General features: G+C 41.9%; 1 protein-coding gene across 4 annotated transcripts; it reads left to right on the top strand.

The window, feature by feature from the left end:
• The first annotated feature begins 3,189 nt into the window (after positions 1-3,189).
• prdm1a (PR domain containing 1a, with ZNF domain) lies at positions 3,190-38,648 on the top strand. 4 transcript variants are annotated; one of them, XM_020533799.2, is made up of 8 exons: positions 3,190-3,332; positions 5,949-6,244; positions 15,904-16,023; positions 22,261-22,513; positions 25,028-25,099; positions 31,578-32,701; positions 34,856-34,984; positions 37,154-38,648. In XM_020533799.2, exons 2-8 carry the CDS (start codon positions 6,065-6,067, stop codon positions 37,733-37,735), a joined length of 2,460 nt encoding a protein of 819 aa, XP_020389388.1. In that variant the 5' UTR covers positions 3,190-3,332; positions 5,949-6,064; the 3' UTR covers positions 37,736-38,648. The 4 variants fall into 4 exon arrangements, with proteins under 4 accessions (XP_020389388.1, XP_020389386.1, XP_020389387.1 ...); XM_020533797.2 differs by having other exon boundaries at positions 3,190-3,348; XM_020533798.2 differs by lacking the exon at positions 3,190-3,332 and adding an exon at positions 3,363-3,774.
• Positions 38,649-63,577: the final 24,929 nt, after the last annotated feature.

Raw genomic sequence — 63,577 nt, 5'->3', positions numbered from 1 at the left:
CTCTGATGCTGCTTGGCCTGCTGTGTTCATCCAGCTCTACACCTTGTTATCTCAGATTCTCCAGCATCTGCAGTTCCTACTATCTCCTTCACATGGAGCCTGCCCAGTATCTCCACAAAATAACCACTGGTCACGGATGAGCCCAGATAGGAGGAGCTGGCAAGGTGTAGAGGTATCTCACCTGTACTTGGTTTTCGGAATAGCAGTCAGGAATAAATGCCCCAGTTGTGAAGAAGGGTCACTGGACCCGAAACGTTAACTCTACTTTCTCTCTGCAGATGTTGCCAGACTTGCTGAGTTTTCCCAGCAATCTCTGTTTTTGTCTCTGATTTCCAGCATCTGCAGTTCTTTGGGGTTTTTGTTGGGGGAATAAATGTCCTTGGTCTTCCATTCAGTTCCTTTCCTAACTTGGTCCCGAAAACATTCTTACAGCGACACGACATAAAAATCAGGAGGAGACATTTTCCATCTCCTTGCCTCCAAACTGAGCTGTTTCATAAAATGTAACTTAAGCCCCGGGAGAATGGAGCTGGTCCCCTGTGTGAGCCGCTCGCCCGCGCCATCTACAGGCTGCTCGCTGTACTGCATGACTGGAGGGAGCGGTGCAGATCTGGGACTTCGCTGTGAGACGGGCTCCCTTCAAACTCGCCGCTGGCGCAATGTCAGATGTCTCCGTGTGAGAGGCAGAATTGTTCGGGTCAGGCCATTCAGTCCCGCATTCCCTGCTGGACCATCCAAATTACACGAGCTTCCTCCCTGTAAATCACAGAACTTTCCCTTCCCCACCGAGCTTGTTATTTATGGGCGATCGATTTCATGGCCCACTCCTTGCTCCTTAAGTAATAATCACGATTTAATCACCACTGAGCTAATGTAGGCACCATTAGCCCATCCTGCAGATATGAGCCCTGTCTGAGCCCTATACTGATTCCCAGTCTCTTGTCATTGTACAGGTGACAACAGAACACAACCAGGGATTTAATAGGAAGTAGGGTCACAAAAACTGGGAAATTTAGCTGCAAAACTCATGGGTGCAGGAAAGGAGTGATGCTTTCCAAGGAGAGTATCTCATGTGTGCCATCACTCAGAAACCCCTGTTCAGATTGTGTCTGCTGGGATGCTGTTGCTTGGGTGGGCAACGTTTTCCTTCACACCTTCACAAAGATGCCAGCTGCCACCAACTCATCATAGCACAGTCACTGGACAGTTGTATTGCTCACCTTGCCCACTAACACCTCTCCCTCTGCGCTAGGACTGCTGGACAGAGAGGAGGTTACGTTGCTGTCCTGATAGGGCTTATAGGGCTTTGCTTGTGGTGCAATGGTAGTAATTCCCTACCTCTGAGCCAGGAGACCCAGATTCAGGTCCTACCTGCTCAAGAGGTATGTCATAATATCCCTGATTTTAAAAAAAAATCTATGGCTTTGCTGTAGACTGCCCGAAGAAGTCATTCATACCAGCTGTACTCAACACAGTGCCCACTATAGATGTAGATCAGTTGGTTTACACAGAGCTCTCTAGCCCAGATAAACTTCTTAGCCTCTGTTATTGTTGTTGTTAAACTTCATAGCCTCTGATTACTTTTATGGAGGCTCTTATTATAATAGTGATTACAGTTCCAGGGGATTCTATTGACTGGGAAGCCTTTTGGAACAAACTGGAGCAGCTAAAGATGCAACAGAAATCTAAGCTCTTTCTTTCAACACATATACCTTTAACATGGTAATGCGACCCAAGATGTCTCACAGGAGTGTCAACAAAACAAAAACTTCCTTAATTTGTCGGCAGTAACCAAGCATTAAAATCTTTAAGCTCCCGTTATGCCCTTTGAAGCTTTTTATTTGTCTTTCCCATCCACCTCAGCATGGACCCCACCCACCAAAAAACATGACTTTGTTTTGCAAAATTATTTTTAGTAAAAGTGACTCTCTAGCTCCACCAGTGGTTCAAGGAGTAAATCTATCACCCGGTCAAGACGCTCCTCAAATTTGATCTTCACTTTTTGCTGGATTTCCTGACATAGGTCAAGAGATCAGATTGAAGTCAGCTTGGATTCCTGCCTCTTGTGGTTAATGTTATTAACTCTGCTTTAAAGTGTGAGTGCTCACATGGTGGACAGGTTTGGGCAATGCTGCCATTTTTCACCCATTCCGACTTGTTTCCCGGTGGTCAAACACATCGTCTGTTCTGAGTTCTGAGGAAGGGTCACCAGACCTGAAATGTTAACTCTGTTTTCTCCTCCACAGATGCTGCCAGACCTGCTGAGCTTTTCCAGCAACTTTGTTTTTATTATCGTCTGTTCTCACCTTTTGATCTCCCAAGTAACGAATGGCCAGTTGGGTGAGATATCTGAATGTGAATCTGAACCTTAATTCGAGGGGTCAGATTTTCAGTCGATGTGGACTGTACCAAGGATGAACCTGTTGGAAATTCCCTAGGTGCTAAAGGAACATGTTGAGCACTTCAACTTTAGAAGAGTGGAACTGAACTACTTGTTTTTTGTTAAAAGGATTGAAACTCAAACACTTTGACATATATGAAAGATTTCTAGTGAAATTTCATCATGAGTGTTAACCTCTCCAAGTGTGCTAAAGGAGGTGACTTTTTCAGAATTCAGGCTCAGGAAAGACTAGCCTTTACCGTTCTTTTTCATTTATACTTCTATAAAAATCACCCAAACCTATTGTGGTCACAATTTGTGCATTTTCTTTCTTTTAAAAAAATCTCTCTCTCTTTCAAGCTGGATTCCACGCAACTGCATTTCAGAGAGAACTTCTCTCGCTGGTTGATGGATTGAACAAAAAAAAACACATCTGAGCAGTGTTGAAACCGCTGTGCGGTTTTTAAGTAGAATCCTGCTTTATCACAGCCAGGCTGCGAGCAACAACAAAAAGAACATACCAGCAAATGTTGGCAATGTTAAGTCATCATTTACTGTAGAGACAGCCTGATTTCCAGGAAGTGACTAGCAGAGAGATGTTGTGAATGATCTCGTAGGGCTCCGGGTGTGTGTAGATGTGTGAGAAATACAAGCAGAGAGAGGGAGTCCCTGGTCTACTGTCATACACACCACTGCCTCCCGCCCCCACCACCTCTGTCTCCACAGCCACCTCCTTTCCCCCACCCCCACTTTGCTTTCTTTTTAAATACTCTTTCCTGCACACAGATGATCTCTTTTCGAGATAGCTGTTAGCCAGTGTACACTTCGGAGGCTGAAGCCTGTGTGACATCTGTCAGTTTGTGAACGACACTGATAGCCATCAAAGGACCTACTGGGGGATCTCTTCAGCTCACTGTGACCATGCAGCGATTCATAAACTACTGCAGACTTGGTATAAATCAGCAAAAGTAATAATGCCTTGTGAACTGCGAATTGATGAAGATAATTTGAAATTTTCATTCGAGATGCGAGGGAGCTGGGGAGACAGAGAGAGAGAGAGAGAAAGTCTGTTTCAACGCTGGCTGACAGACTGCATCTTTATGGCCACATATGGAAGTGTGTTATCAGTGTTGCTGTTAGGAGGACAGGGATGGTGAAGGAAGTGAAGTGTCTGGTTTGTTTTGTAAGGAGAAGCAGGAATGTAGGTCCACATTCCCAATAGTAAACAAATGGGGCATTGTGTCTTCATCACAGGACGTCCTTCCTACAGCCCAGTAATTGAGGCAGAGAGGAGGTAGAGAATGACATGGGGCTTAAAGACTGAGTAAAATCACTTCAACCTCTCCATGTCCCACAGGAGCATCTCTGCTGCACTCAACTGTTTATCTGATGAGGTTAGCAATCTTACCATTTCTTTTCCTCTGCCAACCACCCCACCAACCCCACCTTTACCCCACCCCCAGAACCCTCCAGCGCTATCCTTTCTTGTTTTCCCTTCCTGGGTATAAGTACTTTATATTACATTTCTTTTTAACAGTGAGCATTCTCTTTCTGTTGTGTCGTAACAGCTTCTTGTAGTTCCAGTTAACCCCCTTTAGTCAGGAGACTAGCTTAAGCCAGAGCTATGTGTACGTGTTTAATGTTTGGGTGACTCAGGACTATTTACAAAGCTAATTTGTATGTAGACCAATTGCAAAACCTCAGAGGCTTCTTCCTATTTCCAAGTCATTTCTGGTAATTCTTACAAGACAAATGTGTTCAGTATGTGCTGGCACTGACAGAGTTAAGACCAGGAAATGGATTAATAGGAAAAGGAGTTGCGGGAGTTTACTTTGGTTCTTTTGTGTGCTTCTCAGTCAGGAAAAACATAGTTCAATTGAAAGGACTTATCACGTACCTGGTTGGCACGCTGACTTATTTATGTGAAAAGAGCATTACATCTGGAAAAGCTGCCTGCTCAGTTGGACTTGTCTTTCCAAACACACCTCAAGAATTGCATTTTACATTAATTTGTTATTGGCTGCTGTGCTGTTGATGTGTGTCCAGGTACAGATCCCGCCCCACAACCAGCAGGTCTCGACAGCAAACTCTTGGCAAGTGAATCATCAGATTAAGTTATTAATAGGAAACTTGAAAGAGGGAGGAGAAAGGAAGAGTCACTTTGGTTTGTACTGACTGAAAGTTTCACTGCAACAATCAAGTATTCGCAAGAGGCATGAGCCCGGCACCTGTCAGAGGAGCAGTGCAGTCTGATATCTGCAAGTGTGTTTGTCCTCCAGTACAAAGCTGACAGTGCCAGTGAGTACTAATGGCAAACAATTGTTAACAACATTGGCTGAACTCTTAATTCTAGTGTTGTTCTTTCTGTTCCCTTTTTTAAAATACTTTCTTTGTCTTTTGAATCTCTCTCCCTCGCTCTATTCCTGCATTCTGTCTCTCTGGAAGTGTGTATTTGCATCTCTTTCTGTCCTTATTCCCATGTCTTTTTCCTCTTTATTTATTTGAAACAGCTATTTCGCTGCTTTCTTCAAAAGCCAATAATTTCATTTCTGATCGTTGGCACGTTTGTAGCATTGCGGAATTTTACCCCCAAGTCATTTTAGTAAATGCTTCCTAGGATATTTAAAATTTATCTTAGGAGATGGAACAACTATTTAAATCTAATCATTTGAGTGCATCATTTAGTACTTGATATTTTGAAGCCAAAGCCTCAGGCCCATTTTCAATAAATCGCAGGTCGTTGCTTTTGTTAAAAACTTTTTAAAACTTAAGTCAAAAGTCCGGGATCAGTGATATTTGGTTGTTGCTGGTGACAGGTTTGCTGTGCTGATGCTGCCAAGAGGCAAAACTTCTGTCTACCCAGAGGATGAGGAGACGTCACGGCAGGTTGTTTCTTGGGATGTTGTTTGCTCCTCTGGATTGCGCTGGGAAAGTTGGAGCTTCCCCATTTGGAAAGCGTAGCAGGTTCCGCTGCTGTCGCACACTGTTCCATATTTAACTCTCCGATGCAGACAGCAGCTCCTTCCTTTTCCTCTGCTTGTTTGTGATACTTTCTGAAACAGATTTTCCAATGCTCCCACCCCCAACGTTCCTCTCCACCTCCCCCCCCCCCCCCCCACCATGGGCGCTTGGCCATGACCTAAAGTCCACTTGGAATCCTGGCGAAAGACTTCCTGTGATAGGGGCTGTGAATGTGTTTGTGTGCGGTGGGGGTGGAAGGGGGATGTAGAAGGAGGGAGGGAGGAAGAGAGAGAGAAGATGAGGTGCCCAAGCCAGGGAGATACTCGTATGCTTACTTCAAATTTGAAGTTTACCCACCCTCTCAACTTTACCGTCAATATTCCTTTCGTGGCTTTGTTCCAGACAAGATTACAGCATGTGAGACGACCAAACATGTTAGTTACAGACTGCTTTGATGATTACTCAAGTACTTTCAACAGCTAGAACTATGGCAAAAGTGCCCCAGTCTGCTCCATTAGTCACACACACTGTCTCAGAGGAAACCACAGAATGTGGACAATCAAAATTAAAAAACATGTACTTTTTCTTTTCTCCACCTCCCTGCCAGCCCCTTCCACACATAGGCTTCCACACAAGGTAGTTTGGATTGTCGCTTCTGAAGCCTGAGGAAAGAAGAGAGCGAGACAGCATCTGCACACGTGTGGGGGGGGGGGGGGGGTGGGGATGAAAATGGACGTGGAAGATGTGGACATGACCCAGTGGACAGAGGCTGAATTTGAAGAGAACTGCACCTACATTGTAAATGACCAGTCCTGGGAGCCCACGACTGACAGTGATCTAACACATGCTCAAGCATCCCTGCCCCGAAACCTGAAGTTCAAGTATGCATGTCACTCAAATGAGGTAAGACTGATATTTTTCTTCAAATGTTTTGCATTTTCCTGTAATAATGGTACTCAGTAAATGCTTCTGAGTGTCTGATCCAAAGTACTTGTTGATTTTCATACTCAACTGCCTCCTTAACCTTCCAACTCTAAAGTTGTTAAATCTGAAATCAAACAAGGGGAAAACAGTTGTTAAGTATTCTGTGGAAAGTGTCATCAGAAATTGCAGGGAATTCACTTATTCATAAGCGCATCCGACAATATGGCAATGTGTTTATATGCCACTGTAAGGTGAGGAAACCAAAGTGCACTTGAGACATTTCCAAATTATTTTGAAAAGGTACCAGCTCCTTTCTGCTAGAATATCTCATTAATTTAACGTGTCACGGTGTTAATTCATTGATATGTTAACACAATGCATTTTTTAAACAGTGCACTCCAGTAGTTTGTGGGTGGTCAGTAAGTGCTTTGTCTCATTAATCTATGACAGGCAGCTGATGTGTTTTTTTATATATGTGTATATATGTAACATTATATATATATATATACATACTAGGTATTATATATAATTAATTGAGTCAGTGTATTCTATTGCATAGAACAAAAAGCTGTAGAGTAGAAGTGTCAACCGTGTGTGTCCATGGATGCACGTGTGTTTGAAAGTAGATCTTGTGATTGTTGGTAAATTAAGTTCTAAACTTGTATAGGATGTAAAATTCTGCTACCGATAAACTCCTGCGCGTCTTGTGTATATAATGGCGTATAGCCATCTATCATCTAGAGTTGTGTGCATGTTCCTCTGCATGTAACAGAAGATAATGTTCAGCAGTTGTAATATCGGGAAATGCTGTGGGTGCATTGTTTGCAGTTGAGATGAAAAATGAAGCTGTGTGTATATTTACATATAGAACTTATGTGTGAAATAGTGGATAATGCAATGTATGTGTATAACAGCAAGCAAAATATGAGTAACAAATATCAACAGAATTTAAAATCTTGATAAAAGCAGGGATGAGACACACTAGCTATGCAGACAAATTGGAGACACTGGTCAATATCTGCAGGAACAATGAAGGCTGAGATATTTAATCAAGAAGTCATTTCACCCGGTAGGGAAATAAGGACAAGGGACCATCAGTTTAAAATAATCATAAACTTCGGTGTGTGGGAAGTAATTAAGAAGGATGGAATGCTCTGCCTTATTTGAGACAAATACCATTGCATCTTTTAAAGAAAAAGTAGATAAAGTTGGAAGTGGAGAAAACGGCAGGGCTACGGGCAGAGAGCAGGGCAGGGAGATCAGTTAAAGATTGATACAGCAAAGAGCTGGTACTGGCAGAATGTGCTGAATGTTCAGCTTTAGTTCTGATGGATACCTATGATTTAAGCAGTGAGTGAAACATGTGGATCACATTCTATGTGTACTGGAGCACAGGGAGAAATTATCGCGATATTAATGGCACATTTCCCTGTTGGTAATAGCAGGCTGAACAACATCCTTGATTCCCACAGTTTACTTGAAGTGCTCCTCGGCTCTTTCAGCACTTGCAGGAAGTGTAAAGACAGCAGAGATATTTAACTGTAGTGATTTATCAGAGAATGCAATAGGTCAGAGCTGCAGTGTGGTGTGCTCTCTGACCAGCTTTTTTTAAGTCAGGTTCATAAGTTTACACTCAAAACAGATCATCGCTGAAGTGGGTGTGTGCATGTTGTGCGTACAAGTCAAACTCATTTGACTACTTTTGACACTTTTTTTTGGTGTTACATGCAAAGCAATTCATTTGAAACAGGATTTAGCTGATTTAGCTTATCCTGAAATACTTTATATTTGGCTGTTGCGTACAGTCATAGAGTTACCTTGAGGCATTGAATCGTTTCTCAGCAGAATAACTTAAAGCAGTTCCTGTGCTGTGAAGGACATTTAACAGGACTGATTGATCTTTAAATGCATTTCCATGTGTTTGAGAAACAGCAAAACATGAAAACGATGCATATACCCTCTGCCAACATCATATAGGCATTGTGAATCTAGAACAGGATTTATATTTATGCTGCTCTGATGTTTATAAGCGGACAATATTTTGGTAGCTTGCCCATGTCCATTTGGAGAGGTGAATCCATCCTTTCAACATGAGAGTTTTACACTCCACAATGTGATCATGAGAGAAAGAGAAAGGGATGAAATTTTGAAGTGAATGGAACAGCTAATGTAAACTCCCTTTGGGGTGCAGTTTTGCAAAGGGTGTGCTTTACCTTCTCAAGGGCCTGTGCCTGTGGGCAGCCTAGAGCGCCAACTGCCCCTACCCAGTACACCTGAAGTAATGCGAGTGAGGCAAGGCTGAGGCTGCAAGGCTTCCTCTCTCTCTCTCATACAAACTTTATTTGCTATTGAGTGAAGTACACTGTATCCTTTTAACTGTCACAGTCTGGCCTTCTTTTTAGAAAGACGTGAGCTGTGGAGTTATCTGGGATGGGAGAGATGGACACGGAGAGAAGAAGCAGTTTCACAGAGCTAAGGGAGGTCAGGGTGAGGGGCAAGGTGAATCCCCCTGTAACTTTAAAGGGGAAGGGAAACCAGCAGAAGGTTGTTTATCCTGGGTCTGTGCATTCATTCAATGTTACAGTTACAAAAATGGGCATCATAACCGACATTTTCTACCAAGTCATAGGGAGAATTTCTACTCCTTCCTTTCTCTTTCCTCCCACCCCTCTCAAATGCGTGGGCGAGGTTGCTCTTTATGAAAAAAAAGAATAAAAAAGCGTTGAAACTTCTGATCTCTGAATAACACCAGTGTAATTTGAAAGAGCCCTTTTGAAAAGCCTGCAATTTTTAAGAAAATGTACCTACATATCACTAACTTGTACACTGTAATCACCATTTACTTTGCAGACATTTAATTAATAACTTGGAAGTTTTTCCCTATGTAAATAATTAAAGTAAATTGAGTTAATGAAGACTTGGCTGGTCTGTTTTTTGTCTGTGAGACAGACATGGGCAGGATGTCTTCACTGACCTACCCCTCTGACATAGATAGATGCTCCATGTTGGGAGAAGGGTCAGGGTTACCATAAACCATCAAGAGGAATGGCTTCTGCAGGAGGAGATTTGAAGCATGAAAGTGTCAACGCTTTCTACCTGTTATCCACGTTGTGTTTATACTTGACAGACACCACCCTGCCCCATCATGATACATTGGGACTGTGGTCAGCAGCACTGGATTTTTCAGGGACAGCTGTCAGGACTGGCCTAATGTGGAGTTGAAAGCTAGGTTCAGTTGATTTTAAACAGCCACCTTTTAGTGTTGCCTTTCAGGCTGCGCACTGATGTTCGGAAAAGGAAGGGGGCAGGGCAACATGTTCTAGGTTCAGTTCATGTATCAACTGACTAAGCAGCTTCAATGGTGAATACATATAAACATCCAAAATGGAAGCAAAAGTAGGTCACTCAGCCCCTTGAGCCTGCTCCACCATTCAATAAGATCGGCCAGATCCAGTAATTCTGCATTCCTGTTGTACCTCATAACTCTTCACTCCTTGCTTTATCAAGAATCTAACTACCTTTGCCTTTCAAAATATTCGTTGACTGCTTCCACCTGTTTTTGAGGAAGAAAGCTCCAAATCCCCTTTGAGAAAAAAAAATCCTAATCTCTGTTTTAAATGGAAGACTCCTTACTTTTAAACACTAACCCCTAATTCTAGATTCTCCCATCAGAGAAAACTTCCTTTTCACATTCACCCAGGCAAGAGCCCACAGGATCTTATATGCTTCAGTAAAGTTGCCTCTAACTCTCTAAACTCTGGTGGATACAGTCCAACTTTCCCTGGTAAAATATAATCCCGATTCCAGGTGTTAGTCTAGTAGGCATTCTGTGACTAGCTTCCTGTGCATTTACATCCTTCCTTAAATAAGATGATCAATGCTGCACACTGTACTCCAGTTGTGGTCTGTATAGCTGGAGTATAACTTCCTTACTTTTGTACTCAATTCCTCTCACAATAAACGCTAACATTCAATTAGCTTTTCCAGTTCCTTGCATGTGGGACCACATCTCAGGGCTCTGCAATCTCTGATAATTTAAATAATGTGCTTCTTTTTTTTAAATTTTTCCTGCCAAAATGGACAATTTCACAATTTTTCAAACTTTGCTAGATCATGGCACACTCCCTTGATCTATCTATACCCCAGTGCACAGTCCTTATCCTCATCACAACTTCTTTCCCTGCTGTCTTCAAATCATCAGAAGATTTAGCAACCATATCTTTGGTCCTGACATCAAAAGTAAATTTTCAAATTTGAAACGGGCACGAGATTGGAGAAGTTCTTTTTATCAGCAAGGGAAATTGAAACTATTCTGCGCACTCACTATGTATATGGTCAGCCTGGTATATAATCGCTTCATAAGAGTCGGGGAGATCCCCAGTGTGATACTGGTTAATGGTAGGCTATTTGATATCAGCTAGGGGATAGTGGGTTAGTGCGATTCACTTCAGCTCTCCTCACTCCTACTCCCTTCTCTGAGATGGAGCAGGCGAGAATTAAATCAGATCACCCACCACATGTGATTGCTGGTCAGTGACCCCTGTCAGAAAGGAGACGATCACATTCAGCAGTCTGTGAACACCGTCATTTCTCAAAAAAAAAACTGGCTGACACTAAACAGCTAGATCCATTCATGGAAAGCTAACATCTGGATGTTGTGCCAAAAGGCTGTTGGGGGCACTGGAGTGACTCAACTCATGGAAAACACGTTCCTCCTGCAGGATGGGGCACGTTGGAGAATGAACAAAAACAAGAGTTTTCCAAGTTCTTTTCGCAGCAAGGCAGAACTGCACTTGGACAGAGAAATGATATGGAAGTGCCAGTGTTGGACTGGGGTGGACAAAGTCAGAAGTCACACAACACCAGATTGTAGTCCAAGAGGTTTACTTGAAATCACACAAGCTTTTCGAGCTCAGCCCCTTCATCAGGTACAGTGAGAGAGCAGAGCACGCAGATACAGCGTTTATAGGCAGAGAGCTCAAGGGCAAAAGATCATACATCTGGTGTGAGTGGAGTGTCAGATGATAAGTCTCTGCAAGTGACCAAGAGTGTTAGATGGTGAGTAAAGTGTCAACAGCTGAATATTGTTCACAGCAAGCTACCCATTCGTGAGGACAATTTCGACCATGACACCACACAACTTTGCCATGGGAACCTCTGCAAGACATGTCAGATCATCAACATGAACACTACCATCACATGTGGGAACACCACCCGCCACGTACACAGCAGATACTCATGTGACTTGACCAACGTTGTCTATCTCATGCGCTGCAGGCAAGGATGCCCTGAGGCATGGTATACTGGTGAGACCATGCAGACACTACAACAACGGGTGCATGGAAACTGTGTAACAATGGCCAGACAGGAATGTTCCCTCCCAGTCGGGGAACACTTCAGCAGTCAAGGGCATTCAGCCTCCAATCTTTGGGTAAGCATCCTCCAAGGCAGCCTTCAAGATACACAACAACACATAATCACTGAGCAGAGACTGATAGCCAAGTTCCTACCAATGAAAATGACCTCAACCGTGACCTTGGTTGATGTCATTCTACAGGTGACCCCACCATGCTGTTCTGTATCTGTAAAACCTTCCTTACTGTCCTGTTTGACAGCATCATCTTGATAAATTGTTAGGATCTCTCTACCCTAATTAGTTTGTACAGTTTTTGAATTACTTATTACTTTGGTTAGACTCTCAGCATGCGACTCTTATACCTATCATGTTATTCTAGTCATTTAGTTTGTCTCCTGCACCATCTTATTCTTATTTTTAATTTTTTCTGCCACACTTAATTGGATTATAGGTTATCCCTTCGCTCGTTATTCAGCTGTTGACACTTTACTCACCGTCTAACACTCTTGGTGACCTGCAGTGACTTATCATCTGACACTCCACTCGCACCATTTGTATGATCTTTTGATCTCTCTGCCTATAAACTCCGAGTCTGTGTGCTCTGCTCTCTCACTGCACCTGATGAAGGGCTGCGCTCCAAAAGCTTGTCTGATTTCAAATGAACCTGGTGTTGTGTGACTTCTGACAGAAAGAGAGAGAGATTGAGAAGGAGAGACCTGTGCCCGTTCCACTGTGAAATCAGTTACTGGTGTGACCAGAATGCTTCTTTTTCATTTCTTCAAGAACCAAGATTACATAAGTGATGCTGCACAGAAGATGACTGCAGTCATTCTAAATTGAGTTTATCTCGACAAGCCTCGCTCCCAGCAGTTGGTTTCAGGCTCTGTTTCTGAAGTGATTTTTAGACTTTGTCTTTCTCACAACTATCTCTTGGTTATACAGGTGTCACCCACCAAAAAAAACACAAATACTGTAGCAAGTAGCAAAACAAGAGGATTCCTAACATTACTCTTTAAAACAAGTCATTGTCATTTATCATATTACTTTCCAAAAAAGTGTTAAAAATATAAACATTTCTATTTTCTTGACATTATCAACCCAAGGAAGGTTGACTAAGCTTTTTGGATTGAATTTAAGCATGATCTTGTGTCAGGATGCGTTATGATGGTGTTGATGATGATGCACAGATGTAGAGGCGAGAACCCACAATGTGGAAGTAAAACTTCAGCCGGCTGGCTAGTTTCAGTAAGAAATGCTTAACACGAAGAAATAGCTGGGATGTCACAAGTTTGAAATGAAAGTGCGCAACAATAATGTGGAACACTGTTGAGGTGCGTAAAGGCAAGAAGTGATATTGCAGGTGCATGTGTGGCTTGAGCGTGCTGTACTGACCTTCAGCATTGCCACCATTTACACTGGCAATTAGGGATCAGAGTGGACCCAGCGTCTGCTTAAATCTAATCAGCAAGTACAAACACAATGAAATCTCTGCCTGGAGCAGTGGAAATTCCATCTCCTCTCATCCAGCCCTTCCAGTAAATGTCATAGTTTTTGCAGGTAGCATAATTTTATGTTTTTGACTATACGACCTTGAGGAGAGGTAAAAGGTCAGGACCAGTTACTTGTCATAAAAGATGGCTAATCTGAAAACAAGTGGGAATGTATTGACTGTAAGAATTGTAGTTTTCACTCTAACCTCTCCTGTGGGCCCTAACACGTGCCAAATTACAGACCAGTGGTGCTCACACACTTGCAAAAGTGAGCACCAGGCGAGGGTTTGGATCTTTTGAAAATTGGGGCCTCAAACTCCACAGAGACAGAGCCACATGTGTCAGTTTGCTTCTCTGACAGTGGGACTTTTCACACTGATCTAGAACTTCTGTAGCAGACTATAGCTGCCCTGCAGCAGCTCATACTTTGGATGTGAGCATCCCTCGTTGCCTGGAGAAGGTAGCGGCGAGCCTTCTTCTCAAACACAATGAAAAATGTGACCCAGGTCTGTGTTTGTTGTTTTATTCTCTTGCTCTGGGAATATCAGATCACTTATGAAAACCAGATGCAGAGGAGCCCACGGCTGTAGGCACGTCAAGATTTGAATACATCTAAATGAATCGATGAATAATCAGTGGGTTTCTCAGGAGTGTGCACTTCTGCGTTCCTCACTTCCTTCCCATTTCTTGGCCCTAGACTAACCAACACATCCAGACACAAGGACAGGAAAATCTATCTCACTGTATTTAACTCTTACCAACTCAGTGTATACATGCAGTTCTTAATATCAGGATACCACCTCTTTAGAGTACAGATAAAAAGCTGGCTGCCTGATCTATCATTCAAAATAACATAAAAGAGGAAACCAATTATTTTCAATCACATTCCATCTATTTGATATTTTCTGCTTTGTTATGTTTTTACTCCTCTCCTTATTTGCCCACATGCAGTTCAGTTACTTGAAGTCTCTGAGTTGTTCAATTCAATATTCTTTATGTTGTCAAGAAAATCCTGAGGTGGGTCAGTACAGACGATCATGAATTTGTACCTTCGCAGTTAGAGCATCAAGTTTCTAATCTCAGTAAACTTACGTTACCACTTTCATTCTGACAAAGCATATTTCACTCATGCTGTTAGGATGGCTAAAGGATAAAATTAGAGTTTGAGGGAAATGAATTGAAACATTATTTTGACTTAAAGAACTGTGAGTTGAGGTGTTGTACAGTGATTGTGCAGCGTTGATCAAGTCAAATCACCACAGTCTTACGAGACTATAAGGGTTGCTCACTCAATAGAGAGAGATGACTGGTGGCAATTTAAACTGAGGGTCACCATGTCTCAGGTGAGGGGGAAGACATTGAGAAGGAGAATCCTTCATGGTAACCTCAGCCAGTGCAGCAATTGAACCCATGTTGTTGGCATCACACTGCTTCACAAACCAATTGTCCAGCCAACTGAGCTGTTGGCCCATGCAGTGCTAGTGAAACGGATGAGGCAGTTCCATACCTTGGCATTGTGCACTGGAAAGGTATAGTCGAGTCACTGCTCCCGAATCAATGGATACTTCATACCTGATGAGAACCCAAGATTTGAGCTGTCATCGGACTGTTCATTTAGTAACGTTTAGCTTGCAGTTTCTAATAACTGGAATAAGCTTGTGAGAAACACAAATAAACACCAAAGCAGATCGGAGCAGACCATGCTGATTTGTTTAAGAAAACTGTTTAAAATTGGTTCACAGGATGTAGGTGCCTCTGGCTGAGTCATTAGTATTGAACTGCCTTCTCCAAGCTCTGCAGTTCATGCAGTGTAGGTACACGAACAGTGGTGTTAAGGAGGGAGTCCCAGGATTTCCACCGAGTGACTTTTTTTATTCATTTATGGGATGAGGGCGTCAACACCGAGGGCCAGTATTTATTGCCCATCCCTAATTGCCCAGTGAGCTGTTTAAGAGTCAACAACATTGCTGTGGGCCTGGGGTCACATGTTGGCCAGACCCTGAAGGGCATTAGTGAACCAGATGGGTTTTTCCAACAATGGATTCATGGTCATCATTAGACGCTTAATTCCAGATATTTTTTATTGAATTCAAATTCCACCATCTGCCATGGCAGGATTTGAACCTGGATCTTCAGAACATTATCTGGGTCTTTGGATTAATAGTCTAGGCCATCACTGCTTCTTAATGGTGCTTTATTTCCAAGTCAGGATTGTGAGAGGCTTGGGGGGCAGGCTGCAGATGGTGGTGTCCCCGTGTACCTTTTGTCCATGAACACATGGGTGGTGGGGCATGTGGATTTTGAAGGCGGAACTGTGGTCTAGTCTCATTTTTGTTGACTGTTCCATACAGAAGCTGCAACATATTTGAATGTCAGAACTTGAGTGGCCTACAGAGTCTGGTATTCTTATCCCATAGTGCCACCTGCCAGATGTCTGCACTCCCCCAACCCCAACACCACCCACCACTTCCCCAACCTTCTTCCAATAATTAAATATTATTGAGGAGAACTCTTTCACACCTAAGGAAGATATTATAGAACGTTAAGATTTAAGGAATGTATTTTAAGATGAAAATGTATATTACTATGATACGTTCTGAAATCTATGTTGGGATGATTTGTGAAGGGGAAGCTGATTGCTGAGTTGTTAAAAATGTGTTATAGGAATATGGTATATAAGAAACAAAACATCAGCGACAAATACATTAAAACTTTTGCTTATTTTAATCAGGCAGTGAAATGTTTGGTTGAGTGTCTTCTCACTCATTGATTTATGGCACGGTGTCCCATAGGTGCTGGGAGTAATGAGCGCAGAATACATTCCCAAAGGGACACGCTTTGGACCACTGGTGGGTGAGATCTACACCATTGAGACCGTCCCCAAAAATGCAAACCGAAAATACTTTTGGAGGGTAAGTCGGAAAAAAAAATCTGCTGATGCAATTCTAAGTTCGCTAAATGAATACTGCTGAAAAAGTTTGTCACTTCCTGTTTAACATTGGTAGCTGTATGTGTATGAGGGCAGCAATGAAGTTCCTGTGAAATACCATATATGTACTCAGTGGGAGTACACGCTGTAAATGAGCTGAGTAAGTGTCTTTCTCTCAGAATTTAGGAATGCTGAGGGTAAAATCGTGCTAGTGATGAACCAATTTCAATCATTCTTGACCCCAGTGTTGGAACACAGAATTTCTTACAGAAAAGGAAACGATTCAGCTCTTGCTTGGAGGCAAATCAAGTTCACATTTTGACAGAGAGCTAATTAGAACCAGTTGATGCAAAATCCTGTTTTTTTCTAATTCTACTTACTCTTCACTCACTCTCGATTATCAGTAAGGGCAGGCTGATTTAAAAAGGTCACCAAGGATGTGTTGACATTGTCCTCAGTTGTTTGGCGTGTGTGATCCTTCATATATTGGAGCAACTACTTCACTGACAGACTGGAGAGTCAGTACTTATTCATTTTCCTAGCCTGTAATCAGCTTCTTTGGGTCAAGATGTAGAGGCAGCTCTTGAGGCAGCTGCATAGGCCTCAGCTGCACCTGAACAGGCCTCTGATATCCTCCCCGAAATGTTGGGGAGAGCATGGCAGCCAATTACACATCAAGGATCATTGAACCGTACAATACAGAAGAGGTCCTTCAGCCCACAAGTCTGCATCTAACAAATACTATTCTAAAACTACACTGGTCCCACTTTCCAGCCTGTAACCTTGAATGTTATGACAGCTCAAGTGCTCATCCAAGTACTTTTTAAAGGTTATGACACTTTCTGCCTCAATTACTCCCCGCAGGCAGTGTATTCCAGATTTCCACCACCTTCTGGGTGAAAATATTTTTTCTCAAATCCCCTCTCAACCTTCTGTCCTTTACCTTAAAATTACAACCCCCTTGTTATTGTCCCTTCATCTAGGATTAACAGTGGCTATCTACTTGTCCGTTTCCTTTGTAATCTTATATACCTCAATCAGGTCCCCTTTCAGCCCTCCCTGCTCTAAAGAAAACAACCTTTCTCAAAGCTAAACTGTTCCATCCCAGACAACATTCTGGTGAATCTCCTCTGCACACCTTCCAGTGCAATCACATCCTTTCTATAGTGCGATAACCAGAATTGCACACTGTACTCAAGCTGAGGCCTAACCAAAATCCTGTATAATTCTAACATAACCTCTCTACTCTTAATCCATGCCGCAACTGATACAGGCAAATGTCCCGTTTACCTTCTTTACCACTCTATTAACCTTTGCTGTCAAGTAACCCAAGATCCCTCTGTTCCTCTGAACTTTCTACGGACCTGTCATTCATTGAGTACCCTGTGTCTTGTTACTTCTTGTTACTTCTGCCAAAGTGCACCTCACACTTAGCAGGATTAAGTTCTATCTGCCACTGATCTACCCATTTGATCAATCCATTTATATCATTCTGTAACCTAAGACCTTCTAGCTCACTATTAACCACCCAGTCAATCTTCATGTCATTCGGAAAGGAGTCAAGGCACAATAAAAAAAATATTGTGATGCTGCTGTTGTCATCCTTCTGCCATGGAAACCAATCCATATTATATTCAGGATATTCACCACAGTGCCTTAGGCTTGTCAAACCTGCTTTTCATAATTGTTTGCTTTCATCCTTCTGTAACCTCTAAGATTCATCAGAAAGTAGAGGATTTTAGTTACTGGCCTCTTTCACTTCCCTCTAGAGACTCTGTTATTTCTTGAGTGATGGCATTTCTTCTTGTCCTTTTCCTATCTTTTGATGATGAGAAATTAAATCCAGCCACAAGTTTATTGCAGATTAAAACCAAATTAATCAGCAGAAATCTCAACAAAATCCCAATAAATCTATATTCTCTGTTATAATCCAAAGCCCGTCGCTCATTCTCCAACCAGCAACACACGTTCACACATATAAGCACATACACACATATACACACATACACACATATATGCACATACACACATAAACACACATACATATACGCACATACACGCATATATGCACATACATGCATACACACATGCACACACGCATGTATATACACACATATATGCATGCAAATACACAGACGTGCATATATATACACGCACACAAGTTCACACACTCAAACATACTCATGTACACATACATGTACCCTTTTGTGTCAGCATAGATTTCAGCCCTCAGGTCACAGATATCTAATTACAAACCTGAGCTCCATATGGTAATGCAATCACAAAATGGTCCATGATGAACATGTTTTTTTCTTTTTTTAATTTGTTCATGGGATATAGACATCATTGACGGGGCCAGCTTTTATCACCTATTGCTAATAGCTCTGAAAAAGGTGGCGACCTTCTTGGAACCATTCAGATTGCAGTTTGGAAGGGCATTCCAGGATTTTGACACAATGATTGTGAAGTATCAGCAATACAATTCCAAGTTAGGACAGTCTGAGGCTTGGAGAGGATTGTCAGTAGTCCTGTTTTCCTCAATAGTGTTGAGTTTCTTGAATATTATATGACACCATTCAAGCAAGTAGGGAGTATTTCATTGTACTCCTTATAGATGGTGGACAAGCCTTGGGAATCAGGTGGTGAGATGGTCATCTCAGAGTTGCTACCTTCTGACCTGTCCATGTAGCTACTGTACCGATCTGGCAAGTCCAGTTCTCCCCACAGCTGGCATATCATTGAAGGTCGGGGGAACATGGTTAGATTCTCTCCTTCTGAAGATGGGTGTCATCACTGTACATCCCCACTTCTGAACCAATGATGGAGGAAAGGTCATTGATGAAGCAGCCGAAGATGATGCACTATCTTGAGGATTTATGGCAGTTCTGCCCTTGAAATGATTGTGCTCCAATAGCTGTAACCATCTTCCTTTGGGCTACATATTCAACCAATGGCTATCACAGAATACAATTCCACATCCCCATCCCAATTTATTAATGTGCTTAGGATTGCGATTGACCAGAAATCAGACTGGAATACCCATCTTCTTAGCCTGTCCCTCAAGGTCAAACATGACTTTCTTCCGATCCAGCACACTCCCTCCCACAGATGGTATGTGGAGAAGGTGTGGGGCAGGAGGGATAGGGAGTGGGGAGGAGGTGCGTGAAGTGCAAGTGTGAAGTTGAGATATTTGGTTTTTCAGGGTTTGTTTTCCAATTGTTTGTGATTGGCCTTTAGGAATCTTGAGTCTGAGATGGTTGGCCTCCAAGAATCATCACTGTGTTCCTTTCTGCTGGCTATGAATGCATTGCCTGCAGTTCTTGCAGTTTCTACAATGGGTCAATTACTGCCTTAATGTCAAGGGCAGTCACTCTCACCTCACCTCTTGAGATCAAGCTCTTTTGTCCATGTTCAGACTAAGGCATTAATGGGGTCAGGAGATGTGTGGCTTTGTCAGAACCCCAAACTGAGCATCAGTGAGCAGTTTATTACTGTATAACTACCACTTGATGGCATTGTCAATGACTCCTTCCATCACTTTGCTGATGATTGGAAGTACACTGGTATTAGCTGAGTTGGATTTGTCCTTTTTATTTATCGACATGACAAATCTGGCAATTTTCCACCATGCTGGGAAGATGCCAGTTTTGTAGCTGTGCTGCAACAGCACAGACAGAGGAGTGGCAAATTCTGGAATATCAGTCTTCTGTACTATTGTTGGAATGTTGTCAGAACCTACAGGCATTGTAATATCCAGTCATTAAGCCATTTCTTGATTCATGGAGTGAATCAAATTTACTAAAGATTGGAATCTGTGTTGTTGGGGACCATAGGAGGAGACTGAGGTGAATCATCTACTTAGCCCTTCTGATTGAATATGGTTGAAAATGCTTCAGCCTTTGTACTGATGTGCTGTGCTGTCCCGGTCAATGTGGATGGGGATACTTGTGGACCTTCCTCCACCTGTTAGTTGTCTAGCTGACAACCACCATAACTGAATGGATGTGACAGGAATGCTGAGCCTAGCTCTGATTTCATTGGTTGTAGGATCACATGGCTCTGTCTGTCGCATGTTCATGTGCTCCTCCAGATTCTTGATTGCTGTGGAAATTAAACGATGTTGGAGTAATGCAGGAGAATGGAGGTACAAGATTAGTCAGGATCATATTGAATGACATACTTCTGTTCCCATATTTACACTTTTAATGATTTATAAAGTTAACCTGACAAGAAACGGGATTCTTTCTCCATCCTATTTGACATCTATGAGCTTTGGAACTGACTGCAGTTAAAGGTAGCTTATACATCTTTTTCTTGGTAGCAATCTAGTGCCACCCTTATTATCATTGGGCTATTATTAGTATATTAGAGATGACAGGCCAATCTCACAGCGTTTGAAATGATAACTTATGAAGGAGTACAACAGGATAGATAGAAATGGTTTTGAATGCTTGAATAGTATAGGATAAGCAGGTATGGATATAGCATTAAATATAGGCTATTTAGATCAAAGGCACAGGAGTTGCATTTTCACAAGGTTCGTTTTGAGATTGTGGAAAAGATTGCCACAGTTAGTAACTCAGCCTCTTTCCTTGTTGTAATTTCTATGTAATTCCAGAGTAAGTTGGAGGTGAGGTGTAAGGCTGGTGTTTGGGAGTTTTTTTTAGCACAGAATTTGGCAGATTTTACTCACAAGCTTTCATATGTAAAGCAGTTGTGCCTTGTGCTGCCGAAGACAGTTTAAGTGCAGGGCATACAGCTCCAGCTTAATGTCAGCCTCCATAACTTCACCTTGTACAGTCAAAGCTGCCGTAAATGATTGTTTCAGAGCTGAGTTAGTATTCTTTTCAAACATGCAAGAGGTAGTCATTTATGAATTTTGTAGACGTCTCTAACCTATACCAATTAAATAATCAAACCATTTCTAGACCATCTTGAGCTTGTTTTGAATCTTTAGTCATTTGGGTCTTGGGGTTTGGCCTTAATACTAAATTTGTGGTAAGCATAACTGCAGTTAGCCAAGATTGCAAAATATATTACTAATTACCAGAAATTGGTTTAGCCATGAGATGTAAATGTTACTTTTTTTTTGTCTCTCTTTCCTGTGTCATCACACTGTGGAAATAAGATTTGAAAGAGGGCTGCACTGATGACATTGGAGCCTATGTCTCAGTTACATTTTTTGAAAACTGTACAGTAAATGATACAATGGAAACTCAGTCGGAAGTTAATTTCGAACACACACAAAGTGCCTCGTAATGGAAGCAGCAGAGTCATCCATTCCTGGAAGTTTGAGAAAGCTCTACAGACCAAACAAAAACCTGAAAACATACTTGTTCACACATCACTCTGCACTACTTCTGCTGCTCCAGTTTCTCATAACAAATACACCGCAAGCTGTAAAGTGGGTTCATATCAAAAAAAACCCACATGTGGTTCTACTGACCATCCCCGCCCCCAACCCCTTCTCGCCCACACTTGATGAGCCTAGTTGATTTTGCAGGATACGTTTATATATAAGCAAGATAAATAGGAAAGTAATGAGTATTTCAAAAGATGGTAAGCAGGATCTACAGGAGTGAAGTGCAAGGTAATTGCGGCGGGAAGGAACATTCTGCGAAGGTCAACACTTTGATCTGCTTCCACACAGCTGCCGGTCCTGCTGTGGCAGGTGATTGCTGTGCGAGTTCCCTCCCCAGGTCATCTGTGGAGCTGAGTACCACAAGCAAACATCTCTCAACGAAACTGAAAGAGATTTGCATAGCCGTAGCACTCAGAGAGGGGGCGGCAGGAAAATGGAGGCCTCAGATTCAATTTGAGTACACTTTGACGTCAGGACTTCAGGTGACTCAACACAGTGTGTGTACATAAAAGCACAGTCAGAACAGAAGCCGGGGTGCTAGCATCCACCTGTCCTTACAAGCTAATCACACATGCAGCAAGACAGGGCTTGTTCCCATATTGAAATCAGAATACATCACCAAACCTGTATTGTAAAAATAGATAAAAGAAGTGCGAACAAATAGAGAAGGTAACTTTTGAGGTATTCTTGACTATTCCAATGGCCATATTGAAATTCATTCGTAATTATTTATTAGTTAGCACCAAAGACTATTGCTCCACTTATCTGGCTAAATGTGTTCATATTTTGATGGGATGGAAGAGATCTGCATTTGTACGTTTAATTTTAAATCTCTGCCTTTCTCCAAATGCATTTCAGGTGTACTCCAATGGTAACTTACATCACTTTGTCGACGGGTTTGATGAGAGCAAAAGTAACTGGATGCGATATGTGAATCCAGCCCATTGGAAGCAGGAGCAGTGCCTGGCAGCTTGTCAGAATGGGATGGACATCTACTTCTACACAGTGAAGCCCATCCCGGCCAACGAAGAGTTACTAGTCTGGTACAGCAGCGAGTTTGCAGAACGCCTTAAAATCCCAGCCTCTCGGGATCTTCAGATGACTAAGCTAAGTAAGTGCATCACGCTGAATGCTGTACGGGCCATCATTTTAGCCCTAGCGTACCCACTTAACAAGACATTCCTGGATATATCTGTGTGAAACTCTTGCAGAGTGAATTTGAATGGAATTGCCTTTTTGCCACCATGAGGCAGAGTCCTGAATTATATCATTGCATCCGAAGCTTATACCAAGGGTTACAGCTAAGTCCGGTGAGAGATGGGTAGTTTGGGTTTGGATAGCATATGGGTTGATTTATTGTGGAAACACTTGGATGAAGCCACAAAAGAGGCAGAGGTGAGGAACCACAGATATCATAGACAGGATTGTAGGACCATAGAGGGTTACAGAGATAGTATTGGGTGGAGGTGTGGGGTTAAGATTCTGGAGGGGTTTGAACACGGAATGAGGATTGTATAATTGACAGACCAGGAGCTGATGGCAATAGTGGTGGGTGAAAGAATTTGATACAAGTTAGGACATGTTAGGCAGGGGACCATCAGAGATCATTGGAATAGTCACATTGAGGTGAGATTGATATAAGAGGATAAGGTTGAGTGATCTAATGGCTTTATTTTCATATTAGGAATGTGGTTTTGTTGATATTATGGCTGTAACTTGGCAGCTACAACAACGCAGAGTAATAACTCATCAAGACTAGCTGTGAAAGTTTTCTTTTTAAAAAAGAATCTGGTAATTTGCAGACTAGCACCAGGGAAAATAAAGACAATGGAAGTAATTCCAAGCTTCATCTTGCTGCTTCCAGGCTGACCTTTAATTTCTTCAGGGCAACCAGAGATGGGTAAGAGATGTTGCCTTGATGATGTCAGCCAACCTCAGTAGTACAGATTGTTGAGCACTCAGTTGGGTGACCAGCACATACTTTGACAGCATAGGATTGGGTTCTGGTGTAAAGTGTTAAGAGCTGTGCATGCATGTGCATAGAGAGAGAGAGAAAAAAAGAGAGAGAGAGCTTTGAAAGTGCTGGAACAACTTGTGGCTGTTGCAGTTGGATTTTTTTTTGTGTTCTTAAAAATTGCCAGCTTTCTCATTTCTCTATTGTCTATTGCTGAGTGTGAAGGCCCCACAAATTCTCACAACCTTCCAACATCCAGTCTTGGTCACCATTCAGCATTCTGTATGTCTGGTAGCGGTTGTCTTTACAATGGATTACAGTTTTCAGTTAGTCAATATGATCAGTAATCTTCTAAAAATGTCCCGTTGGCTCCTTCACTGAGTTTTGTCGGACTCTGCCCAGGATTGGAGTCAAATCGAGCAGGTTCTCACTGCAGAGAAATCAATGCCAGTTGACACACTGTATCATCAGGGGAAACATTGCAAATGTTGAACCTCTAACAGTTTCCTGAGAGTAAGGCAGGCAGTGGGTCCAAAGACCCTTCATAAGGATAGTTAATAGTCGTGTGTTTGTTTCAACTACACACTGTGTACAAAGGGAACTCCCCATCCATTCAAATAAATTATATATCTCTTATTTTTATATTTTGGTTTTAAGAAATAAATAATCAAAGTGTAAAAGTGATATGATTATGATGTAGGAGGAGTAACTTTCTGCATGAACTTATCTTATTAACATGCTCTTTCCAGGTGAAGCAAATTATAAAGTGAATGTAATCCCAAGGAAATATAAACAAAATACTTTGTTTAAAAAGCATCTGAAATGACATTTTTCAAATTCACAATTTTGAAAAGTCACAACACATTTCAGTTTTTTTACTTTAATTTTCACTTTTAAGCTTTTTGTTGGTGATGTGCCAAGGTGGGTGGCCATAAGGACTGCTCTGTGGGTCTCTGTTTCTATTCTATGGTTAATTCATGGAAAAGCTTCATGGGGTAGTTACTGTGTATTCTTCCTACCCAGCTCCACCAGTCAGTCCCATTCTCTGACACTTCACTGATATGAAGCATTAATCTTTGCTCATCCCTTTGGGGGTTTTTGACATGATTTGTTTTTGGGGCCTGGAACTTGTTTGTCTGGTGCTCAGCCACCTTCCTTCAACAGCAACATCTCAACCAGGGTGGAACCACATTAGATACACAAGAAATCAGCCCCAAACTATTCATTACCAATGTACAGAGGGAAACTAGGGTTTAATTTTCGTAGGGATTGTATGAAACATGTTGCTGTAAATGAAATGTTTCCCCTCCTGAGAGTCTAGGACCAGAGAGTATTGTCTCAAAATAAAGGGGGGGCCAATTTAAAACTGAGATGAGAAGGAATTTCTTCTCTCAGAAGGTGTTGAGTCTTTGGAACTCCTTGCCACAGAGAGCTGTTTGGGCAGAGCCCTGGTGTATGTTTAAAACTGAAATAGATTCAGTAGGGAATCAAGGATTATGAGAAAATGCAGGAAAGCGATCGTGAGGAACGTCAGATCAGCCATGATCTTATTGAATGGCGGGTCAGGCTTGAGGGGATCAAATGGCCTACTCCTGTTCCTATTTCTTAAGGTCTTAAATATTTATCTTTTTAGGGTTTACCTCAATTTTCTTTTTATTTCCACATTTCCAGAGTGCATTGACCTGCCTCGAAGGGAGGAACTTCAGGGAAAATGGCAGCACAGATCAGGAGATCAGCCTGATGGTGAGGACAAGTTCTATTTGTTTAGAGGAAAAGAAAACTACTAAAGTTGGCTAGGATAATCTTTTATTGCAGAACATTCCCTTACAGTATTCCATAAATGGGAATGTTTTTGGATGTTCTATCCCTCAGAGCCTAAATATCTGAGCTCAAACAGGGAATGAGGATAGGACATCATAAATAGCAATTCATCAATTACTAGTTTTTATGGAGATTTGTTCTATTCAGTATTAACTCATTTTTAGCTGTTCAATACATCATTTCCTTTCATTATAATATGTGCCAGCAAGTTCAGTTCCTCTTTAATTAGCATACATCTCATTCCAACACTCTTTGAGTAGGTGCAAGTTATCTTATGATTGCTAATTTATGAAATAGGATTATTTATAGATTTTTCCAATCCAGGAGCACACTTCTTATCTCTCTAGATCTCTAAATACTTATAGTTTGTGTATGATCTGTTACAGCACTTAACAGGAATATGGCATTTGTGTTTTTTCAGAATGTTTCAGATTTAATTCCTTTGATTTCATGCACATTTTAGTTGAAGCTGGCAATGGTTTCAAATTGAGCAGTTGTAAAATCAACCATTAGAACAAAAACAAATCATGATCTTTTTGAACAAACTGTGTTAAGATGGCAGTTTTCAGTACTATTATTACAGTCTTCACTATAATTTGCCAATGGCAGACAAACGCATGTAAATCAATTGAAAATTTACTTGGGTACACAGAAGTTATCCTGCGACCCATTTTGCTAAGAATTTTTGTTTTTGCGTTAACCTAAATAGCCTTTACAAAACAGCTAATTTAGTCTGATTCAAAGAGTTGGTGCAGACCCGATGGGCCAAATGGCCTCCTTCAGTGACGTAATGATTCTGCAATTGTGCTTTTGCTAAACAATGTAATGCAACTGAATTACTGTTCTGTACATTCAGGATTTACCAAGAAAGTTCTTAAGAAAGCAATCATTTGGAGATTTTTCAAACAAATGCTTGATTTCCACACTATAAAATTCTTCTACACCCCACTTCACCCCCTTGCCCAGTCCCCACTTCTGGCTCTCTAACTATATTACCATACAATATAAGGGATTTTCAGGATGTGGTTGACTGAAGCCAGACAGCAGAGGGGTATGTCTTTGTTTTCTGTAAATGAAACATTGGAAACTTTTTATTTACTGCTTCTTCCCAGGATAGAAGTGCCAAATGTAAGATAGTCACATCCTGCAACCTTGGGAGTAGATGCATGAAGGCAATGAGAAAGTCATCCTTTAACTGCAGATAAGAGGATTGCAGCAGTCCCTGTTTATGAGTTACTTGTACTTTTATTACTGTTCCATTCAGTGCTTGTTTGTCAAGCAAGCCTGGAGTAATCTCCGAGGCTGGCATCTAAATCTCCTGTGGGCTATTCTACTTCTGAACATGGGCCTTTTTATTTTGTTCTTCAGAACTGAGTGTGAGGCCCACCCAGTTGTTCCTTAATTTAGTATCAGAAGTGATTCAGCAGAATTAAGAGGCACGGTGTGATGTGTGCAGCAATCATACTTCCGTGTCAGAGGCATTCCCCACCCACAAACGCAGTGCCTTTGAGACCAACTGATCCTTTCTACAATTGCAATGTTAACTATTTGCATAACTGCAATCCTCTTCCCCTGCAGCTATTTCCACTAATGTGCACCTAAAGGAGAGTTATCTAATATTCTGGGAAGTGTGTTAGAGTGGGAAGGAGAGGGATATGAACCAATCTTGATATCAAACCACAGCAATCATTTTGAACGCATGCTGTGTTTGAGTTGAGAAATGCTGTGAAAGGTTTATGTCGATCAGTTTGAAATGTCTGTTCCACAGAGTAAGGTGAAGGAGGAGTCTGCTAGGACTGGCCTTTTATCCATCACTTCTATATTTACACACATGGGCAAGTGATGGCCTAGTTGTATTAATGCGACATCTTTATTCCAGAGACCTAGGTAATGTTCTGGGGACCTGTGTTTGAATCCTGCTACGGCAAATGGAGGAAATTGAATTCAATAAAAATTAAGCATCTGATGATGAAACCCCGCTGTCAATTGTCAGAAAAACCCAGCTGGTTCACTCATGTCCTTTAGGGAGGAAAACGGCCATCCTTGCCTAGTCTGGCCTAAATGTACCTCTAGACCCACAGCAATGTGGTTGACTCTTAACCGCCCTCTGGGTAATAAATGCTGGCCTGGCCAGTGATGCCTACATTCTATGAATGAATGAATAAAAGAAAAGTAGGGTGGTCTGAAAACTGATAGGCCCATAAACTCCAGTGTCTATCAATAATCTGCAAGTGTGTTGTGGGTTTCTGCTCTTTTTTTAAAAGAATGACAAGCGCACGTGTTTGAAGAGGAAATAGCAGGACAGCTTAACTCTGCACATCAGTTGTCATGGTAACACTGCTTTACTTTGTGCCTGATTTCTCAAAACAAAAACTGTGCCTTTAAGGACAGTTGCAGGAAGACTGCACCTCACTGGAGCAATGTTACAGTGAAATGAAATATGCTGTGATCCTCTTGCTCTCTTAGTCCACCTTGCCAAAGGGATCCCTTATTTTAATGTGTTGTTCCACCCCCCCCTTCCCCCCCCCCCCCCTGCCATTTGGCTCGCTCTGGGGTTCACTGACAGTTTACTTTCCGGTGCAGTGACTGAGAAAAGTTCAATGACTACTTGAACTTCCTGCCTGCCAAGCCCTATTTCAGAGATAGGTATCTCCTCGATAACCTTCTATTTATTTTTGTCTAGTGGCCCAAGGAAGCCAGATCATGCTATCAGTGGTTACTATCAGCACCTTGCCTACATAGTCCACTCACTGCTGTTTGTTTAGGGCTGGCAGTGTGGAGAGGCATTGAGTGCTATAATACAGCAGTCGTCCATCATTATGCCTGAAATTTAAGCACACTCATCCTGGCTTCCAAAAGCACTTTGTCTGACAGCTCAGGGATGTCAAGTTAAATGGCAGCTGGGGCGTGTGTCCTCACTTAAACAGGTGACTGTGACAGGTTTGGTATTGATGGAAATGGACTGCCAGGACTGTAAACACCACACGGAAAGAAAACACCTAGGGAATGAGCTGCTTGTTTTCCTACCACCCGGTGCAGGAATTTATCTGACAAAAAGAAAAATTGGTTATGCCATGCTCATCTGGTCAAACTTGGTTCAGTGAAGACACATTAACTGTAGGGTCCTGAGGCCTATATGGCAGTATTTCAGCAGTTATGGACGTCACATCATAGCTTAGAGTTGCCCACATCCATACATGAAGCACAGAATCATATTATGGTCACAGTACAGAAGGCTGTTCAGCCCTTCATGACCCATACTAGCTCTTCACAAAGACAATTCAGCTTGACTTTAAGTACCCAATCCTTTGCCCATATCCATTGATTAGGGAGCACTTTGTACTTAAAGTGTAGGGAGCCAACAAAGAGATGCTTCATCCAGTTTTTTTTCTTTTTCTGAATGGCTGAGTTGTTAATTGCAGTGACTTGTAGACTTAATAGGAGAGATTTCTTTGCCCATGACCCCAAAAATGCTCATTTTATCAAGACAGTGATATTTGCTTTATCAAACACTGGAACAGCCCTGATATATATAAAGCAGACAGACTTGTTGGGCATAATGATCTGCTCCTGGCTCAGTGTAGGCAGTCCCCTCTCCAAAACAAATGGTATTAGTTATAAAAGAACTCCAGACCTAAATGTATCTAGGCTAATCTCTTCAGTTCTGAGACATTTTGGGGAGTGCTGCATAAGTGACATTTTTTGATGAGGCCACATCTATCTCTCTTCAGGTGGGTCATCCAGACATTAAACATCCCTTAATGCAACTGAGGAATGTTCTCCCAACCAACAAAATCAGACTAAGGTGATGTTGTATGGGTGATCCATGGCAGTTATCACCAGGTTTACTGCACTGATAGTAACTATGTGCAGGTTACACTGATCCTAAACTATTGTCCTACCCAAGTCCATATGACATCATTATATTGGGCAAGGCTTAAGGCACTCCACAACATTAACCCTTTCAAACCCATATACCCTTATGCAATAGGAACCTTCACGCCAATGCTGATGTCTTGTTTAAAACGCCAGCTGCTTTTGCCTGGATTAGTGAGCGCACTTCAGAAAACCTCATTGCATATGGCCACAGAAATGACAGCACAGAGGATGGAAATCTTGTTTCACTCAACACAACTCTACCAAGCCCGTCCCCACTTCTGATTTGCTCCAATCTTATTACTTCATTTTATTTTATGTTTGTCCCTGTTCATATACTTAGCCTAGTCATTTTACAAATGTCTTAAAGTCTGCCGTGGGTTGCTAAAAACATTCTTCCAAATCAAAAAAATCTTTTAATTCAACCCTTCATTCTTCTGGTGATAATCATCAATCAATATCATGATAGATGCCAAAATGGAAACGATCCTTTTCTATTAATCCGGCTAAAACATCTCATAATGTTTGAAGTTTCTATTAGGTCTCTCTTAGCCTTCTCTGTTCCAATATTTAAAGCCTTTTATAATACCGGCACAAATAATCTGTTCTTTGTGGTTTTATGTTAGTGAGTTTTTGCTACGCCTTCACAGTTTGCTCTTATTTGCATTGAGGAGACCAAGTGGAGTTTGGGTGATTGTTTTGGTCAGCCCACAAGAGAGTTTCTGATCTTGTGGTGGTCTGTCATTTTAATCCTTAGCCCGAATCACACTCTGCCTCTCTGTCCATGACCTCTTACAGTGTTACAAGAAAGTGCAATGGTGTTCATTTCAGTTGGGCAATTCATTTCTTCTGGATCCACCATCGAGCTGAACAATTTCACATTGTAATCATCGCGTCAGTCTTTGAATAGCAGCTCTTGTTAGTGATTCTGCTATTGTCTCCTTTCAACCTTTGTTCTCTCGTCGTCCATTACCTTCTGCCTTTTCCCTTGCATCATCATCGCTTTATCATTCCTGCCTTCAAATTTTCTCTTTTTGCTCTTTTCTCCCCATCTCCCTCTTCTCTGCCTCTGTGTTTGCATGAAACGTGCTGCATCTTCTAAGTTTTCACAGCCCTGGCAGATAGTCACTAATCTGAAATGGTTTCCCATTCCACATGCACTGCTGCATATTTCCTGTATTTTCTTGTTTTTATTTCACTACTCCTTCCTGTTTTTAAATTCAATGCCATTTTGTGCCAAGCAAAGATTTCCACAGATTTCCCTACCCATCCATCCAGAGAGATCTTTATATCTGCATCCCTGGACCTCTTTGTTCTTTCACTATGTTACTGACCTCACTTTTTAGAGTATTAGAAATGCTCTGAGTCGCTTTTAAAATATGATATCAATGTGGGTTTTTCATTTTCTTGTGTAGTCATAGATTATAGCATCTTTTAAAAATGTCATTTCATACCCCACTCATACTTTCTGTGCAGTCTGGCTAGCTATTCAAGGTTTCATCATTAATGGTGTCACAGGGGGGTTTTGATGCCAGTACCTTTTTGAAATGTAAACTTTGTAGATCTTACCATGCTCCCACGTTGCCTCTATGCCCCACACGGATCCCATTATCCCCACATTTCTTCCATGTCCCCTGAATCCTCTTTTCTCTAGTTCACCCAATATAGATTGCATCATAGATTCAACTAGCCACTTCACTGCATCAACAAAAAAAATGGCAGAACATCTGTTTCTACAGATTACCTCAATATAAAAGCTTGGCTGGATTCCAAGAGGGACGTGGAACTCGCATTGGGAAATGGAGGGAACAGGGGAACAGTTGGGGATAAAGGGTATGATGGCGAGGGCTACAGGGCCTTTAATACAACTGAAACAGAGACCCAAAGAACCACAATGAGTCTTCAACCAATACAGCTCAGCGCTCCCCACCTCAGTGGCCACACCCAACATGCTTAGGACCAGGGGGCTACCTCACCCAGAACAGAAGTAGAGCATGCAAAGGTCATTTATGTGGAGACAGGGCTGAGGTTCCCTCCTCATTAGCAGGAATCTGGGATAAGTGGGCGCTTTACAAACCAGTTGTTCTGTGCTCTTGTCTTTTGTTAACATCTGAACTCATTGATTCAGATTACTGCTGCTGGTGAGAAAGATTGTACCACTTGGATTGTTCCTAGTTTTTGTAAAGTAGTCCCTGTAAAAAAACCCAGTGAGCATGTGGCTTGGTGCAGGTTGGTCCATTGTGTTGCTGCCTCTAACGCGTAGACATGCTAAGGGCAGGGCCTTTATATTTGTCTCAGACATCGAGGATAGTGAAAGTGTGCTGGTGATCATATTGTACCACATCAGTTAAAAAAAGTCACCACTTCCTGATAACAAGCTTGTCAAATCAAAATGCTGCTCAATGTCCAATTCCTCTGATTGTTTACGCTGTTCCCTTTTATTTAAAAACATGTGAAATGCTGAGAAATGTTCTTTTTTAAACAATTCATTTCCTGATTTCTTTTCTTTCTCTCCCTTGCCCAGCTTCTGCTACAGAACAAAGACCAAAGGAAAAAAGATATGAGAGTGACCTGGGTGACAGAGTGAAGAGTGACAATATGATGCACAAAAGGCAAAGTGGTGAGGGAAACATGGTGAAGGAAAAGAACCAAGTACAGGCTATCCAACCGCTGATGGCTCTGGATAAAGAAATGCAGGACATCAACAAAAAGCATAGCCCAGAACGAACCTTCTTCCCTCGTGTTGTGTACCCAGTCAGACCTCACGTTCCAGATGACTACTTGAAACCTAGTCCTGTTTTTGGGATCGAGAGGCATGGTTATGTCAAACACTCTCCGATCCAGTCTTCACTTACCTCCAGTCCATCATCTAGAAGCAGCCCAGACCAAAGTTTGAAAAGCTCAACGCCACACAGCAGTCCAGATTCTCACATTTCCCCTTTGACACCTTCGACTCAGGAACACAGACAGGCCTTTCCTTACTTGAGCGGACCTTACAACCGAGAAGGATTGAGTTCCTTCACAGCCTACACTCCTCCTGGCCATTTGCCTTCAGCCTTCTTGCATTCCTATAATCCAGTAAACACTCAATATTCCAGGTTCTTGTTACCTCATTACCCAGTTGGCTGTAATGGCTTGAATGGCTTCCCAGGCATCAATGGTGTGAACAGCTTCAGCCTTCTTCCCAAAATGTACCCCTTGTACGGCGGTCTTTTGGGAAACGGAGGCCTGTCCCAGCACCTGTTCAACCAGACGGTCCTTCCCAGTGCGTTACACCCTGAAGGAACCCGAAGACTTCTGCTTCCTGAGCAGCAGAAAGACTTTCTCATACCAGCGCGGAACAGTGCCTTTTCAATTGCAGGCTCTGCTGCCAGTTTGAAAGACAGGCCTTCAAGCCCCTGCAACGGTTCCCCGACAGCTGGTACAGCTGCCTCCTATTCCGAACATTTAATGCAACCCAAACCTACCTCAGCTGGCTTGGTCAGCAGCACCAGCAGCAGCAGTGAAGAAGCCATGAATCTTATTAAACCAAAGCGAAGTCTTACCGGTTACAAAACACTCCCATATCCTCTAAAGAAGCAGAATGGGAAGATCAAGTATGAGTGCAATGTCTGCTACAAGACCTTTGGACAGCTATCAAATCTCAAGGTATTTATTTCTTAAAAGATTATTCTGCTGAAGAAACCTAGTGAGTCAGATCATGTCTCAAAGGTAAAATGGCATGCTGCAGTGCCTTGGACAATTTATCCCTTAACCAACAATGCTTAAAAAAAACTACATGGGTACCCGCATGGGCCCAAGCTACGCCTGCCTCTTTGTAGGTTACGTGGAACAATCCCTCTTCCGTACCTACACCGGCCCTAAACCCCACCTCTTCCTCCGTTACATTGATGACTGTATCGGTGCCGCCTCGTGCTCCCACGAGGAGCTCGAACAGTTCATACACTTCACTAACACCTTCCACCCCAACCTTAAATTTACCTGGACCATCTCTAACACCTCTCTCCCCTTCCTGGACCTCTCTGTCTCCATATCGGGCAACCACCTAGAAACCGATATTCATTTCAAGCCCACCGACTCCCACAGCTACCTAGAATACTCCTCCTCCCACCCACCTTCCTGCAAAAATGCTATCCCCTATTCCCAATTCCTTCGCCTCCGCCGCATCTGCTCCCAGGATGAGGCATTCCACTCCCGTACATCTCAGTTGTCCTCGTTTTTCAAGGACCGTAACTTCCCCTCCTCGGTGGTCGAGAACGCCCTCAACCGTGTCTCCCACATCTCCCGCACCTCATCCCTCACACCCCGTCCACGCAATAAAAACCAAAAAAGAATCCCCCTCGTCCTCACGTACCACCCCACCAACCTCCGGATCCAACGCATCATCCTCCGACACTTCCGCCATCTGCAATCCGACCCCACCACCAAAGACATCTTTCCCTCCCCACCCTTATCTGCTTTCCGGAGGGACAACTCTCTCCGTGACTCCCTTGTCCGCTCCACACTCCCCTCCAGCTCCACCACACCCGGCACTTTTCCCTGCAACCGCAGGAAGTGCTACACCTGCCCCCATACCTCCTCCCTCACCCCCATCCCAGGCCCCAAGAAGACTTTCCACATCAAGCAGATGTTCACCTGCACATCTGCCAATGTGGTATACTGCATCCGCTGTACCCGGTGTGGCTTCCTCTACATCGGGGAAACCAAGCGGAGACTCGGGGACCGCTTTGCAGAACACTTACGCTCGGTTCGCAACAAACAACTGCACCTCCCAGTCGCGAACCATTTCAACTCCCCCTCCCATTCCTCAGACGACATGTCCATCCTGGGCCTCCTGCAGTGCCACAACGATGCCACCCGAAGGTTGCAGGAACAGCAACTCATATTCCGCTTGGGAACCCTGCAGCCCAATGGTATCAATGTGGATTTCACAAGTTTCAAAATCTCCCCTCCCCCCACCGCATCCCAAAACCAGTCCAACTCGTCCCTGCCTCCCTAACCTGTTCTTCCTCCCACCTATCCCCTCCTCCCACCCCAAGCCGCACCTCCATCTCCTACCGACCAACCTCATCCCGCCCCCTTGACCTGTCCGTCCTCCCTGGACTGACCTATCCCCTTCCTAACTCCCTACCTACACTCACCTTTCCTGGCCCCATCCCCGCCTCTTCGACCTGTTTGTTTCCTCTCCACCTATCCTCTCCTCTATCCCTCTTCTATCCGCCTCCCACTCTCTCCCTATTTATTTCAAAACCCCCTTCCCCTCCCCCTTTTCTGATGAAGGGTCTAGGCCCGAAACGTCAGCCTCTCTGCTCCTATGATGCTGCTTGGCCTGCTGTGTTCATCCAGCCCTGCACCTTGTTGTCTCTATTTCATTGATGTTTGTTGAGCTTGCTGTGCATAAATTGGTTGCTCCATTTCCTCCATTAAAACAGGGATGGCAAAGTTACTGTGATAGTTATTTAAAGGCTCGGAACAATGTAATTATGAATAAAGTTTTAGTGGTGAAATTAGGTCACATCCATTCATAAGGAGGCACTTAGCAAATCAGCACCCAATTTTTCTCAATGTCAGCCTTTGTATTTTCCAATTACTTGAAAAAGACATTAGATGCAGTGAAAATTCACCTTCTGGTTTTGTTTTAGTGTGGACCAATTTCTCTCACTCAATGGTTTCCTTAATAGATTTTATGAGATTACATTCTTGCAAAAAATGTATTTTTTAAAATCTGAAATGCTAAATGTGCTTTATTTATATAAAACGGTGACATGAATTGTAAGTGGAGAACTTATTATTTCTTTCCAGGTCCACTTGAGAGTCCATAGTGGGGAAAGACCATTTAAGTGTCAGACCTGCAATAAAGGTTTCACACAGCTGGCACACCTACAGAAGCACTATCTAGTTCATACTGGAGAAAAGCCACATGAATGTCAGGTAAGAAGAAGGTTCTATTAATGTAAATAAAAAATATTTTTAAAATCTAAAATATTCTGCTGAAATATTGAGGATAATTGAGCAGTGAATCAGCTCTAATCTTTCTAGACTTATGCTAATTTAATGCCGTGTGCTTAGTGCAAAAATTGCAATATTAGGAAATTACTAAAGTTTATTTTTAGTTCACTGATAAGTCATTGAGGTGCCAGATATGATGCTGTCTTAGTTGTACTTCACATTTTTTCAAAGTCTGTAATGGTTAAGCTGTTGTCTTGCACTGTCAGTCACTTTCATAACGCACTGCGATTATTGCTATTTGTACTGTTCCTGACAATAAGGGCGGTGACTTTTTAAGGGCATATGAGGGTCACCCACTCTGTCACTCTGTTCTTAGTAATAATTAGTGTGTAAGTCACCCACAGAAGGTCATCATTTCATGAAAACAGATCGAAGCATCAGCAGTTAACAGAGAAATAGCAAGCAAAATTGAAGGCCTTTACAGTGCAGGATTGAATCATTGGGCTCGATCGGTCTGTCTCTCGTCTTGCCCGATGAAGATATGATTGAGAAATTAGTGACATGTAGTATGAGCAATGGGTTGTGTCTATGAGGAAAAGGCAAGATTAATAAGCAACAGCTTTTTAATGAAGCCAACAATTTGAAGTTTAATGGAACCACGGGATGTCTCATAATTCATCAATCTTGGGGAAAATGTGGCTTTTATGTGTATTAAAATTTCTTTTGCTTTGGGGTTGGGCTTCATGGGAATGAACAGTCCTCTCCTGTCTGACTCCAATACCAATTTGTAAGGAATTGTGCAAGACAATGAGAGTCAGCAGACTGTGATAATGGAAGATGTCCCGTACATTTCAGAAAGGGTCAGAATCTGGAGTAGGAGTCCTGGCTGACATTCACGCCTAACTACACCTGGAAACTGTAGACCAAATGTTGCACAACCACTGACCCTTCTCACCTCACTCAGTAACCTCACCTTGGTGCCAGGACATGTCTGCAAGACTAGGGTAATATCCTAGGACCAAAAATTCATCAATGACTTTCCCTTCATCATAAGGTCACAAGTGAGGATGTTCGCTAACAATTGTACAATCTTCAGTGCCATTTGCAACTCCTCAAATGCTGAAGCATATCCTATCCAGGATAACATCCAGGCTTGTTCTGATAAGTGGAAGTGAAAGTCATGAAACACAAGTGCCAGGCAGTACCCCATCTCCAACAAAATAGAATTTAACCATTTCCTTTTGACTTTCAATGGCACTACCATCACTGAATCCCCCACTGCCTACACACCCTTGGGACCATCCAAATAAATATTGTGGTCACAAGAGCAGGCAGAGGCTGAGAATTCTGCAGTGAGTAACTCACCTTCTAACTCCCCAAAGCCTGTCCACCATCTACAAGGTACAAGTCAAGAATATGATGGAATCCCACTTGCCCACATAATGCAGCCTCAAGAAGCTTGGTCCTATTATGAGCTTGATCGGCACCCATCCACCAACTTCAATATTTATTCTCTCCACTGCAGATGCTCAGTGCGTATCATATACAATATGCACTCATTTAACAGCATCTTTCAAACCCCCAGCCTCTAACACCTAGAAGGACAAGGGCAGCAGGTGTATGGGAACTACTATCACCACCTGCAAGTTGCCCTTCTAGGCACATAGCATCCTAAATTGCAATGTCACCATCACTGGGTCAAAATCCTCGAACTCCCTCCCTCACCACACTGTAGGTGCTCCTGCACCATATGCAGCACAGTGGTTAAAGGAGGCAGCTCACCAACACCTGCTCAAGTGCAATTCAGGATGGGCAACAAATGTTGGCCTTGTGAGTGGTGCCCACATCCCTTGAAAGAATACGAAGGCTGGGTTTTGAACCTTGGTCATACCTTTCAGTGTATGTCTGGCACTCAGTGAATAAAGCTGCTGACCCAAATTGGGAAGCCCCTTACAGCATAATTATTTATGGCTGTGTGTGATTATACAATTATCCCTGTGCAGCAAGTCTATAAGGTTACCACCCATAGACTGAAAGCTGGCAGATCGTCAGGTTTAATTATAAATGCTGAGTTTGGTTTATTTACAGGAAATTAGTCTGCGAATGAGTCTGCTGAGAGTTCTCCTTTCTTTTCTTCTTCTCGCTGTGCAGGTTTGCCACAAACGTTTCAGCAGCACCAGCAACCTGAAGACCCACCTACGGTTACACTCGGGTGAGAAACCTTACCAGTGCAAGCTGTGCCCGGCAAAATTCACACAGTTTGTTCATCTCAAGCTGCACAAACGCCTGCACACCAGGGAGCGTCCTCACAAATGCCTGCAGTGCCACAAGACCTACATTCACCATTGCAGCCTGAAGGCACACCTCAAAGGAAACTGCCCCGTCGCCCCGGGTGCTGGGCGGTCTCTGGAGGACCTGAACCGCCTGAACGAGGAGATCAACAAGTTTGACATAAGTGACAGTGCGGACAAGCTCGATGACTTGGGGCACAGTGATGAGGTAGAGTCGGCGATCGAGAAACAGATCTTCAGCATGCTCAGGAGGGAGGTACAAGAAGCCAGTCTAAAGAACCCTTTTCAAAGGAACCTGGGCAACAACCTCCTCTCCTCTGGCTGCAACCTGTACGAGAACTTGGAGACTCCAGTCCTGAACATGTCTCATGGTAGCCCTCTACCTCTCGTGCCCATAAAAGTCAAGCAAGAAACAGTTGAACACATCGATCCTTGCAACTAGAGAGATGCAACGTGTCTCTGACCTAAGGAGATGAGGTGCCTGTAGCATTTGAATGTACATAGATATATCTGCAGGTGTTGCAGGATAGACTTGACTGATTTTCCATCAGAGCTGATCCCAAACCCAATTCCCATCCCTCCGACCACCCCAAGTCAGCGCATCTCTCAATTCAACTCAGGGCATCTTAAAGAAAGTATTTGGCAGAGCTATGACAAGCCTATTAAAAGAAAAACCTTAAAAGACAATCATTTTAAGCAGAATTATTTTTTCAGGAATATTCAAATAATTTATTACACAATTTACTTTGTTAAGCAATACCTAAAAATGATGTTTACAATGACCGAGTTAATCATTGTAATCCAATAATGAAATGTTTTATTTTTATCTTCTCTGTTGCCATTCTTTGTAGATACTTTAAACTGCATTTTTATTCTTAAAACGTTTAACAACATCATAATGGAGAAGGAGAAAGACCCGTCACTTACATTGGAGCATTCTAAAATGGTTTTGCAAAATACTGTTGCAATATGGTGTATTGCCAAAGCAGGAAGTTTAACTCGTGTCCTGTTGTAACCTTTTATCTCACTCGACTCATATTTTCTCTTTTCCTTCACTCCATCTATCCCTTCTCTCCTTCCACCCCTCTTTCTGTTCCTCCTCCCTCCCATCTTTCTCTCTACCCTCTCCATCTCTCTCTTTCATTCTTCCCATATCTTGTTCCTCAGTTATCTCTGTTTTCACTGAATTGTGGATGAGATTGTAAAGCTGAACAACAGCTACCTCATTGTGTGTCCAGTGGTTCAGGGATCGAACAGAAAGTAAACTGGATAGATTTGTTATTTCTTGCTTACTGGTAATGTAGCAGCAATAATTGTATTTTTTTTTAACCTCCCCCCCAAAAAAAAACTCTAAATCAGAGACAACAAGTTAAAATCAAAGACGGACTTGTCTTTTTTCCATGCAAGAAGTTCTGGCCAGACAGTCCTCGCAGCAGTAACCAGCACAGTTTGGGCGAGGTAAAAAGAACTGGACTGAGCTTATTTGTTTTTGTGTTGACTGGTTTAATGCAAACCGAAGCATCACTACTCTTATCACTGGATACACTTTATTCCTTTTTAACTGTAATGCTTCCGTGTTGTGTTTGGTTTTGATTTTTAACCGAGAACTCTGTGCAACAGCTGCACAGTGCCTCGTGTCGACTGGACTCTGCTGTGGACTCAGTTCCAATGAATGTAGCAGAAACCTGTCTGGAAACTTTGCTGACAGTGGAATTAATTTTTTTTTAAAATTTGTTTGTATTTTATATTAATTTAAATTTCTTCTTTGACCAAAGCGACTAGGTGTTTTGGAGCCTTTTGAGCTTTTGCTTATTTCTATTAGAAACTTTCATTCTGTGTTTACATTCTGGTTTACAATGTTATTTATGTGCGACATGTCAAAGTGTAAATTAAAATATAAATGCTCACTGAATTCAAGTGACGATTGTACCTTACTTTAAGAAAACACACCTTTTATATAACCCTATTGAGATTGGGAGAGGTTATGCTGAGGTAACTTTGTGTTCTGGACTTTTGGTTAACTCTTCAAATTGATGATGACACTTTTGCCTCTTAATATTTGCCCTTTGTAAACCATTGACCCACAAGGTAAATCATCAGAGCCAGAAGACTCTATGAGCCACATTAGTTGCTATATCAACTCAGGTCTCTTTTCTTGAAGCTGCTGGGCTTGTACATGGCTATGGTCCTGCACTGTGGATCCACAATAAGATCTCCTATACAGTCTCACTTCAGACCCGCCATTCTTATTGACCATCCTATTACTGTTTACATGTTCACAAAAGACTTTAAGTGGTCCCTTGCCTGTTACTCACTAACAGGGTAGTCAGCACTGGAGACCAACATACCTGGACACCTTTGTGATGTGTGTCAGGAGATGTCAAAGAGGAGGTGGTGGGGGAGGGATAGGAAACAAGTGTTAAAAGAGACCTGATTACATGAGTCTGCTTAGGCAAGCCTGCTGCAGATAGAGAAAGGACAAAGCACAGGACCCTGCTGTTGCCTGACTGATGTAAGTGGACAAAGAGTCAAATATTGGATGTAGAGCCACTTGGTAAACTACCGTAGCCGGAGCAACTAAAATCCCAGAACATCACATGTAAAGCTGATGTCTGGCCACTCTGCCCACTGCAACCTTTTCTCGTGCGGTCTTTTTGCCTCTCTCATTTCCATTCTCAGTTTACACGCATTCTGCTTGATTCTCCACTATATTTTCAACCTGATCTATTTCATACTCTCCTTCTCACTATCGCCAAGTTCAGTGCTGTATAATTCACCAACTCCTTCTGAATGTTTAGTTCTTAGGTGGCATTTCCTTGGGTATTCTTCATCTCCTGGATAGTGCTCATTAACATAGAAACATAGACAATAGGAGCAGGCGCAGGCCATTCAGCCCTTCAAGCCTGATCATGGTGATTATCCAACTCAGTTCCCTGTTCCCACTCTTTCCCTTTCCCCTTTGATACCTTTATCCTTAAGAAGTACATTTGACTCCTCCTTGAAAACATTCAATATTTTGGCCTTAGCCGTTTTCTGTAGCGGAGAATTCCACAAGCTCACCACTCTCAGGGTGAAGAAATATCTCATCATCTCAGCCCCATATCCTTATATCGTGGCCCTTGGTACTGGACTCTTCGGTCATCAGGACATCCTTGCTGTGTTTCTGTAAGATCCCTCCTCATTCTTCTAAACTCCAGTGAAGATAGTCCTAATCAGTCCGATCTCTCTTCATACATAACCAGACTGATCTACCACAGGGAGAAAGGTGGTGGCAGGTTCACGTAAGAACTTGCCTGGCTGAGATCAGCTAACTTAGCCAAGCATATGACAGCAAGTTTATTTTGCTTTTAAATCTCTGATCACAGAACTTTGAAAAGTTTCTTATATAAATGAGCAAGTTACAGATAGTTCTCCTATAACGTGATAGTCACGTTCTTGTGTGACCTTGCGCTATAGAAAATCTCACTGTAGGAAACTGCCGTAGAAAATCACTATACCTGTACAGGAGAAAATTTGCGTTATCCAAACAGCGTCCCCTATTCATCAATCACGTGACAAACAATTTGCGTTAACGAAACACGCGTTACAGCAGAACTACCTGTACTGTGTAATAAGGTGGGTGATTGCTTGGATCTCTTCCCCCACACACAATATTCTCTGGTGTGAACTTGCTGGTGATCACATGACTCCCTGAAAGCAGTGACAGCACCTGAATGGTCTCTTGTCAGTGTAATGGCATGTCATCTTCATCGAACTTTCATACTGCAATCAGACATTTATAGCTCTTTTGTCAAAGACGACCTGGTGGCGTGTCCACAGATTTTTAATAAGCAAGAGAATCAGGGGTTATGAGGATGAGGAGGGAGGTTGGAGTTGAGGATTACCGAATCAGCTGAGATCTCTTTTAATGGTGGAGCAGACTAAAAGGGCTGAATGGCCTACAGCTGCTCCTTGACATTATGGTCATAAGAATCAATCATAGCATGAACAGCCACAAGAGAAGATCATTTAGCCCATCATGATTGTGCACTCATTCTCTGAAAAAGCCATCCAATTAAACCTGGAATCTTCTTGCTCTTCATATTTCCGTGACACACAGGGCAATGCCTTTGCCCACTAAGCCTTTGGGGGAATTTATATCCTCTTTATTTCACAATAATGTGTCCATTACACCATAATGAATGGGTGGAAAGCTATCTGTGGATGATTGCTCAGAGCTATAGATTGCACAAATCAAATTCCTGCCTGGTCCAGAGTTCAGCTTCTACCTTTACTGTTGAGCTGTATGGATTTCCGTCCTTTCTATTCTAATCCACTGCTTCATGTTGTCATCAAAGTTCCATTAGGATTCAGATCTCCCACTCTGAAGATCATCAATAATGTGATTTTCCCCACAGGTGAGGCACATTTAAAACACATCGTTCTGCTACCAACCTCCCAGAGCCCTGTCTGCCATGAAAGATGGGCATAAAGGATCTCATGACACTATTTGCAGAAGAGTAAAGGAATTCTGCCTGGTGCCCTGGGCAATGTTTATCCTTCAATCAAAATTATTTCAAAAAGATGATCAGATAATGACTTGCACCTCAGAGAAGACGGCATAATATTGAGATCTGCCAATGACATGGAAATTGGGAGTGAGGAGGATAGTGATAGACTTCAAGAGGATACAGTCAAACTAATGGAGTAGGTGGACACAGGGAAGGTAAAATGTCATGCTTAAAAAGTTGGAAGTGATAGATTTTTATAGAAATATCATGCATACTAAACGGCACACTTTGAAAGGGTGCGAAAGAGACCTTGGGGTGTTCACGTACAAAACTCTGAAGTGAAGATTGGTTAAAAAAAAGTAGTTACTAAAGCAAATGAGATCCTGTGTTCTATAAGAGGAAGCATAGAGTACAAAGCTAGAAGGTTGGTAAAAACAATAGTGTGGCCTTCAGGTGGAGTAGTGTCCAATTCTGAACATCACACTCTGAAGGAAATGGAAAAGGTACAGAAGAGATTTACTTGAAATGTTCCAGGGATGAGAAGTTGCTGTAGATAGCACTGGAAAATGTTGGAGTTATTTTTTCTAGAAGGGAAAGCTAAGAGGAGATTTGATAAAGGTGCTTAAAATCATAAATATTCAGGTAGAATAAATAAAGATACATAAATATATTATATATGTTAGAAAATATAAAGTAAAGATAGAGTAAATAGACACTGCATTCAATTCTGGTCTCCTTGCTTTAGGAAAGATGTTGTTGAATTTGAAAGGATTCAGAAAAGATTTACAAGGATTTTGCTGGGATTGGAGGGTTTGAGCTATAGGGAGAGGCTGAATAGGCTGGGGCTATTTTCTCTGGAGTGTCAGAGGCTGAGGGATGACCTTATGGTGCTTTATAAAATCATGAGGGGCATAGGCAGGGTGAATAGCCAAGATTTTTTTTTCCCAGGGTAGGGGAATCTGAAACTAGGAGGCATAGGTTTAAGCTGAGAAGGGAAAGATTTGAAAGGGACCTAAGGGATAATTTTTTCACGCAGCGTGTGCGTGAAATGAGCTGCCAGAGGAAGTGGTGGAGACTGGTACAATTACAATATTTAAAAGGCATCTGGATGGGTACTTGACTGGAGGGATATGGGCCAAATGCTGGCAAATGGGACTAGAATAGTTTAGGATAGCTGGTTGGAATGGTCAGTGTGGACTGAAGGGTCTATTTCTGTGCTGTGTGACTCTGTGACCCTATGACTGTAAGATGGACTGTTTCCGGTGGCTAAAAGGCTGATCACAGAAGAAGACACCAGGCTTATAATAACTGACATAAGAATAAGGCAAAATGAGGAAATTTTATTTTACACAGCATTTGGTTCGGATTTGGAAGGCTGCCTGACAGGAAACAGAATTAATAGTGGCTTTCACAAGGGAATTGAATAAACACTTGGAAAAATAATTGCCGACATACGGGGATAAAGCAGGTTGAGGGAATGAACCAAATTGCTTTCCAAAAGAGCCAGCACAGATTCAGTGGGCCAAATGGTATTCTATATTATATTATTCTGTGGTTCAAAGATTATATCCTTGCTGCTTGATGGAACTTGTTGTGTACCAGTGGGCTACAAAGTGCTTTACAATAACCTAAGGTCATAAAATGAGTTATAGAAATGCAAGTCTTTCTTAATATCCCTCAATCAATTTTTCTCGTGCTGGCTAAATCACTGGGCTAGCAGGTATAGCATCTAAAATCCATAATGTCGCTAAAATATGTGTATGTCTATATGTGTGCAAATGTGTTAAAATGATCCACTAGTGAGAAATATGGGATGAATTTTTTCCAGTCGCTGCTTTATTATTGATACTTTTGAATACTATTATTATTTGTACTTTCTGAGCTCAGATGTGGCAATTTTCTCATAACGCCACCTCCAACTCTCCACTTCCCCCCGATTTCACCCCCTCACCCTCATACTGGATCACCAATGCACCCTGAAAGTTTTCCAACTGTTGCACATTTGCTTAAAACAGCCTACGAAGCAAGCTGTGATAAACATGTCGTGGTTTTAAAGAAAGAATCTCTCATTCGCAAGGAAAATGAAAGAGGATTGTGTTGCAATTTTTTTAACACCAGCTGGTTGTATACTCTGTGTTTGCCAGTCCTCTGTAAGGACCAGATGCCACTGCACCTTGCCTCATATGCTAATGAACATGGCTATGTTGTGTAAAGGAGCAGAACTCATCCCAATCAAGATGGCATCTCACTTCCAGGCAAAGCCACTGCAATAAATATTTGTTACTCCTTGTCCTGATGGCCAGCCTCTCCTGAAAGTGAAGGGCCCATGTGAGGATACAGATCCACTGGTCTCCATGGCTTCCTTCCTATCCTGAACTTGTTTGGGCAGCTGGAGTTGATTTGATGACCATACATAGTCAGAGAATCTCAGCCTTGTGAGGTGGGTGATAGCAAATCGATGGCTTGTTTTACACTGAACATGCCCAAATGTATTGCTCTGTAGAGGTTAAAATGTTCAAAGAGTCTTCTCCTCATGGCAACAGGATACAACAAAGGAGTTCATTCAAGCTCACGAGTGTGAAAGCAAGTTATAATGTAAAAGTGGGCGAGGATGCAAGTCATGACCTGGACATACAGCCCCCTGCCTGGTTTCTGTAGGTTGCAGTGCAATGAAGTGCGTGGCTGACCCACAGCCTTCCACCTCACACCTCACCCACTCAGCCCTATATTATGGCAGTGATTGGTACATTATCAGGCAGTCTGCCACACATAGACTTATTGAGACCCTTAAATAACCTCTTAATGTACACTAAAGGGCTTCATTCTCTATGTTACATGTGAAGGTGGGTAATCCAGAAGCTTACATTATACAGGATGCTACCAGGCAATATTTTTGTTTATTCATTTATGGGATGTTCCCATCCCTCATTGCCCAGGATAAGGTGGTGTAAGCTACCTTCTCAAACTTCTGCAGTCCTATCAGGATTAGGGACATCCACAATGTGGTTAGGAAGGTGTTCCAGGATTTTAACCCAGTAAAAATGAAGGAACAGTAATATATTCAAAGTCCTTGCTCCTTTAGGGGCTCCCAATGCACATCGAAGCACCCCATCTCAGGGTTGTGTTCCATCTTGAAGCCTCCCACCCTCTGGAATTCAGACCTCATCCCTCTTGCTAAGCCATCCAAAATATACTTACCTGAGTCTGGGCTCCATTCCACAACCTCTTTGAGGACTGCCAGTAGCCCCAGCAGTAGCCAGTACTCTACTGGGTAATCCTAACCTTGACCTATTCCTGCTCCAAATTACTATGTTTCTAATTAATGCTACTCCCAGCATATTACCATTGTGGAGTAGCAACTTCTGAGTCTGGAGCTCAACATCACCATCTGGAGAGGGAAGGAAGCCAGGAATATGCGTTCACATTAATCCAGCTCAATAACCTCTTTGCAGAATTTCAGCCAGTATTGAGGCTTTCAAAAACAATTCTGGGAAAAACCTCCCTGCTGGCAGCATTACCACAGAAATTAATAATTTGCATCAATGAGTTCTCACATTCTCAGGGTAATTGGGGTCTTGTTTCCCGGACATAATTGGAGTCCACCAAGAAACTCCCACCCCAAATCCCACGCCGTCTCACTGGTTATGAGACCAGTGCACATGAATATCTCTGACACTGACTAATAGCTGCCAGCAAAGCAGGGCCCAAAGCTGGAAGCGTCTCACTATACGTGACTCAGTTGCACACTCTGAGCTGCATTTCTGTGACACTGTAGCTTACAGCTGGGCCACGCAGCTCAGGATGACTCGTCTCCTGTTTACTTTTCCTGTCCCGGAAGCACCTGCCTGTCACACGATAACAATCATGATCAGGAAATAGCAAACACAAGTTAATATCTTCCCATTCCTTGGTGTTTCAGACTGGAATTCCACTACATTGACATGCTCACATTGGTTGACCATAAGATCATAAGATATAGGAGCAGAATTAGGCCATTCAGCCCATTGAGTCTGCTCCACCATTCGATCATGGCTGATATGTTTCTCAACCTCATTCACCTGTAGTCTCCTTGATAACCCTTGATCCCCTTATTAATCAAGAACCTATCTAGGTTCTTAAACACACTCAATGACTTAGGTCCACAGGCCTCTGCAGCGATGGGTTCCACAGATCAACTACCCTCTGTAGAAATTCCTCCTCATCTCAGTTCTAAAGGGCTGTTCCTTCACTCTGAGGCTGGTCCCTCAGGTCCTAGTCTCTCCTACTAGTGGAAACATCTCTATATCCCCTCTATCTAGGCCTCTCAGTATTCCATAAGTTTCAAACAGATCCCCCCTCATCCTTCTAAACTCTGAGAACAGACCCATGGTCCTCAACCACTCCTCATATTGACAAGACCTTCATCCCTGGGATCATTCTTGTAAACCTCTTCTGGACCCCTTCCAAAACCAACACATTCTTTCTGCCCACAATATTCCAAATATGGTCTGACCAGAGACTAACACAGCTTCAGCAATGCATTTCTGGTAGCAGTCAATTCAGCCCTTCAAATCTTGCTCTGCCATTTAATATTATCATGGTTGATCTAATCCTGGTCTCAACTCCGCTTTCCTGCCTGCTCCCTGCACCCCTTTAACCTGTTTTTCATCAGAAACACGTCTATTTATTTCTTGAAACTGTTGACAGATTCTGCCTCCTGCACTCTGGGGCAGTGAGTTTCACAGATTCACAACCCTCTGAGAGAAGTAGTCTCTCCTCATCTCAGTTTTGAACTTTCTTACTCTCACTCGATATCTATGACCTCTTGTTTAAGACTGTCCCACAAGAGGGAACATCTGTTTAATATCCACTTTATCAGTCCCCTTTAGCATTTTATTTCCTCAATCAGATCCCCCCTGTCATTCTTCTGAACTCCAGCAAGTACAAGCCCAAGCTATTCAATCACTCCTCATACAACAACCCTTTCATTCCTGAAGCCTTTCCCCATTTAGAAATAGTCTACACCTCTAGAATGGCACAGTAAAATAGTAGTTAGCACTGCTGCCTCACAGCACCAGAGACCCGGGATCAATTCTAGCCTGGGTTGACTGTCTGTGTGGAGTTTGCATTTTCTTCCAGTGCCTGTGTGCATTTCCACCAGGTGCTCTGGTTTCCTCCCACAGTCCAAAGATGGGCCAGTTAGGTGGATTGGCCATGATAGCTTGCCCTGAAGTGTCCAGGGATGTGTGGGTTGGGTTGATTAGCCAAGTAAATGCAGGGTTACAGGGATAGGATGGGGGAGTAGATTTGGATGATATGCTGTTTGAAGGTTCAGTGCAGATTCAATGGGCTGAATGTCTTCTATCTGTATTGCAGGGATCCTATGATTCTCTATTCTCACTACAAAAGGCCATGCTTTCATCCTTACCCACACTGTATTCCATCTGCCAATTCTTTGCCCACTCTCCTAGCCTTCCAAGTCCTTCTGCAGCCTCCCTACTTCCTCAACACTTCCTGTCCCTTCACCTATCTTTGTGTCATCTGCAAACTTAGCTATAATGCCCTCAGTTCCTTCATACAGATCATTAATGTATAACGTGAATAGTTGTGGTCCCAACACTGACACTTATGGAACTCCACTAGTCACCGTCTGCCATCCTAGAAAAGACCCCTTTATCCTTACTCTCTGCCTTCTATCAATCAGCTTATCCTCTATCCATGCTAGTACTTTGTCCCCTACACAATGGGCTCTTCCCTTATTTAGCAGCTTCCTGTGCAGCATCTTGTCAAAAGTGGAAATCCAAATAGATCACATCCGCTGGCGCTCCATTGTCTAATTTGCTCATTACCTTGTAAAAGGATTTGAACAGATTTGTCAGAATTTTGGAATCTTCCGGGGTCCTCAGAGAGACTTAGTATGGTCCAACCAACGATAAGATTCATGAGCCCAAAGTGGTCTTAACACTTTGGGGGAGTTGACAGTTCAGCTGCAGTTATAATATACACCAAACATGGAGGTACAGGTAGACTCCCCTTCCCCCACCTTCCCACATATATAACAGCCACTGCAGATATGAGTTTATTTTTCTTTATTCATTAACGGGATGAGGGCATCGCTGACCAGGCAGCATTTATTGCCCATCCCAAGTTGCCCAGAGTCAACCACATTGCTGTGGGTCTGGAGTCACATGGAGGCCAGACCAGGTAAGGATGACAGTTTCCTTCTTAAAGGACATTGGTGAACCAGATGGGTTTTTCCAACAATCAACAATGAATTCATGGTCATCATTAGATTCTTAATTCCAGTTATTTTATTGAATTCAAATTCCACCATCTGCCGCGGCGGGATTCGAACATGGGTCCCGAGAACGTTATCTAGGTCTCCAGATTAACAGTCCAGTGATAATACCACTAGGCCATTGCTCATTTACAAACTATCCTTGGTCATTGACTGCTCCCTGCCTTCTGGTCCCTCTGACATGTGTTGCATTCTACCCTCATGTCTAAAGCTGACTCTACACTGATGAGCATCCAAGTACTTTGAAGAGGGAAGGGAGGATGAAAACGAGACAATAGCTTGCCAGGACAGTGAGGTCAAGGGTAGTTTTTTTTTATGACAGAGATGAGGGAGGCCAATTTAAAAGAGAGACAGGCAACACCTGAAAAGACATGGCCATTAAAAATGTCCATTGGCATGAAGATCAGGAGGGGAAGCTGGAAGATCAGTAATTTATCGGAAATACCACAATAGGTTTCATAAACAAAATGAACTCAGAGACAGCGTGAGGAGAGATATGAGATAGATGGAGGGGGAATCCTTTAGTGGAGGTTTAGTCTAATGGGCTAGGGGAAGGGAGGAATATATCAGAGGCAGCTGATGGAATGGTCTTGATCTTAGTGACAAAGAAGTTTGTCATTCTTGTTGCTGGAGTTGAAATGGAGGGCAAAGGGGTTTAAGAAGAGTGTGAATGTACAGTGAATCTTACATGAAAAAGGCAATTCTGGGTGACCCAGCCACACAGCTGTATCCCCTGACAAACTGGTAGCACCTCAGTGTGTTGTGGCTGGTCGGTGAGCGACTTCTTCCTCCTTTGAGTGCCCAAGCCCAGCACATGGCTTTAGTTGCTCTCCATTGTGGATCATCAACACAAACATACAATACTGTTATAGTGTTGTGTTGGAAGGCACACACCCAGCCCACAGCCAAGACACTGGACATGTATCTTCAGGCAGCCCAATGCCTGCTCACTGGTGGAGACACGGCAGCAGTTGTAATGTTCCTGTGCCTCTGATGGGGTATTGTGAGCCATGCCGTCAGTGGATATCCCTGTCACCAAGAGCCAGCCACCCAGGCTCAATGAGCAGTTGAAACTGACACTGGATGTATGAATCCTGACAACTGCCAGCTTGCACAAGTTTAAATTAATCTATTTCAATGGTCAAAAACAAGTTGAGGGAGTTAAAGTCGTTCCTGGTCACAAACAAGCCCAAAATACCAATGGTATTTTAACGGTCATGTGGGTGTTTGCCCCCTGCATTATGTAGCTATGTACATCCAATTAATTAATTAACCCATATTGTGTGTCCCTAGGACAGGAAAGAGCCAGAAGTATATTCAGGACATCAGTCACCAAACATAAGCACATGATATCCATCTGTTCCTTTGGCCAAATGTTCTCATCCAAAAGGGCACACATTCTGTGGCACTGCTGCTCTGAGTGAAAGTCACCTCTAACTGATATACCCTGGGTGAGGGGTGTGCCTTCATTTGTTTCCAGCCCTTCAATCAATTGCTGTGCTGTACTCTGTGCATTGGGGCACAATCTCAGTATAGGGGAATAACTTTTAAGACCATGAGGAGGGAGAAATAATGACTGTCCTTTGTTTACCTGCTTTCCATTTGCTTCTTCTGACTACTGATTCTTCCATGATGCTTTGTAACGCCTGGGATCAGTGAACTCTTACCAGTCCAATTTTTCACATCCCTAACTGATATTCTTTAGGCCCCATCCGTCCTCTGCATTGATCCTATGGATTTACAATCCTTGCCCATTGGATTGTGGGCTTCACCACATCCACTGTTTGGCTATTAATCCCATTACCCCTCCTAGTAGCAGTGTTCAGGCTGTGGGTTCCTGATATCACTTCTTCATTAATTTATTATTGATTGTTCTCTGATTATGTTTCAGTAAAGTGCCATGGGGCATTTTTGTCTGTTAAAAGTGCCATGCAAAGGTGAATTATTGTCTTATCTGGAGGTCTTGATGCTAACTTTTCCCCATCAGAACCTTAAAGAGTACATGCATGACCATTTCGAGTTTATTTTCCCAAAATATATGACTTTATTAAGAAAGAAACAAAAGCATCAAGGAGAGTACAGTGACAAGGAGAAGTAGGGAGACTGGGTCATGTGAAATTAGAGGAATGGATGCAAAATATTGGCTAAAGTAGAGTGAGACATTAGGGCTATAATTAAGAATTAGAGGTGAACTGATTTTGGAAAGTTCATGACATTAGCTACACAAGGATGTTGATAAAAGTTATGTTGATCATTGACGTTAGTGAGAGGATACACAGGAGTGAAGCAATAATACTGACTCCTGCCAGATCAAAGAGGCTGCCAAAACTGTCCTGGGAAGATGAATAACCTTGTGCCTTGTGTTTGACGTAGTTATCTCAGCTTGAAGATAAGTATTTGTCTTCACTGCTAAATGCCTTGTGTCAAAAACTGCGTGAGCAATTATTAATATCTGTTCTTTCTGGCAGTTAAAAGTGACAAATTGAAAGAGTTTAGATTCCACATTTGCATATAATTAATGTAGTGTGAGACTTTTTACATGAATCATTTCTTATTTCAAATAGAATAGTTGAGTCATAGAAATGTACAGCACAGAAACAGACCCTTTGGACCAACCCATCTATGCCGACCAAAGTTAATCTAGTCCCGTTTGCCAGCATTTGGATCAATCTTTTCCATTTATCGACATTCAGCTGGAACGTAAGTGCTGTACTGCAGTCAAAAAATGTTTGGGTAGCATTTGCAAATGATGGAGATGGTAGTATCATAGTAATGTCTATAGATTAATTACCCATAGGCCTAGTCTGATACTCTGGAATTATAGGTTTAAATTCCACTGTGGCAGCTGGTCAAATTTAAATTCAATGAATAAATTTAGAATACAAAGCTTCAGTAATGGTGCCATATAAGTACTTTTGACTGTCATAAGAATCCATCTGGTTCATTAATGTCTTCAGGGTAGGAAACTTACTGCCCTTCCCTGGTCTATTTATTTTTATGAATGATTTGGATAATGGCATTTAAAATCTTGCATCCAATTAGCTGATGACACAAAGTTAGTTGGCATTGTAAACAGTGCAGCGAAAGCATTAAATTACAAAGGGATATTGATAGGCTAGATAAATGGGCAAAATTGTGACAATATAAGCAAGTGTGAGGGTTTCCATTTTCAACTGATAAAGGATAGCTCAAGGTACATTTGAGACGGTATGAAGTTAAATACAATGGATGTCCAAAGAGACTAGGGGACTCGTGTACATAAGTCTTTAAAATGTCATGAACAGGTGCAGAAGAGAATCAAGAAAGCTAATGGAATTCTGGCCTTTATATCTAGAGGATTGGAATGTAAGGATACAGAAGTTATACAAAACTCAGATGAGATTCCACTTGGAGTACTGTGAGCAGATCTGACCACGGCATTTTAGGAAAGATCTATTCACCTTGGAGGGAGTACAATGTATACAAGAATGATACTTGGACTTCAGGGATTAAGTTACGAGGAGATATTATACTAACTAGACCTGTTTTCTCTAGAATTTAGAAGACTAAGGGGTGATCTGATTGAAGTCTTCAAGATGTTTACTGGAAAAGACAGAGTAGATGAAGATGAACTATTTCCAGTGGTTGGGGATTCTAGAAATAATATTGAGAATAAAGGCCAGACCATTGAGGAGAGATGTTAGGAAATATTTCTACGCACAAAGGATGATCGATATTTGGGACTCCCTTCCACAAATGGCAGTGGATGCTGGGTCAATTGTTAATTTTAAATCTGAGACAGATACTTTTGTGTTAAGGAAAGGTATTAAGAGATAGGGGCCAAATGCAGATATATAGAGTTAGGCCACAAATTAGACATGGTCTAATTGAATGGCAGAACAGTCTCTGGGGGCAGAACGGCCTACTCTTGTTCCTGTGTTCCTATGGTCTGGCCTGCACGTGACTCCTGACAGAAAGCACTGTGGTTGATTCATAACTGCCCTTTGAATTTACTTAGTAAACCACTCGGAGGCAGTTAAGGATTATCAACAAATGCCAGCCTTGCCAGTGACCATATGTCATGAAATAATTTTTTTTTAAATCTTACAAAATAATAGAAACGTAGAAATAAGTTTGCAACTGAACACGCTCCACCTTAACATCAATCTCATGGCACTATTTTAAAAACGAACAAGGGAGTTATCCCTCTTGTGCTAGCCAATATGCTTTGATCAATATTGCAAAAAACAGACTTATCTGGACATGCACATCTTGCTTCTGGTGGGTGATTGGAGCACATATTGGCTATCGTGTTTCCTACATCAAAACAGCAACTACAATTCAAAAGGCACTTCGTTGGCTCTAAAGTGCTTTGAGCTGTCCAGTGGTTGTGAAGACCATCATATAAATGTATGTCTCATTATAAGAATCAGTGATCGTGTATCTTTGTGGTTGAAGTACACTTAATATGATAAGGCAAGCAAATGTTTATCTTGGAAGGAGACTGATTATCAATGATTTGCAAAATAATTTTTATTGTCAGTGCTGAGTCTAATCCAACTCCCAACCTAATTTAGTGACCTGATCTCAGTTGATGGTGGCCAACTTCTACTCAGTGGTTCTGTTGGATGAGTCTGGTGCCTTTTGTTTATTCTTCAATGGGATGTGGGCATTGCTGGCGAGGCCAGCATTTATTACCCATCCCAACTTCCCTTGAGAGCAGATAAGAGTCAACCACATTGTTGGGAATTTTGTGGCACATGTAAGGCCATACCACGTATGAATGGCAAATTTCCTTCCTAAAAGGACATTAGTGAGCCATGTCAGATTAGTTTTCCTGCTCGAATCAGTTTTCAACATTAATATCCTCCAAATTCACCCGGTTCCTTTTGTAAAATGTTCCTTTTCATAATGACTTCTTAATGTGCTGTTTGCTTGAGTTCCTTTGTTGTGTTTGTTATTCTGGATATAATATGAGCTTCTAGGCTGTTCAAGAAATGGAATAGTCTTTGTGACACTCACAAAACTAGGGCAATAATCTATCCAAGAAGGGTCACTTAGCAACTACCTTGCTTGGCAGTGCTTCACTTGCTCATGAAATTCTCTTAGAATAAGTTGGCATTGATGCTAACTTCTGCTAACAGAAGATATCCAAGAAAGGCAGGAAATTCACCCTCAATACTACCAGCAATGGCGTCAATAATTTCGCTCAGTTCTGTACTTCTAGACTTTGGTTCTAAAGATTATGCCATCATTGGTACTCTTGGTATATCTTTCAAAACAGTTATAAAGCAACTAACATGCTTATGATGTCCTTGTAGATAAGTAAGGACAAGCCACGATCTTAATGTTTTTAAGAAGGAACAGTACAGCACAGGAACAGGCCCTTCAGCCCATCAAAAGTACACCGACTCGTGATGCCTTTCTAAATTAAAAACCTTTTGCCTCTGTGTTGTCTGCATCCCTCTATTCCCTACCTGTCCATATATCTGTCAAAATGCCTCTTAAATGGTTGCTATTGTATCTGCTTCCACCACCTCCTCTGGCAGCACGTTCCAGGCACATACCTCCCTCTATGTAAAAATACTTGCCTCTCGCTTCTCCTTTAAATCTTCCCTCTTTTACATTGAACATATGTCCCCAAGTAATTGACACTTGCAACTTGGGAAAAAGAGTCCGAATATCCATGCCTGTCATAATTTTGTAAACTTCTATCAGTATGTCTCTCATCCTTTGCTGTGCAAGTGAAAACAAACCAAGTTTGTTCAATCCCTCCTCATAGCTAATACCATCCAAACCAGGCAACATCCTGGTAAACTCTTTCTGTAACCTCTCTGAAGCCTCCACACTCTTTGGTAGTATGGTGATCAGAACTGTGCGCAATATTCCAAACATGGCGTAACTAATGTTCTATAATGTTTGGTGTAGGTGCAAAAGATTAAAATCATTTTCTGCATTTTTAAGAAAAGTTAGTTGCTTTTCCAGATTGCTTCAAATGCTGAAGGTATTTTACTTCTAGAATTCTTAGTATACTTCAAAGTTACCTTGGCACAAATCCAATTTAGGGCATTTACAAGCATTTCCCTTTTCTAGCAGGTGCAAAATTGAACTGTAGTGAAGTGGTGCATGTTGAAGTAAACACAGCTAACTAAAACATCTTTTAGCCAGATAAGCTAGGCAGGCATAATCTAGACCATGCTAAGTCATGTCAGAAGCAGTTGTAGGTAATTGTTTGCAAATTCCCCATCGTTTTATGACTAAATAGAAATCTAGCTGTGAGTCATCTAACTAAAAGGCTTAATTATCCTTCACTGTGATCTAGCACCTGATGCAATGTAGCGAGGCTAACCCATAATGAGATTGCTGAAAATAACCAAAATGATTTCATTAAAGGATACACTTGATTCAAAAAGTACTACTAATAAATTAATTTAAGATTTCACTCTATGCTATATTTTTAAACCAAGTAACTGGTGCAAGTCAAGTCAACCCAAATATAAAAATAAACAGGAGGCCAAGATCAATGGATTTATTTCTGAGTATCATTTATTTTAGTTATTTTTGTAGTAATATTGGGCTGGCAGCATCCGTAATGAAGGACTGAATAATGAAATAAGTAAAGATGTTTTATTTAGTGAATCTTCAATAAAATGATAAGTAATGCAATTTTTGCCTTACATAGTTTAAAATCCACTAAATTAGTAGTTTATATCGCTATTAATTTATATCTGCAAATGACAGTGTAAACCATGCACGTTTAATTATATGAATCAGAATTAGTGCAAGGGATCTCTACAGGGTTAGGTTCAGACATCATGATAACCCTTGAGATGGTTCCCTTAATCTCAGCAGAATGACACTCAAGGAACCAAAAATAACTCTAGTGACTTCACAGGGGGTGGGTGAAGAAGTGGAGTGGAGTGGAAGGGTTGTCTATGGACCAATGGAAATTGAGCAGCTCACCAACCTTAACTCTCAGAAAGGAGACACTTTTCAAGATGGTTTTATTTAAGATTTATATCTTTGATTTTTTTTTAAAATTGCATGCTTAATATTAATTCTTTGATTTAGGAAAGGCAGTTTATTTTACATACAAGGAGCAATTGAAAGCTGCTTCTTTTTAGGCTTCATGTCACTGAGGGCATACAAGACACGCAGCAGATTTAGAGAAGTGATTACACAGCAGGATCAGTCAGATAGGTGGGTGTCAGCCAGGAAAGCTAAGTAAGTATTTCAGAATTCTCCTGTGACTGTTCCCTCTCTTAAACAGATACTGTTGAACGGCATTTTCTCTCAGAGAAAAATAGAAGAAGCAGTCAGATCTTTTGCATTAAGAATGAATCTCATGTTAGGCGGGGTTTGACAAAATTTAAAAGAATAATTGTAGTAGGGGACTCCCCTGTCAGGGACACAGATGGGAGATTCTGCAGCAGTCAGTGTGAACCTAGGATAGTATGTTACTTTCCTGGTACCAGGATTAAGGACGTCTCAAAACATTTGAGACATATCGTTAAAGGGGAGAGTAAGAAGTCAAGAGTTATTGTACACATTGGTAGGATTGACCTAGTTTGGGGAAAGATTTGGGCTTTACAGAATGACTATAATAGGTTCGGTAGAAGATTAAAAAACAGAACCTCAAAAGTAGTAATCTCTGGTTGACTCCCAGTGCCAAGTTTGAATGAGGGAAAGAATAAAAGGATAAAGGAGATAAATCAATGGCTGACGAGGTGGTGCAATGTTCAGGAATTCATGTTCTTGGATCATTGGGATCTCTTCCTGGGTAGAAAAGACCTGTTCAAAAAGGATGGGGTTTACCTGAATTGGAAGGGGATGAATATCATAGCGGGAAGATTTGTTTGTTCTATTAAGAAAGACTGAAAACTATTAAGGTGGGGGGGAGTAGTGGAGAGACCCTAAGTAGCAGAGTAAATAGAAAGATAGATGAGGATGGTTCTGAATCTGAAAAGACCAAAGAAAAGGCAGACCAGAGCAAGCCAGAGAACGAAGTAACTGTGAAGAATTAAACTGCATTTATTTCAATACAAGGGGTCTTACAGGGAAGGCTGATGCAGTCACGGTGTGGGATTGGGATGTCATAGCTATTACAGAAACTTGGCTGAGGGATTTGCAGGACTGGCAGGTCAAAGTTCCGGGTTTCAGATTCTTTGTAAGGATAGAGAGGGAGGCAAAAGGGGAGGGGGTGTGGTGTTTTTGGTTAATTTTGAATATATTTTTGAAAAATCATCCAGTGAAAATATACAGATCAAAATTACAAATAAAAAAAGGACTAATCACCATGATGGGATTGTACTACAGGCACCCCAATAGTCAGAAGGAAATTGAGGAATAAATATATAGCAAGTTCACAAATATATGTAAAAATAATAAGGTTATAATAGTAAATGATATTAATTTTCTAAATATTGACTGGGATTACCATAGTGTTAAAGGTTTGGACGGTAAAGAAATTGATAAATGTGTTCAGGAATATTTGCTGTATCAATATGTAAATGTTCCTACGAGAGAAGGAGCAAAACTTGACCTTTTCTAGGGTAATAAGGCAGGGCAAGTGATTGAAGTGAGAGTAGGGAAACACTTTGGATCTAGTGATCATAATTCTATTAGTTTTAAAATAGTTATGGAAAAGGATAAGCCTTCCATAAAAGTTAAATATTTTAATTGGGGTAAGGCGAATTTTAATGTTATGAGTCAAGAACTTTCAAAAGTTCATTGGAGTAGACTGGTTGCAGAAAAAGGGACATCTGACATGTGGGAGGCTTTCAAAAGTGTTGGATAATGAGAGTTCAGAGTCATCATGCTCCTGTTAGAATGAAAGGTAAGATTGGTAGGATTAGAGAACAATGGATGAATAAGATACTGAGGTTCTAGTCAAGAATAAAAAAGAATCATACATTAGATACAGTCAAATGAGTTCAAATGAATGTTATGAGCAATATTGAAAGAGTAAGGGCATTCTTAAGCGGGAAATCCGGAAGGCAAAGAGGGGGTATGAGATAGACTTGGCCGATAAGGTTATGGATAATCCAAAGAAATTCTACAAGTATATTAAGGGCAAGAGAGCAACTAGAGAGAGAGTAGGGCCCTTGAAAATCAAAGGCATCATCTTTCATGTCAGTTGTTACTGTGGAGAAAGAAATGGAGGCTAGAGAACTCAGGGAAATAAATATTGATGTTTTGAAAACAGTTCACGTTATAGAAGAGGAAGCGTTGGAGGTCTTAGAAAATATAAAGGTGGTTAAATCTCTGGGACATGATCTAGTGTATCCCAGGACATTGTGGGAAGTGAGGGAAGAAATTGCGGGGTCCTTTGCAGAAATATTTGCATCATCTATAACTATGGTTGAGGTGGCAGATGACTGGAGAGTTGTGCCTTTGTTTAAGAAGGGATGTAAGGAGAAGCCTGGGAACTATAGACCTGTGAGTCCAACTTCAGTGGTGGGTAGGTTGTTGGAAATGATTCTGAAAGATAGGATTTATACATGTTCAGAGAGACAAGGAATGATTAGGGACAGTCAACCTGGTTTTGTGTGAGGAAAACCTTAATGTCTTAAAAACTTGATTGAGTTTTTTAAGGGAGTAACCAAGAAGATTGACGAGGACAGAGCAGTAGACATTGTTTACTTGGACTTTAGTGAAGCCTTTGACAAGGTTTCACATGGAAGACTAACAAGTAAAGTTAGCACGTGTGGCATTCAGGGTGTGCTTGCCAATTGGATACAAAATTGGCTTAATGGCAAGAGATAGAGTGGTGGTGGAGTGTTGTTTTTCAGACTGGAGGCCTGATACCAGCAGTGTTCCACAGGCGTTGGTGCTGGGTTAACTTTTATTTGATATTAATAGAAATTATTTAAATGAAAATATAGAAGGCATAGTTAATAAGTTTGCGGATGACACCAAAATTGGTGGTACAGTGGACAGTGAAGAAGGTTACACAAGATTACAGAGAGATCTTGATCAATTGGGTCAATGGGCTGAAGAGTGGTAGCTGGAGTTTAATTTGGATAAATGTGAGGTCTTTGGTAAAACAAATAAGGGCAGGACTTATACAATTGAATGTAGGGCCTTGGGTAGTGTTGTAGAAGAGAGAGTTCGCAGGGTTCAGGTACAAAATTCTTTGAAGTTTGTGTCACATGTAGACAGGGTGGTCAAGAAGCATTTTGCATGCTTGCCTATGTTGCTCAGACCTTTGAGTATATGAGCTAGGACATCATGTTGACGTTGTACAGGATGTTAGTGAGGCCTCTTCTTGAGTACTATGTCTGGTTGCCCTGTTATAGGAAGGATTATTAAGCTAGAGAGGGTTAGAAAAGATTTACCATAATATTGCTGGGAATGGAGGGTTTAAGTTTTAAGGAGAGGCTGAATAGTCTGGGGCTTTTTTTCATTGGAGTGTAGGAGGTTGAGGGGTGACCCTTTTAGAGATTTATAAAATCATGAGGGTATATATAGGGTGAATGGCAGGTATCTTTTCCCTCGGGTAGGGGATTTTAAGACAAGGGGACATATTTTTAAGGTGAGAGGGGAAAGATTTAAAAAAGACATGAGGGACAATCTTTTTTACACAGAGAGTGGATCGTGTGTGGAATGAACTTCAGAGGAAGTAATGGATGCAAGTACAGTTACAACATTTAAAAGACATTTGGATAAGTACATAAATAAAAAATGTTTGGAGTGCCAAGGGCAGGCAGATGGGACTAGTTCAGTTTGGGGTCATGTTCGGCCTGGACTGGTTGGACTAAATGGGTCTGTTTCCGTGCCGCACTATTCTATGACTCTATAACTAGGTTATTTAGGAGTAAAATTAGGAAGTAATTTTCCTTTAACGTGAGGCCAGTAGAATTCTGAGACTTTCACTACCACAAATTCTGTATAGGCTGGATCAATTTGTTTTTCAAGACTGAAATCAAATAGAGTTTGTTCAGGCAAGTGTATTGAGTGTTACTTAGGAAAGAAATGAAAATAATTGAGATTACAATCAATGATGATTGATTTGGGTGCTGGAATGAGGTTCAGGGCCAATGGCTCACTCCTATTACTCTGATCTCTTAACTATTGAAGTGAATGCAGAGAAAAATTCGCTAAGTACCCAAATTCCTGAGACAGTCTTCTGAAGTGCAAAAATCTGACACTCATCATGTTACTCTTCATTTTCTAATACAGATTCAATGTCCTGTCCCTTTATTTTAAAGTGAAAGGGAATTGGGCAAATATTTGGAAAGGAGGATACTAAAAGGATCTAGGAAAAGAGCAGAAATATGGAATTATAGTAGTAAACTCCAGTTGAAGAGCTAGCATTACAATGGGCTGAATACAACGTCTGATTCAATCCAAGTATGCATGAATTTGCTGCAGTTTTATGTGGTTGCTTTTAGGGATCAGTGAATGTTAATGAAGGCTACTTCCTTAAGACAGAAGCTTGTTGCTGGAGGAGGGTAGAGTTTCATGTCAGGTCAGACATGGCCAGAGGAAGAGGCAGAGTCAAAGGGATCTAATTATCTTTCCTCATTCTGTGCATTTATCAGATTCTTATGTAATATTCATTATTATTCAAAAACCTGTGGTGACTTTCACAATTGTTAATCATCAAGAGGTCAATCAATGCACCCATTTTCCTGCTTGCTTCTCCCACTCACATTCCACTCCAGGCACTTCTATTTTAGAACTGCTTCAGTCACTTTCTTACAGCTTGCCTGAAATTATTGTTGTACATTTTTGCGTACTTTCCATATTTGTAAAAACAGGTAATAAACCATTTAGCATTGTTTTTTTAATATATCTGACCAACAACTTTTACTAGCTTTCCTCTCTTTAATTAGTTCCACAAAATGAGTTTTCTGTCTTCCCTTTACAGTTTGAAGAAGGAGCTCAGTACAAAACATTGAGCTGAATTTTTGTTTGCAGAAGCTTTCTGTTTTGTGACCATGACTTTCTGTATTATTTCATTAATTTGCATCTATACACATAATTAGAATGATTCTAATGCAGTGCTAAAGGGGTACTGACATTCTCATAAGACAAAAGCATGGTGAATGTAGGAAAGGGAATGCTTAAGAGGCCTGTCAGAGGAATAGGGTTCAGAGGAGCTTTGTAAGTCTGAAGGAGATTAGAAAGATAGGGACAGATGATACAATGAAGTGAATTGAATCTTTAATCTGACGCATTGGGGTAATAGGAAGCCAGGATAGCTCTGGCTAAATGGGACTTGATGTGGGACATATTCGAAGTATGTTAAGATAGTTTTGAGAATGATAAGGTGTATTTGTAAACTTTGTTTTTCTTTCAATGATGAGCAAACAGCTCAACATCACACTTTAAAGTCATTAAAGTATTTAAAAAATGTACTTTAGGGTTGTTTTTTTCTGACCTGGAGCCAGAAATTGCAAGTAAATTCCAATCCTATGCCACGAAGGTTGACTAATTGACAACAAGCATGGCAAGGCTGTCCTATGAGGAGAGATTGATTCAACATAGGAGCTGGAGTAGGCCATTCAGAACCTGAGCCTGTACCACTATTTAATGAGATCATGGCCAATCTGTGGCCTAACTCCATACATCTACATTTGGCCCATATTCCCTAATACCTTTGGTTAAAACAAATTTATCGATCTCAAATTTAAAGTTAACAACTGATCCAGCATCCATACCGTTTGTGGAAGAGAATTCCAAAAATCTACCACACTTTGTGCACCAATATAAATGGGGGATTCAGAATCAGGGGCTGACTTCGTGCTGGCTGGGCCACAGCTTGTGTATTGTGCATAAGTAAGTAAAGGGAGGCTTGGTGACAGGATACCAGCCTCTGTGTAGTTATTTCACATAGCAAGGTGGTCGTGAGGAATGTTGGACCAGCCATGATCCTATTGAATGGAAGAGCAGGCTCAAGGGGCCGAACAGCCTACTCCTGTTTCTATTCTTACGGTCTCAGTGTGGTCTCTCACTTCAAGTCTTATCCACCTCTTCATGTGGTGAACCTTTGTATGTTTTAAAAGTTTTATGAAATTTAGATTAGTTCAATTTGGTTGAGCTGGCTAAGTAAAAGTTTCAAATTAATCCCTTGAAAATAAGAGCTTAACTATTCAGGTTCAACAGAGAAATACCACAAGGCAAGACAAGAACATGAGTTATGAACAATATCAGAATTTATTCCATATAATTAAGTTAGACACTCACTTAACTAAAAAAATCTATTTACAGCAAGCAAAAGTTATACATATTAGAAATGCAACACAGATTTCAAACTGAATCCAAAACCCAGGAATCCTCTTCCTTCCTTAAGACAATACACCTCAGGCAGAAGTCTCTGATTAACTGGCCTGACCTTTAGATCAATCTAATCACCAGCTGATGTGTGCAAATGCCTCAGTACCCTCAGGTTTCTGGAGAACCTGCACCTACATGTGCAAAACATGGTGCCTGAAACTCTTACTTTATGGTCCCTTTGGGATCAACACCCCTTTAATTAAAAGTTGATGTTAAAATCCAATTTCCAGCATGTAGTAGGCTTAATATGATTGGATCTTTCTATACATACATGATCCATCACTCTAAGACAATGGAGCGTCTCATAACGTTCACCTTTATCTTGAAGAGAACAGAGCCCCATTCATTGCTGTGTGTTTTCTGTGCAAGGACAGTCATGGCTGATAAGAATTAGCTAGAGGCGTCTTGTCTCCTCTATTCTCACAATCCCTTCCTCACAGCACTTCTAAAAACACAGAAAGTTATCAAGACTTCTAAGTCAAAAATTAATAAAAATACAGCCTTCATTCACTCATGATTATTGACCACTAATTGTATAATTGAAGTGTTTCTAAAACTCTGGCAGTCTGACCTCTTGTTGTGCAGTGGCACAGTCCCTACCTCTGAGCCTGGAGACACAGGTTTCAAGTCCTACCTGCTCCAGAGGTGTGTGAAAATCTTTGATCAATAATATCTACTGTTGCTCGCTGCTGCTCATAGTTAACATTGTCAGTGCCCTAGGATTGCTCAGTGCAGCACAATAAAAACGAAGTAGTCTTTTTCACAAAAAAGTGTTTTGGCCTCGTAAGACCAGTAACATATCCATACTCATAAAATGTGTCTGAAAATGCCCGATATAAAAGCAAAGTATCATAGATCATAGATCATAGATATCATAGTATCACAGGACAGAATCTCACAGGGGTCTGAACGGCATGAAATATGGAGAGATGAGTAGCATCGAGATTATCTCGGTCCATCCTGCTGGATTTTCTCAAGCCATGCAGCAAGATTCATGCTAGGCGATGACAACTTCCCAAATTGACGCTCATCACTACTTATTGTTTGGCTTGTTAATAACCCAACGGGTTATCTTATCAAACCCACAGAACAAGACAACTGTCAGAAAAACTCAACAGGGCAACAAGAGCGGGTTCTTAACAGGTTCAACTTGAAGCTTGCTTCAAAAGCTCTCCATCTGGCTCATGGACAAACTGCAGACTGGTCTGGCAGGGTACACTGGCAGCAGGCTGTGTACAGCCAAATCAGATACAGCTACAGGGACAGGCACTCATTAGACAGTGCAGACCAGGCTGTCTCCCACTGCTGCTCCCATTCCCTCTTAGCATGCATTAACATAGTGCCCACTGGCACACCGGGAGACCAATGTGTAGGGTTATGTGACAGAGCGCATACACCGGTGACTTTCCAGCACCCCTGAGTTACCTGGACCTGATGGTGAAGGCAGACAGATGGGAGCAGGACTGGCTACATTGCAACTGGCCATGCATCTCCTCAAGGAGCCCCACTGAGATGTTGCAGGGAAATCCAAGAAGACAGTCTAGCCACATTCCCTACAATCTGCCCACACTATCTTCTGGAGCAGGTGGGTAACAGGCCAGTGGAGCTCTCCTCTGTGGGAGGATGATTCCAGTTTAAGACATAAAAGGCAGAAGGCATTACAGCCATTGGTTAGTTGTGGTATTTGAAGCCTGGTGCAGTGGGATGTCAAGTGGTCCTTACCTGGGTGTCAGAACATGGATGTCTCTGCATCCCTGTCTTCTCCTGCCAGGGCAAGAATCCACACCTCGAAAGCAGGGAAAGACATGGTTAGCTGGCTCCCCATTACCCACCGTACATCAGTCTGATGTATGGGATGTCTTCTCCTGATATGAAGGGTCCCAAATGAAGAAGATGCATGTGGGTGGCACAACTGTTAGGGCTGGTACTTGTATGGGAAAGGTGTTGAATTGATCTGAGGTGGGGAGGAGGCATTATGGATGAAATGCATGGCTAGTAGGAGGATGGGGAGTAACGAAAGCATGTGAGGGAAATGTTGCATACAACAGAAGGGCCATAAGCTGTAAACATCAATGGAAGTTGGATGTGGTGGCACAGGTAAGTGTGAGGTAGCAGAGGGTGGAGAGAACTTACCTTGGTCGAGTATTAATCTTCTTGTACTTCCTCAGTCCTCCTCAACCTGAACATGGTACTGACCTAGGTATCAACCTCCAACCATGTAGGCAAGAGATGACAGAATAACCCCCTGTGCCAGCTA

Source organism: Rhincodon typus, chromosome 5, assembly GCF_021869965.1.
Source record: "Rhincodon typus isolate 14 chromosome 5, sRhiTyp1.1, whole genome shotgun sequence".
Taxonomy (NCBI): Eukaryota; Metazoa; Chordata; class Chondrichthyes; order Orectolobiformes; family Rhincodontidae; genus Rhincodon; species Rhincodon typus.
This window is presented reverse-complemented; position numbering and strand designations above follow the sequence as displayed.

Excerpts from the sequence above, each read along its gene's own strand:
- prdm1a (XM_020533799.2), top strand. The coding sequence starts at position 6,065 with ATGAAAATGGACGTGGAAGATGTGGACATGACCCAGTGGACAGAGGCT. Across the intron at positions 32,702-34,855 it reads GACAGCTATCAAATCTCAAG|GTCCACTTGAGAGTCCATAG; the intron begins GTATTTATTTCT and ends ATTTCTTTCCAG. Across the intron at positions 34,985-37,153 it reads AAAAGCCACATGAATGTCAG|GTTTGCCACAAACGTTTCAG; the intron begins GTAAGAAGAAGG and ends CTCGCTGTGCAG.